Source organism: Lactuca serriola, chromosome 4 (assembly GCF_051521515.1).
Source record: "Lactuca serriola cultivar US96UC23 chromosome 4, Lser_US96UC23_V15, whole genome shotgun sequence".
Taxonomy (NCBI): Eukaryota; Viridiplantae; Streptophyta; class Magnoliopsida; order Asterales; family Asteraceae; genus Lactuca; species Lactuca serriola.
In genome coordinates this window covers 180,740,443-180,812,531 of record NC_136411.1, presented here as the reverse complement: position 1 = coordinate 180,812,531, position 72,089 = coordinate 180,740,443, and the positions used below count along the sequence as shown (strand labels likewise).

The following is a 72,089-nucleotide window of genomic DNA, read 5'->3' as shown; positions in this document are numbered from 1 at the left end:
AACGCATTGTTGTGTATAGTTGATTAATGAATAAGTAAATGCATATAAGTCGAAGTTTATCTGTTACTTTTATCCTAAGAGGGTAAAAGCGATATCTCGGCCGCTCGATGATTTGATTTGACTTATGTGTCGGGCCCGGTTAGAAATAAATTGATGTGTTCGATTAAGTTCTATGTCGAATAAATCTGAGATTGAGAAACCAACTGGTAGACAAAAGATTCCATAAAATTGTCTGCATAATATCTAAACAGAGGACTATACGATCCCTTATCTAAAGGACAGGTTACTGATAAGATCAGAGTTTGACAACGTCTTTGAGAGCTATGATTGCTAATCGAGTTGTACGTTTCATTTGTGGTTACTAGAATTATCCAGGTGGGAGACTATTGGATTAGTGTCTAAGCCCGTAACCATATTTGGTAAGTACTTGACCCGGTTGTGCATGATCCTTTTGGGTTGCCTCACCAAAGCAACTTGACTGGAGAAGTTAAATAGAGAGAGAGAGAGGTTATTATGATTTATTAATATGTTATAAGAATAATATATTAAAGGAAAAATCATATTTGTTTAATTAATATTGGTCAATAATTAATTAGGAATTAATTTTGTGATCAAGTGTAATTAATTAAACTAGAGGGGCTGAATTGTAATTATGAGATAGTTGCAAGATAGGACAATAATTATCCTTATTAAAGGATGGACGAATTCAAGGATAAGGATATCCTTAAAATCGTCCAAGGTCCAAGAGATAAGGGTTTTCAAGGCTTATCTTGTGGTTGCTTGGTGGGCAAGTAACTGGATAAGGATAAGGACTGAAACCCTAATCTCAACCCTATATAAAGACCCCTAAGGCCTTAGAATTTCGTCCACTTGATCCCTAGAGCATCTAAGGACGATTTATACCCCCTCCCTTTTCTCTCTATAGCCTCTCCAATTGCTTGTGGTGTTTGTGAGCCATTAGAGGCATTACACTTGTGGTGCTTGCTTTCAAGACTTAAGGGTTTGAAGATTTAAAGTTGTTATTGCAATATAACAACAAGAGGTATGTAATCTAACCTTGTATATTAATTTCGAAAATAGCATTGTACTTTAGGGTTTTATTCTTGTGTTCATAATGTTGTGTATCTAATAGCAAAACATAGATCCAAATTAGGGTTGCATGCACACATAGGATTGTTTGTATAAAACCCATCAATCCTGACCGTAGATCAATCTTGGAGAACCATGATGCTCCCTAAAGCTGGTCAAACAAGTCGTCTATCCTCGGTAGTGGGTAACAGTTCTTCACCATTACCTTGTTCAGCTCTCGGTAATCTATGCACATACGGTGCGACCCATCCTTCTTCCTCACGAACAGGATCGGGGCTCCCCATGGTGAACTACTCGGCCTGATGAAACCCTTGTCTAGCAGCTCCTGCAGCTACGTAGACATCTACTGCATCTCTGGAGGAGCCAACTGATATGGTGCCTTGGCTATCGGAGCCACACCCGGAACCAGGTCAATTCGAAACTCGACCTGTCTTTTCGGAGGTATCCCAGGTAAGTCCTCCGGGAATACGTCTGGACACTCTCGCACTACTGGTACATCGTCAACTGTCGCCTTACCCTTCTCCCTGGCATCTATCACATAGGCGATGTACCCTGCACAACCTTGCTGAACGTAGCATCTAGCTCTCGCTGCTGAATAAAGGACTAGTCCGCGCTGTGGCCTCTCGTCCTGAGTCACTAACTCTCCCCCATTGGGAGTGCGAACCCTCACTAACTGCAGCTCACAATCAATCACTGCCCCATTGGGGCTCAGCCAATCCATACCCATTATAACCCTATTCCCTTGTAGGGAAATAGGAACCAAGTCCACTGAAAACTGCTCATCAAATAACTAAAGCGAACACCCCCTATGTATTCTCGCGACCCTGATGGTCCTGTCATCAACTATCTCCACCTCATGCAAAACCTAATGCTTGGATCTAGGCTTCTCTATTGTACATGCAATGAATCCAAGACTTGCAAACCCTAGATCTAGATGTATGAATTCGAAATATAACATAACAAATCATATCTAGATGATTACCTTTTGTTGATTGCTTGATTCCTTTTTGATTCTTCTTGTTTTGGAGCTTAGAGCCACAAGTGTAACTCCTCTAATGGCTTAAAAACACCAAATAGCAAGAAGGTAATTATGAGAGAGAAGAGGGAATGATAAAATCGGCTCTAGGGTTTCTCTGGAGATCAAGTGTAGCCTATTTTCATACCCAAGGGTCCTATTTATATTGTAGGCTGCTAGGGTTTCTGCCAAAACCCTAATGGACAACTTAATACCCAAGCAGCCCATGGAACCTCCTGGAATGGGGCCTTGGATGAAAAATATGATGATGCTTCATCATAATTTCGTTCCCCATTAGTCCATTAGGTTTCCCAACCCAAAACTTAACTATCACACATTTGATAGTTTATGCCCCTTTATTTAATTAACCTCTTTTAGTCACCAAATTAATTCCTAATTAATTTATGACCAATATTAATCAAATAATATGATTTCCCTTTTAATATATTATTCTTATAATATATTAATAAATCATAATATCTTCTCTCTCTCCATTAATTACCCTGTCAAGTTGCTATGGTGAAGGCAATTCAAAAGGACCAAGTACTTACCAAATATAGTTACGAGCTTAGACACTAATCCAACACTCTCGCCCTGAATCACTAATTCTCCCCCATTGGGAGTGAGAACCCTCACGAACTGCAACTCACAACCAATCACTGCCCCACTAGGGCTCAGCCAATCCATACCTACTATAACCTTATTCCCTCGCAGGGGAATAGGAACCAAGTCCACTGAAAACTGCTCATCAAATAACTGCAGCAAACACCCCCTATGTATTCTCGAGACCCTGACAGTCTTGTCATCAGCTATCTCCATCTCAAGTGGACTGTCCAGCTCCCCCGGAGCTCGACTATATCGCTTTCTAAGCGCAAGCGAGACAAATGATCGGGTAGCCCCCGAATCAAACAATACTGTAGCTGAAATGTCGTTCACTAAGAATGACCCCGTCACCATATCAGGACTCGCTTACGCCTCCTCTGTTGGCATCTGGAAAGCTCTACTCTTTGCCACTGGTGCCTCACCTCGGATCTGACCGCCGTGTGTCATCCTCAATGTAGCAGGGGCAGGTGTTGTCACCTCCTTGCTGCTGACAAACTCAGACACTGGGACTTTTTATGTCCCCTCTGATTGCAATGGAAGCAAAGCAGATCAGATGCTATGGTGGCGGTGGTAGTAGCTGTACAATCTCTGCTTATATGCCCGGTCCGGCCGCACTTGTAGCAACCGGGACTCCCTGCCTTGCACGCGCCATCGTGCAACCTCCTACACTTGCTATACCAACTGTGGCTCTGCTGTCCTCTACATCTGTGATCCGATACCTTGGGCTTTTTGCCCGAACTCCCTATGCCAGATGCCGCCTCTGGCTTCCTCTTCTTCTCCATCTCCAAATCTCTCTCTCTCTCTCTCTCTCTCTCTCTCTCTCTCTCTCTCTCCTTCTCTCTCTCACGAGCCCTCACAATCATATCATCCAACGTTTTACAGCTGGACCGGCTCACAAACTGGCGGATATCACTCCGCAACATCTTATGATAACGGGCATTCTTCATTTCCTCATCAGTTGCGTACTGAGGAATGAGGAGAGCCCTCTCCCTGAACTTGGCGGTAATCTACGCCATTGTCTCTGTAGTCTGATTGACATCCTAAAACTCCCTAGCTAACTGCTGCACCTCAATAACCGGTGCAAACTCGACTCTGAAACTGGTAGTAAAATCAGCCCAGGTGATCGCATCAAGAGCTGCATCATCCCTGATGACATGCCCGATCTCCTCCCACCAATCTCTGGATCTTGATCCCTCGCCGGCTCCTGAACTGCCGATTGCTGGCCTAGGGTGTAAAACCACCATTCTGAAAACAAATCAAGATAAACGTCAGAAACACTGATATATCTCGAGGGATCGCTACTACTACAAGTTTCCTAGTCTCATCTCAGCCTTCCTCGATTCAAGTACGGATCCTCTGCTTTCAGTAGTACGGGCCCATACTACCTTCCACATATATCCGTACTTTCCTCAAGAACTGCCATGACTCCACCAAGTCACTTCTACTACTACTGATCTCTGCTACTCTCATCCTAGGCTTGCCCTGGGGAAATCTCTGACTGTCCTAAAAACCAGTCCTCAGCTGTTGAAGGCCTCATTGTAATGCCATTTAGCAACCACATGGATACCATCATATGCAACGAGGCTCAGATAATCCTTCGAGTAAGGGACTCATCCCTACAACGGTTAGGACTCAAACATGATCTGCGCAATAGGGTCAAATCCAACACTCTAAGATTATTCAACCCTGATTGCATGTGATTTAATGTACCGACCTAATAGTTAACCCCCATCACTCCGAGTCCCACAAAGCACAAAGCAAGCAGCATTCAGACACAAAAAACTACTCAGGCAAATCTATCCTCATATCAAGAAACTGCACTAGCATACAATGCTAAGCTCATACTATCAGGCATAACCTAAATAGGCTATCCTATTACTGTCTACTCCATACTAGCATGTAATTCTTATACAGCTGAAACACATATAGCAGGCACATAAGGCATCCTCCTAGATAATTAGTCCTATTCTAGTATGTTGTTCTAATCAAACTGGAACTGATAATCATAACATAAACGTGTATGGGTAATTTGGGAGTACTTACTTGAGCTCGACTGATCGCATGAACCACACACCTTTCTCTTTTTCAAAAACTCTTTTCTATTTAAGTTTTTTTTTTTCTCAATAGTTCTTTCGAAAGCATTTTTCTTTTGAAAATCTTTTTACCATTTCCTTAGTTTGAGTCCAGTCACACCCGAAAGTGTGCCCGAATCCCTCAAACCAAGGCTCTGATACCAACTTGAAACATCCCAAAAATACAACCCAAAATTTTTGTTTTTAAAACATTATCAAATCATAAAATCATCTAAAATTTAGCAAAACCACGAATCGCATATCTCAAACTGTAAAAGTGAATGTATCAGTTCAAATGTTGTCAAAACATATAAAAAAAATATCAAAATAAACTTCCAAGATAAACTGAAGATGTGGTGCGTGCCATGCCATCATCCTGAGCTCTACCCCTTACTAGCGGAAGTACCTGAAACCAAAACCTAAAACCATAAGCACAAAGCTTAGTGAGCTCCCCCAAGCTACCACATACCATACAATAACATATAAACATGTATTGGGCCTTGCCCACTGCATCGGACCGAAGTCCGGAAACTACATCGGACCGACGTCCATAACTAACGAGGGCCTTGCCTCCTGCATCGTACCATAGACCGGAAACTGCATCGGACCGAAGTCCGGAACTAACCAGGGCCTTGCCCCCTACATCGGACCGTAGTCCAGAAACTACATCGGACCAAAGTCCGGAACTAACCAGGGTCTTGCCCTCTGCATCGGACCGAAGCCCGAAACTAACCAAGACCTTGCCCTCTACATCGGCTGAAGTCCAGAAACTGACTGAACATAGCATATCATAATCATATCAACTATCATAAACACATATACTGCATATTGCATCGAACCGAAGTCGGGAACACGTAACACAAGACATGCTTGAATCACAAAGACATCAAGCATGAACACATCCAGAATGTGACTCGCCGAGTTGTATGAACAACTCGTCGAGTCTGTTCCTGAGGCAAGAAGATTGCCTTGGACTCACCGAGTCATGGTGTAGACTCGCCGAGTCTCATGCATGCCATTACTATACAGTTGATTCTAGTCGATTTCAGTGCATCCGGTTCATAGATCTGGGCTTCTAGGGCTGGTTTTACACGTAAAGTTTCCAACTTTACGTGCATACACAAGAGAATGGGGCTTAAACACCAAAATCATCCAACAATAAGCACTTAGAATTTGGAACAAGGCTATATCTACATAAAGGTAGCTACATTGAGCTCCTAGAGCTCAATAACATCCAGATCTATGGTTTCCATCCTAAGGAGAGTTCAATTCTCGAGTTCGAATCATATAAAGTTCCAAGAGAACCATAAACAAGAATAAAAGTGGGTTTAATGGAAGAATAAGCAAGGTGGTAACTTTATTACAAGAATATGTAGCAAATGGAAGCTAGATTCTGGACCTCCTTTCTCTTCTATTGGTCTTCTTTCCTTTCTTTTCTTCTATAACTCCCAAGCTAGCACAAAACACTCAAGCTCAACACTGGGGACTAGGGTTTACAGAGTAATGCTGTGGAGGTGTTGCAGGCTGGGATGGGAGGCTATAATGAGGTTTAAATAGGGTAAAAACCCTGGGAGTTAGGGTTTCACCCAGACTGGCGGACTCGCCGAGTTCAGGAAATGGACTCGTCGAGCCGCCTATTAAAACGCGTGCAAATACCATCTCTACTCTTCGAGTTGGGCTACTAACTCATCGAGTTCCTCATAAGAAGGGAAAATACTATATTTAAATTTCATACCAGAAATGGGGCGTTACAATTCTCCCCCACTTATCTTAGACTTCGTCCTCGAAGTCTGCTGCTACTGATCCTGAAAATAACTCTGGATAGTGCTCCCTCATCTCCTCCTCAGTCTCCCACATCCACTCTGAACCCTTCCGATGTTGCCACTGCACCTTCATTAACTAAACCACCTTGTTCCTCAAGGTCTTCGTCTTCTGATCTAAGATCATAACTGGACTTTCGATATAATTCAGACTGCTATCAACCTGAATATCCTCCAATGGTACCACTACTGAATCATCTACCAAAGACTTCCGCCACTGAGAAACGTGGAAAGTGTTGTGGATCTGGCTAAGCTCTGCTTGAAGGTCCAAACGGTAGGCAACCCGACCCACCCGGGCCAAAACCCTAAAGGGACCAATGAACTTGGGGACCAACTTGGCCCTCTTACGGAACCTGATGACACCTTTCCAGGGTGACACTTTGAGGAGGACCATATCGGCCACCTGAAACTCCAAGTCCGAACGTCTCCTGTCGGCGTAACTCTTCTGCCAACTTTGCACAGTCTGTAGTCTGCTACTGACCTATTGGATCAAGTTTGTAGTCTTGAGCACCACCTCGGTACTCCCGATGGCTCTTTAACCGACCTTTTCCCAACCAATCGGGGTCTTGCACTTCCTCCCGTAGAGCATCTCGAAGGGAGGGCGGTCAATGCTGGCATGGTAACTGTTGTTATACGAACATTCTGCTAACGGAAGATATATATCCCAACTGTCACCGAAGTCTAGGACGCATGCTCGAAGCATGTCCTCGAGAGTCTGAATCGTCTTCTCACTCTGCCTGTCCGTTTGAGGGTGGAAAGTGGTGCTGAAGTGAAGACAAGTCCCCATCTCGTCATGAAACCGCTTCCAAAACCTAGAAGTGAACCGGACGTCTCGATCTGATACTACTGATACATGCACTCCATGTCGTTCCACTACCTCGCGCACATAAATATCGGCTAGCTTCTCGGCCGATATGCTCTCCTGAATCGGTATGAAATGTCCGCTCTTGGTCAGCCGATCCACTATGACCCAAATCAAAGCAACTCCACGTGCGGTCCTGGGAAGCTTAGTGATCAAATCCATAGTGATATTCTCCCATTTCCACACGGGAACGTCTAACGGCTGCATATTGTTGTGGGGTCTCTGATGCTCCGCCTTGACCTTCCTGCAGGTCAGGCATCTCTCCACGTACCAAGCTACGTCCTGCTTCATGCAAGGCCACCAATAGTCGGGTCGAAGATCTCTGTACATCTTCGTCGCCCCTAGGTGGATGGCGAATCGAGACTTGTGAGCATCGTCCATCAACACCTGCCGTAGTCTGCCCCAGTATGGTACCCAAATTCTCCCATGAAGGGTCAACAATCCTCGACTATCATAGTCAAAACTCGGCCCATAATCCTCACACACTTTTGCCTCTCCTCCTTCAGGCCCTCAACCTGTGCCTCTCTGATCCGCTCCAACAATGGAGTAATCATTGTCATCCTTAGACATATATCCCTGATCGGGGCTGCTATCGCCTTGCGGCTCAGGGTGTCGGCCACTACGTTGGCCTTGACTGGATGATAAAGGATCTCACAGTCATAATCCTTTACCACATATAACCATCGGCGCTGCCTCATATTCAAATTCGGCTGATCCATGAGGTACCTCAAACTCTTGTCATCCGTGTAAATGGTACAACGGACTCCATAGAGGTAATGTCGCCAAATCTTGAGGGCAAACACTACCGCCCCTAACTCTAAGTCATGTGTCGGATAGTTAGCATCATGAGGCTGCAACTGTCTAGAGGTGTAAGCTATCACATGGCCTCGCTACATCAAAACCGCTCCCATTCCTGTGATCGAAGCGTCATAGTAGACTACAAAATCCTCTACTCCCTCTGGCAGGGTAAGAATCGGCGCCTCACATAATCTCTGTCTAAGGGTCTCAAATGTTGCAGGTTGATCAGGCCCCCAACGAAAAACCACTGACTTCTTGGTTAGTCGGGTGAGCGGAACTGCTATCTTGGAGAAATCCTGTATGAATCTCCTGTAGTACCCTGCCAGTCCTAGGAAGCTCCGAATCTCAGTTGGCGACCTCGGGAGCTCCTATTACATCACGACCTTTGTCTTGGCCGGATCTACTAGTATACCCTTCTGGTTGACGAGGTTTCCAAGGAACTGCACCTCGCGCAACCAGAACTCGCACTTAGAGAACTTAGTGAAAAGTCACTCCCTCCTTAACGTCTCTAGCACCTCACTCAGGTGCTCCTCATGCTGCTCTTGAGTCTTGGAATAAACCAAGATGTCATCAATGAACACTATCACAGACCGATCCAACATTGATCTGCATACGCGGTTCATGAGATCCATGAACGCGGCTAGAGCGTTGGTGAGCCCGAACGGCATCACTACAAACTCATAATGACCATAACAGGTCCTAAAAGCGGTCTTCTGCACATCCTCATCCCTGACCCGCATCTGGTGATATCCTGACCGTACATCAATCTTAGAGAACCAAGATGCCCCTGAAGTTGGTCAAACTAGTCGTCTATCCTCATTAGTGGGTAACGGTTCTTCACCGTTACCTTGTTCAGCTCCTGGTAATCTATGCACATACGGTGCGACCCATCCTTCTTCCTCACGAACAGGATCGGGGCTCCCCATGGTGAACTACTCGGCCTGATGAAACCCTTGTCTAGCAACTCCTACAGCTGTGTAGACAACTCTTGCATCTCTGGAGGAGCCAACCGATATGGTGCCTTGGCTATCGGAGCCGCACCCGGAACCAGGTCAATTCGAAACTCGACCCGTCTTTCCGGAGGTATTCCAAGTAAGTCCCCCAGGAATATGTCCGGATACTCTCGCACTACTGATAAATCGTCAAATGTCGCCATACCCTTCTCCCGGGCATCCATCACATATGCGATGTACCCTGCACAACCTTGCCGAACGTAGTGTCTAACTCTTGCTGCTGAACAAAGGACTGGTCCGTGTTGTCGCCTCTTTCCCTAAATCACTAACTCTCCCCCATTGGGAGTGCGAACCCTCACTAACTGTAGCTCACAATCAATCACTGCCCCATTGGGGCTCAGCTAATCCATACCCACTATAACCTTATTCCCTCGCAGGGGAATTGGAACCAAGTCCACTAAAAACTGCTCATCAAATAACTGCAGCGAACACCCCTTATGTATTCTCGCGACCCTGACGGTCCTGTCATCAGCTATCACCACCTCAAGTTGACTGTCCAGCTCCCCCGGAGCTCGGCTAAATCGCTTGCTAAGCGCAAGCGAGACAAATGATCGGGTAGCCCCCGAATCGAATAATATTGTAGCTGAAATGTCGTTCACTAAGAACGACCCCCTCACCACATCAGGAGTCGCTCGCGCTTCCTCTACTGTCATCTGGAAAGCTCTACTCTTCACCACTGGTGCCTCACCCCGGCCCTGATGGTCATCTGTAATCCTCAATGTAGCAGGGGCATGTGCCGTCACCTCCCTGCTGCTGACAAAATCGGACACTAGGACTTTTTATATCCCCTCTGATTGCAATGGAAGCAAATCAGATCAGATGTTGTGGTGGCGGTGGTAGTAGTTGTACAATCGCTGCTCATATGCTCGGTCTGGCCGCACTTTTAGCAATCGGGACTCCTTGCCTTGCACGCCCCATCGTGCAACCTCCCACACTTGCCACACTGACTGTGGCTCTACTGTCCTCTAGATCCGTGATCCGATACCTTGGACTTTTTACCCGAACTCCCTGTGCCAGATGCCGCCTCTGGCTTCCTCTTCTTCTCCATCTCCAAATCTATCTATCTCTCTCTCTCTCTCACGAGCCCTTGCAATCATATCATCCAGCGTTTTATAGCTGGACCGACTTACAAACTGGCGGATATCACTCCGCACCATCTCATGATAACAGGCCTTCTTCATTTCCTCATCAGCTGCGTACTGAGGAACGAGGAGAGCCCTCTCCCTAAACTTGGCGGTAATCTCCACCACTGTCTATGTAGTCTGAGTGAGATCCTAAAACTCCCTAGCTAACTGTTGTACCTCAATAACCGGTGCAAACTCGGCTCTGAACATGGTAGTAAAATCAGCCCAGGTCATCGCATCAAGAGTTGCGTCATCCCCGATGACATGCCCGATCTCCTCCCACCAACCACTTGCCCTGTCCTTCAGGAGACAGGATGCTAGTAGGACCTTGTCCCCCTTGGGACATCTGTTGGTGCGGAATGTGTTGGCGACATCTGCCAACCACCTAGTACTCGCTATGGGGTCCCGCGCCCCTTGAAAGTCCGGAGCTCCACAAGCTCGAAACTCCCTGAAGGTGAGTGTGCGTGACGCCATCATGGCCGCCACCTCAGCACGAAATGTGCTCAACCTCTCATCCATCAGCTCCAAAATACCCTCCTTGATCCAACCGAATATCATAGTGATGGGTTTTAGCCATAAGAACATCCTATGTGCTCATGCAACCCTAATGCTTGGATCTAGGTTTCTCTATTGTACATGCAATTCATCCAAGACTTTAAATACTAGATCTAGCATACAATTAATCATATTAACATGTGAAAGGGTTTTTAGATCTTACCTTGATTGTTATGTAGCAATAACAATCTCAAATCCTCCTTGTAATGACTTTAGAAAGCATAGAGTCATAATTGTCACTCCTCTAATGGTTCACTAACACCAAGAGCAAGAGGATGAAGAATAAGGAGAGAGGAGGCTGCCCAAAATGTGTGGAAACCCTGAGGAACAAGTTCACCACGTTTTTGAGTCTCAAGGGTCCTTTAAATAGTGATGCTATTAGGGTTATCTAACAAGAAAACCCTAATTTGGATGCTTAGGCCCTAAGCTACCCATGGACTCCCTCCTTAGAGGCCTAGGACGATTTCTAATGGGTTTCCCCATAGAATTCGTCCACCCCTCTAATAGGGAGTCCATTAGCCCAATATTCAACTATCACACAATTGACAGTTCTAGTCCCTTAAGTTTAATTAATGTCTTTTAGCCACAAACTTAATTCTTATTAATTATTGACTAATATTAATTAAACAATATGATTTCTCCTTTAGTATATTATTCTCATAATATATTAATAAATCATAATTAATCCTCTCTCTCCATAATTGATCCTATCAAGTTGCTTTGGTGAAGGCAACCCAAAAGGACCATGCACCATCGGGTCAAGTAGATACCAAAATAGTTATGGACTTAGACACTAATCCAACAGTCTCCCACTTGGATAAGTCTAATAACTATTCTGCGTATCACTTCAGATCTTGATCTGCAATCGTAGCTTTCCAAAGCCATTGTCAACTCTGATCTTATCGGATACGCGTGTCCTTTAGATAAGGGATCATATATTCCTCCATTCTAGATATCGTATAGATATGAGACATGAACTTAATCATTCTCTCTATACTATTCCCTGACTTCCGATTTATGACGACTGACAACAGACTACAATTGAACACATCAAATTAGTCCCGGCTTGGCCAAGCGCTTAGGTGTCATCACTAAATCATCGAGGGGCCCAAAGATATCGCTTTTATCCTACTTTGGATAAAATGAATGGATAAACTTTGACTCAATGCTCACTTGCACTCACTTACCGAATCCCACACAACAATATGTTTTATAACACCAAGTTACTGGTGCGTTTACATATTATCAATGTGCAACCGACTCGCAAGATACAAGTCACACATCTCGGTTTCAAGAATATAAGATGTTATCGTCTCACCAATCACTTGTGATAAAATCCATGAAGTGATCCAAGTGAACGTGGGTTTAATCCAATGCTCAAATCATATTTATAAGCACTCATGAACGTTGCAGCAAACACTTGCTTATGTCTAATACTTTTTATACAATCCACACACCAATCCACGACAGTCTTCATTCATATCTACTTCCAACATATGAACGAATGTGGCCCGTTCGAATAATTTGACTGTTCTGAACCAATTAAATTATTCAGGAAGTCAAAACATGCAAAGTGAAACACAATAATAATACTAATCCCATATGGCCTCAAACCTTTGAGTATAAATAAAACACCTTTTATTTATCACCATATCGATTACTCATTATTTGTTATTTCGGGTAATCAACTTCTTACTTGAATTATTACTACACTTGTCCCATGCTCTTAGCATGCACATAATGTTTACCTACGGTTCTTACTTTGTGAAATAGATCAAATGAATACATTTCCAATCATACTCATTTCGCAACTCCCAATCCTTTTCACAAGTGAAAGAATATCAAATTCTTGCCACTTATAGAATATGGTAGATTCTAACATTTTATGAAATGATCCTTTCGTAACATCATAGCACAAAAGTCACAATGACTATTGCCAATGAAATTACAAAGTCCTCTATTTGAGATTGTTACAATACAATTCCATAGACATGATGCCTCTCACTCAAAGTACATTCCTTTGAACATCCTTTTGCATAAAATTTTCTAATCTAGACATAGACTCTCAATATCCAACTCCTAATATGGAACCATTTCCATATTTGCTATATGACAACTCATTCTTAATAGAATCTTTTCTATTCATAATAATGTCAATATGGTCCATCCAATACTATACTTCCAACTACTCACAAGCGACCAATCCTCAACGAGCTTTTGATTGTCCTTTGATAGTTGTTTAATTATCTTAGTCAAAACCGATTCTTGTCCTTTTTCCCTCTAAATGAGTTTAACATTTGGAAAATTTTAGAATGGTTAAATATTACAGCCCTTGCAATTGATCCTATACCCGAAGTGTATGGGACACGATGCATAACGTCTTACATAAAGATACGATACTTTATCAATCTTTTGCCATAATATTTTATGTGTCACGTTCTCACAATTCGAACTATGAAGAGGGATGCCATAATCATAATCGAATCTTGAGAACGCACTATGTATCATTGACTAAATTTATTAACATTCCACAACCTAAGCCTTTAGATTTGAAATGAAGCATAATATTCTCTCCCTTAATTATAGCAAAACAACTATTCATCCATTAGGACTTTGCAAAGTGTAACTCTTGTTTTCTATAATTAATATTGCTAACTTGCAATACTTGCCATAATAATCATACAAGCACAACATTTATGATCCCACTATCATGATTATTATCTCATAAGCATAACTCTTATGCTCCCACTAGCTTTGACATGTATTCAGAAACAGCTTAACTTCCAGAAAACAATTTCCTATTGAATTTCTTAAGTTCATATTTCTAATGCTTTGATAATCCTTTATCTAAGCTTCTCAAACTTATACACCTTTGCCTTAGATAGTTTAGATGTGTGTCTAACAATTCAAACTAATTGCCAAATCTCACAATTTAAATCATGGAAAGGGATACCGTAACCATAATCGAATTTGAGAATCCAATTTTCACAATCACTATCTTCTTAAAATCTCTCTTAGTGAAAGCATTTCCTCACAGTCATTTTGATGAAGGAGGGAATCTTATGACACTTAGATTTTAATGGTCTATGTGTTCCTATCCATGTGAATTTGTCAAAACCAAAGTTTACGACAAATTCAAACTCATATGGACCGAACCTTTTCAATCTTGATTTCTTGCCTTATGGTAACATGAGTGCCCACCATGTCTTCCAAGCAGTTAAGCAGCTCATCCTTTCCTATCAATGTACTTTCCATTGATCAAGGTGCTTGCCTTTTATGCGTTCAAGTGAGAACTCATAGAACTCACATGCATAATTAACTCAATTGGAACGACACAAAAAAATAGTGTCAACACGATGGGTTGTAAACCTCAAGTCGTGTGCTAGTGATGATCGATAAGGTTTATTCTTGATTAGTTCTTGAAACTTTTCGAGACCATTAAGACTCCCACTGACTCCTTGACATATAAGATTCTCTTGTCAATAAACATTTATTGACAAAGAAATATTCAAGAGTTAGTGTAGCTTTTATCAAGACGAAACCCTTCACAAATTGGTCCTCGTTGGTCTTTGTCAAATCCAAGACATCACAACTTACCAATTTCAAATGTGCAAGAATAAGAAAACCTTTTTCCAAATTCTACATTTGATGAATGTTATAAACCTTCTTAAGACTTGTCACTCAATGTCACAATCTTAACTCTAAGACTTTTTTTTGGATCGAAGTATGATTGACTTTTTGATTTAACCATTTCTTCAATTCTTGATTCCTCTTCTCAGACATGCAATTGTACTAAGACTCACTTAGAGGATCAATTGAGATATGGTTCTTAATCATTAAGACCTATCATAAAACATAATAAAAGGTACTCTTCCTTCTTCTTAGAATAGAGTAACTTTTATCTTTCTGCCTACTTGATTCTTCTTATTCGTTCTGCTATTGATTTAAACATTTTCAATCAATTCAGAATTACACTTAATCTTATAGGTATAATCATATTTACTAAACATTTACTAAATCATGACGAATGTCTTTGTTACTCTTGTGGTGGACTTGATCAACACACAACTTTGTGTGCTCGATCTCCTAGTCCTTCACTTGACACTTCGTCAACGAATTAGTCTAATTTCCAAATATGAAATTTCTCATTCATCGTGCAACCAAGTTGCATGATTCCAAGTTTCTGTCCAATTGAAACTTGGGCGATGAGAAACTCTCCCTATTTGGTAAATTCTCGACAGTTCCACAAATAACATAATTAAAAATCAAACCCATTATTGTTAATAATAGAAACATTCAAAACATCAATTTTTCATACACGCCATTGCAAGGATAAATAAATAATATAAAATCAAAATTTATTTTATTGCGGAAAAATTTGTCCTTACAATGCAATTAATTGAAAAACTATGTTAATACATATTTCTTAGCAATCTTTTCTAACTCTAAGTAGTAGCTCAAGAATCCAATCTTCAAGCAATGCGATCGAAATCCATTTCTTCACGATTAGATTCCGCTCACTTCTTCCCTTAAGCTTCCTCTCTTTTTCTTTGATCCTATAAAACATCAATTGTAATCTTATCACATCATGTATTAAGAATCTAGAATAGGAACTTAAAAGAGTTAGTTAATGGATTTTACCTAAAGTAGAGCCATACGTTTTGACTCTCCCATCTCTTAGATCTCTTAGGTAAATAAGGCAGCTTCGTCTCCACTGCCCCTTCTCTTGGCAATAAAAGCAAATTGACTTCTTTGGAACAGCACACGGAACTACTTCTGACTTTGCCTTTCTCTTATGATCAAACTTTTCGATCATGGCATACCTTTCGTTGCCATTTCCTATATCCATAGAGGTCCGGAAGACAAATCCACCAATCAACTTTGCTTTTCAAGTGCGCCAAATCATTGTTGATTCAACATCAATAAGCATATAGGCGAGATCAATGAGGGTTACGTCGTGGTTCATCATATGGTACTCTCTTACGAACTCACTATATGAGTCAGGAAGTGACTGAAGAACCCAGTCAACAGCCAGCTCCTCACAGACAACAGATCCCAACATTCTTAATCTATCAATGTGTGACTTCATCTCTAGGATGTGTGCACACACTGACTTTCCTTCTTCATGTTTACTTGCCAAAAGGGCTTGAATGAGTTTGAACTTTTCAATCTTTTGAACTTGTGGGTTAGGGAGAATAATAGGAGGAGGTGGAGGAAGTGAAACATGATCTCGTGTTCCTCGATTGAATCGTGGAATATCATCTTCATGTGGAAAGCTTGTTCCATGGGATTTAGGAAACCATAGTTGTCATATTTTGACATCTACAAAATGGGAAAAAACAAATTTAAGTTAGTTGATTGATTGAGTCCTTAATAAATCACCCAAATGAGATATTAAGGCTAGGACCCAACACAATACTCTACAACCTAGAAAAGGGATGCCGTAATCTAGTTGCATAATATTTGAAGGTAAGTGAATGACGATTCACTAATTTCCACCATGAAAAACAAAAAAGAAATTTAAGTTTAAATCTATTGAAAATTCCTAGATCTTTTGAGATTCATTGAACTTTTCAATGGCATGTTTAAATCTCGATATGCCCCTCTAGTTTGTGACTGGGATACCGAGGATCACAAAGCGGGTGTGAATAACCATTCAAACTTACATGGGGCCCCCACATGTTACAGTCATCTATTCGATGCGCCGGTTAACCACACACGCTCCATCGAACTATGACAAATATTGAGTCACCCTTTGCTACCTTTGCTTAGAACCATTTAGTGTATCAGTTAACCACACACGCTCCACTAACGTCTTCGCAAGGGAACAAAGTGTAATTTCATGGAATTACATCAATTCACTTTTGCCTAAAGTAACTAAGTTGGGAATTTGTAAAACATTTAATTACTTTTGTACTTCATTATACTTATAATGGAAAGTTTCTGTCATATCCTACCCGTTCGGCTAACGAACCTCCACTAGTCAAGAGTGCGGTGGGTAAGAGTGGATACCTATTCAATCTCCATTTTATAGGCAATTTTCTTAAACACCCCTTATAGACCAGCTTCGTGAATGAGGCCTACTAACGGTAAGACTGACTTTTACTCATACATATATATAATGTTAGACTTTTAATGTTATATATAGTATAGGGTGTATTTTACACTTTTAAAATACTAGGTGTTCTAATTTAATAAATTATACTTTTAATTTAATTAAATGTAAACCAAAACTTTTATGGGTTTATTAAATATCTTTTAATTATACACCTTAATTAATTAATAAAACCATAAGGGTGTGATTTGAACTTTTTCAAAACAATACTAGGGTTTTAGAATTTAACATTTTTAAATTAAACTTTTAATCAACTTTTAAATTCCAAAAACTTGAGGGCAAGTTTTGAAACATTTCAAAAACACTTGGGTTTCAACTATTTAAATTTCAAAAACAAAACTTTTAAGTTCTAATTTAAACTATAAAACCTAAAGGGATTAATTTGAAACTTTTCCAAACTTTGTCAAGAATATTCTAGATCACATAATTAAAATAAGGCAATTAACTATTAATTGGTGGTTGTCTAATTAGATCTAGTTCATATTCTTGCAAGATAATGATCAAATAATTCATATAATTTAACATTTATCAAATAAGGTAACAATTATCTAATTAGATGACCAAAATCTTTTATTTTGACAAAGATAATCATAAGGGATCAACAAAATTCGAATTTTATTAATTTTAAACAATTATGGCAATTATCCTAAGTCAAAATAGGTCAAAATCCCGAAAATCCGCCTGTCTGACAGCTAAACTCGCCGAGTCCCCTTATGGACTCGCCGAGTCCACATTGGAACTTAACGAGTTTGTCAGGCAGATGGCCAAAAACTCGATCTTGCAACATGAATGAATGTACTAGGCATCAATACAATAGAAACCAATCAAGGCTCTGATACCACTGATGGGTTTTAGCCATAAGAACATCCTATGTGCTCACGCAACCCTAATGTTTGGATCTAGGTTTCTCTACTGTACATACAATTCATCCAAGACTTTAAACCCTAGATCTAGCATACAATTAATCATATTAACATGTGAAAGGGTTTTTAGATCTTACCTTGATTGTTATGTAGCAATAACAATCTCAAATCCTCCTTGTAATGACTTTAGAAAGATTAGAGTCACAATTGCCACTCCTCTAATGGTTCACAAACACCAAGAGCAAGAGGATGAAGAATAAGGAGAGAGGAGGCTGCCCAAAACGTGTGGAAACCCTAAGGAACAAGTTCACCACGTTTTTGAGTCTCAAGGGTCCTTTAAATAGTGAGACTATTAGGGTTATCTAACAAGGAGTACCTAATTTGGATGCTTAGGCCCTAAGCAACCCATGGACTCCCTCCTTAGACGCCTAGGACGATTTCTAATGGGTTTCCCCATAGAATTCGTCCACCCCTCCAATAGGGAGTCCATTAGCCCAATATTCAACTATCACACAATTGACAGTTCTAGTCCCTTAAGTTTAATTAATGTCTTTTAGCCACAAACTTAATTCTTATTAATTCTTAACTAATATTAATTAAACAATATGATTTCTCCTTTAATATATTATTTTCATAATATATTAATAAATCATAATTAATCTTCTCTCTCCATAATTGATCCTATCAAGTTGCTTTGGTGAAGGCAACCCAAAAGGACCATGCACCATCGGGTGAAGTACATACCAAAATAGTTATGGACTTAGACACTAATCCAACACATAGGAGTCTGCTCGAGTATGGTGCGAATAACCTCTGAGGAGAGGAACTCCCTAGTCTGATCATCCAAATGCTCGGCCCCCGAGCCTGATCCTGATCCCTCGCCGACTCCTGAACTGCCGACTGCTGGCCTAGAGCGTAAAACCACCATTCTGAAAACACATCAAGATAAACGTCAGAAACACTGATATATCTCGAGGGATCACTGCTACTACAAGTTTCCTGGTCTCATCTCAGCCTTCCTCAATTCAAGTACGGATCCTCTGCTTTTAGTAGTACGGGCCCATACTACCTTCCACATCTATCTGTACTTTCCTCAAGAACTACCATGACTCCACCAAGTCACTTCTACTGCTACTGATCTCTGCTACTCTCATCCTAGGCTTGCCCTAGGGAAATCTCTGACTCTCCTAAAAACCAAGCCTCAGTTGCTGAAGGCCTCATTGTAATGCCATTTAGCCACCACATGGATACCATCATATGCAACGAGGCTCAGACAATCCTTCGAGTAAGGGACTCATCCCTACAACGGTTAGGACTCAAACAAGATCTGCGCACTAGGGTCAAATCCAGCACCCTGAGATTATTCAACCCTGATTGTATGTGACTTAATGTACCCACATAATAGTTAACTCTCGTCACTCAGAGTCCCACAAAGCACAAAGAAAGCAGCATTCAGACACAGGAAACTACTCAGGCAAGTCTGTCCTCATATCAAGAAACTACACTAGTATACAATGCTAAGCTCATACTATCAGGCATAACCTAAACAGGCTATCCTATTACTGTCTATTACATACTAGCATGCAATTCTCATAAAGCTGAAACACATATAACAGGCAGATAAGGCATCCTCCTAGATCCTTAGTCCTATTCTAGCATGTTGTTCTACTCAAACTGAAACTGATAATTATAACATAAACGTGTATGGGTAATTTGGGAGTACTTACTTGAGCTCGGTTGATCGCATGCACCACACACCTTTCTCTTTTTCAAAAACTCTTTTCTTTTTCAGTTTCTTTCTCAATAATTCTTTCGAAAGCATTTTTCTTTTGAAAATATTTTTACCATTTCCTTAGTTTGAGTGCAATCACACTCGAAAGTGTGCCCGAATCCCTCAAACCAAGGCTCTGATACCAACTTGAAACATCCCAAAAATACAACCGATTTTTTTTAAAACATTATCAAAGCATAAAATCATCTAAATTTAGCAAAACCACGAATCGCATATCTCAAACTGTAAAAGCGAATGTATCAGTTCAAATGTTGTCAAAACATATAAAAAAATATCAAAATAAACTCCCAGGATAAACTAAAGCTGTGGTGTGTGCCATGCCATCATCCTGAGCTCTTCCCCTTACTAGCGGAAGTACCTAAAACCAAAACCTGAAACCATAAGCACAAAGCTTAGTGAGCTCCCCCAAGCTACCACATACCATACAATAACATATAAACATGTATTGGGCCTTGCCCACTGCATCAGACCGAAGTCCGAAAACTACATCGGACCGACGTCCATAACTAACGAGGGCCTTGCCCCCTGCATCGTACCATAGACCGGAAACTGCATCGGACCGAAGTCCGGAACTAACCAGGGCCTTGCCCCCTGCATCGGACCGTAGTCCAGAAACTACATCGGACTGAAGTCCGGAACTAACCAGGGCCTTGCCCTCTGCATCGGACCGATGTATGGAAACTGCATCGGACCGAAGTCTGGAACTAACTAGGACCTTGCCCTCTGTATCCGACCGAAGTCCGGAAACTGACTGAACATAGCATATCATAATCATATCTACTATCATAAACACATATACTACATACTGCATCGAACCGAAGTCCGGAACACATAACACAAGACATGATTGAATCACAAAGACATCAAGCACACTAAAATACTGCATCGACCGAAGTCTGGAACTACTGCTAACTAAATGGGTCGGCATTGTGGCCGTAGACCCGTTCCTACTAGAAGGAAACTCACCTCGTAACGCTGGCTGCTGAGATGCTAAATCTGAAACTGGCTGACTGCTTCTCCGGAACTCCCCGGCTACAAATCCCATAAACACTGGATCAAATACTGATAACCACTCTCAGAGTAAAATGACTATTTTACCCCTGGTCAAAGTCAACTTTCAGTTGACCAGACTCGCCGAGTTGGGCCGTCAACTCGCTGAGTCCCTAACTTCCTTTCTAATCCTCTTCTCGCTTCAACTCGTCGAGTTTGGCAAAGACTCGACGAGTTCTTCTTTGATGCTAACGTCGAGTCTAACTTCATCCGACTCGCCGAGTTGTATGAACAAATCGTCGAGTTCTCCTTAATCGCATGAACACGTCCAGACTGTGACTCGCCAAATTGTATGAACAACTCGTCGAGTCTGTTCCTGATGCAAGAAGATTGCCTTGGACTCGCCGAGTCATGGCGTAGACTCGTCGAGTCTCATGCATGCCATTACTATACAGTCGATTCTAGTCTATTTCAGTGCATCCGGTTCATAGATCTGGGCTTCCAGGGCTAGTTTTATACGTAAAGTTTCCAAATTCACGTGCATGCACAAGAGAATGGGGGCTTAAACACCAAAATTCATCCAACAATAAGCACTTAGGGTTTGGAAGAAGGCTATATCTGCATAAAGGTAGCTACATTGAGCTCCTAGAGCTTAATAACATCCAAATCTATGGTTTCCATCCTAAGGAGAGTTCAATTCTCGAGTTCGAATCATATAAAGTTCCAAGAGAACCATAAAAAAGCATAAAAGAGGGTTTAATGGAAGAATAAGCAAGGTGATAACTTTATTACCAGAATATGTAGCAAATGGAAGCTAGATTCTGGATCTCCTTTCTCTTCTATTGGTCTTCTTTCCTTTCTTTTCTTCTACAACTCCCAAGCTAGCACAAAACACTCAAGCTCAACAATGGGGACTAAGGCTTACAAAGTAATGCTCTGGAGGTGCTGGAGGCTGGGGTGGGAGGCTATAATGACGTTTAAATAGGGTACAAACCCTAGGATTTAGGGTTTCACCTAGACTGGCAGACTCGCCGAGTTCGGGAAATGGACTCGTCGAGTCGCCCACTAAAAACGCGTGCAAATCCCGTCTCTACTCGTCGAGTCGGGCTACTGACTCGTTGAGTTCCTCATAAGAAGGGAAAATACTATATTTAAATTACATACCAGAAATGGGGCGTTATATTTTCCATAAGGAATACATTTGTGTTATTTTGTAACAATATTGACCATTTGTGAATTTTGTCTAACATTTTGTATTTTAGAATATTATAATTTTGATGTTAATTTTAACCATATAACTTATTTGCCATTTATATATATTTATTATTTTCATTTTAACAATATAACTTTTTGACGATTTATATATTTTCAGAAAACTATGTGAATATCGTTAAAAATTGAAGTTAAAAAAGAAAGATGTAAGTTTCTCAAAGTTTTCATTTCCTTTATTTTATATAACATAATATACTTAAACACTTAACTCTTAATAAGAACTTACTTGAAATTGTAATTTTTTTTTGTTATTTATACACTCTTCATTAAACCATGCATGTGAAAATTCAATAATATTATTATTTTATTTTATTTATTCAAATATAACATTTTCTTTATTTTCATATGAATATATTATGTAGGATTATTAGCCACTTTATGTACTTGTAATCATCATTTTATTTGACTTTTAATTTTTATTTTATTTAATTTTGATTGCATTGTTTATTTATTAGTTTTCTCAAGAGTATTATTTGATATGGATGAAATATAGTTGGGAGAATTATATCAGAATCATAAATCATAAATATTTTTGTATGATAAATTAAATAAAGAAAATAAACATAAAAGTTGTTTTTGGGATAATATTTTCTTAATATTTAGTGAGGTTATTACGTATGTAAGTTGTTTCTGGGTTAAAATAAATATATTTATTGTTTCTTATTAAAAAATTCGTTAAATTTTTTTTTTTTAAATTTAACAAAAATTGTTATGTTTTACTGTTTTAATTCTATAACTAAAAAACGTTTCAATTCTATGAACAATAATCATCTTTGATGTTTAAATTTTTAATTCTATGAACTAAAAAATGTTTCAAATTTATGGACAATAATCATCTTTCATGTTTAATTCTTTGATCCAAATGTTTACCATTTCAGTAGGCCTGTGGAAAAAACCCGAAACCCGTTCTACCATCCGACCAGTTCCGAATTCGGGTGGAATGGGTCGGGTAGAACGGGTAACGAATATGAACATTCGGGTAATAGGTTAACCCGATAATAATATAGGTCGGGTTTAAGGTACGAATATTTATTTTCGGGTATACCCAAATAACCGAATTCGTTTTTTTAAATAATACCAAATATACAATGTATGCACACTTCAAAAAAAAACCCTTCGTTTCCTTCCTATGAACGACGACTCGACAGTCGACGCAAACTCACAAAGGGAATATGATTACGACATTGAAGCTGAAGTCATGAACAGTCATAGCACGACATCGGTTTCTCCGATACCTACCAATTGTTTCAAGAAGTAAAAGAAAAACTTCAAGCTTTTATTAAAAAAAACGTTGGTAGGATTTGTTTGACCACCGATACTTGGACTTCTACACAACAATCAAGTTATATGTGTCTCACCGTCCAGTTTATAGACAATGAATGGAAATTGAAAAAAAAAAGTGTTGAGTTTTTGTCCTCAAGAGAGTCATCGTAGGGTTGATATTGGATTAGTGGCTGAGAAATGTTTAATAAATCGGGGAATAAAAAATGTTTTCACAATTTCCGTTGACAATGCAAGTGCTAATGACGTGACAATTGAGTTTAAAAAAAATCTTTCAAAATTCCAACAAGTGTCTCTTAAATGGGAAATGGACACACATGAGATGTGTTGCCCACATTTTAAAGTTGGTGGTGCAAGATGGTATTAAAAAGGTTGATAAGCCGGTTGAGATAATTGGATGGGCGGTAAAGTGGATTAGGCAATCACCTTCGTGAATTGGCAAATTCACCAAGTTTGCTAAGCTTGTTGATCCAGGTACAACGAAAAACTTGGTAAGAGATGTTCCAACAAGAAGGAACTCTACTTATCGTATGTTGAATATTGCCCAAGGTTATGAAAAAACTTTTGAGAGATATGATCTAGAGGAATATGAGTTTCGTTCCGACATTGAAAAGGCGGGTTTATCGATTCCTTCACCGAGCGATTGGGAACATGTTAGACATTTGTGCCGTTTTTTAAAACCATTTTGTGATGTTACTGAAAGGATTTCCGGGACACTATACGTGACATCAAACACGTGCATTGAAAATATTTATTCCATTTGTACACTCTTAGATGATGCTATTTCCGATGCCAGCCTTTGTGATATTGCATTGGCAATGAGAGTAAAGTTTGATAAGTATTTTGGCGACGTAGAAAAAATGAATTTGTTGCTCTACTTTGCTTTGATTATTGACCTGAGAAACAAAGTAAAATATTTGGTTATACTACTTGATGATCGTTATGGAAAAGAAAAGATGGAGGAGAAAAAGAAATATATTATGGATTCTATGTATGAATTATATAATAATTACATTAGAATTCATTCTCCAAGTACTACTTCTAGTACTACCGAGTCTAATAATTCATCACCGATTTTAGGGAAACGCCAAAATCCAGATGCTACGACACCAAAACCACCATTGAGAAATAAACTAAGGGAAAAGATGAAAACAAACATAGTTGAATCAATTGGCGAGTTAGAAAAGTATTTGAAAGAAAGTGTTGAAGAAGATTCATCAATGTTTAACATTTTAGAGTGGTAGAAAGTGAATAGTCAAAGATTTCCGATTCTATCCTTGATGGCTAAAGATTTGTTTGTCATTTCCGTCTTAACAGTGGCTTCAGAATATGTTTTTAGCACTAGCGGGAGAGTTTTGGATCCGTATAGGAGTTCTTTGACTCCTAAGATTGTTGAAAGTATAATTTTTACCCAAGATTGGCTTTAGGGTGGTATAAGTGACAACATCGATTTTGAACAAGATTGGGAAAACCTACAAAAATTTGATAAATGTAGTTGTTTATGTTTAATATTTTTTAATATTTGCACATGTTATGTTTTGTCCTTTTAATGCTTATACTATTTGTATAGGATTGAGAGAAGTTGGCACGTCTAATTAGAGCTCGGATTGGATATGGAAATTAATAGGGCAACGTGAAGATGCATGCCTTTTTTTTTTTTTGTTATGTTTAGTCTTTTATGTTTCGAGTTGGGTTATCACTTATGAATTTTACTCTTTTTGTTATGTTTAGACTTTTATGTTTGGAGTTGGGTTATGAATTTTGAATTTTACTTTTTTGTTATGTTTAGACTTTTATTGTTTAGTTGGGTTGCGTTTAGATTTTTTTGTTGTGTTCAGACTTACTATTCCATGCTAAACATATTCATGGTTTTTTTAATCAAGAATTTGGAATGGAATTAAAAAAATACATAACATATTATAATTATTTGTATTGTTATTATATATGTACTTGTTAATTGTATGAAGTATTTTCCTACCCAATTATTTATTAAACCAACCAACATGTAAAAAAAATAAAAATAAAATCAATAAGTGTCATTTAAGAAATTTCCAGATATACCTGACAATTACCCGACCCGACCTTAAACCCGAATACCCGAAACCCGAATTACAATATAGGTCGGGTATCGGGTATTATTTTCTTAAGGAAATACCCGTTCTATCCAACCCGTTTTACCCGAAACCCAAAAATTTTACCCGTTCGACAGCCTTACATTTCAGCATCATATTTTTTAGTCTTGATCTTAAAATTTGGGAGTCTAAAATTAATTAATTGTATCAACTATATCATCTTAGTTGCTTATCTCAATTTCCCCATACTTAATAACAGTTTTAAAATATTCTCTAGATGATATCTGCAGCAAACAATATAAAATTATAAAAACACTAAATTTGATTCTCTACTGATGATTAACTAATGTTATTACGATTAAAAATATAACCAATAAGTACAAGATTATATTAATATATATAAACTTTAATAAAATGATTAATAATTTTATTTTCCATATGTTTCCACTTTTATCTTGCCATCATATAAACATTTGAAACACTTTCAAACAAACATAAAATATAACATATTTTCAAGTTTAGATTAAATAAAAAACAGAATAGTAAAAACATAAAACCTAAAGAGAAAACTATGACAGGTATTATTGTTATATACAAACTTTAAATAATATTTTAATAGTTCATTATTAATAGTTGTGTTTGACATTTTTCTATGTTTCCACTTTTATCTTACATCATATAAAAACTGTAAATCAAAAACACTTGTAAATAAACATAACAATAACATATTTTTAGTTTAAACTAGTGGAAATTCCCTGCGCCATCTTCATGCAGATTTTGAATCTTCTTTAGTAAATTACATGTAAAATCAGTTACAAAAAGAAGCAAAAGTAAATTTTTTAATATAGCATTACAGCAGTTAACTGTTATGATGGAGAGGCGTAAGCATTTTAGATTGGTCAGCTCTGTGTTATTGGTGATTTGTTCCATCATTTCCAGCTGTAAGATGTTATAATTTTTTTTAAAATTTGCTATAATACACAAATCAATCATAGTACATTGTTATTTCTTGTATCACATGGGTGAGTTTTACAATTCCACTAATCAATCATATACATATTCTATATTAAGTTTAAGTATTTTTTACAAAAATACCGTTTGTTTTTATTTTTGGTATTTTGTTCATCTTCGAGGTAAATGCAAAACTTAGAAAGTGTTTAGTACGATGGAGAGTACCAACAATGAACTCAATTGTTGCATCATTGTGATAACCAACTGCCTTTATTAATCAGATACCAACTTCCATATCAGTAAAATTATTGAAAATATATTATTGTTTTTTTTTTTTCCTTTTTTTAGCAAAAAGAAGATTATAGGAATGACCGATAACTAATTTAAGGTTGGGTTTCATGCTCTTGTGAAGCTCTAATCCTAAACTCTCATTTTACCTTAAAAAAAAAAAACAATATTTTTGAGTCATTTAAAAAAATATGTAAAATTTGATCATATGTCCAAGACTACAACAATTTTTTGATGTGGGTAAGTTTTTTTCTATTTTACACACAAATCAGTAAAAAAAATCATAATTTTCATTTTAAAAGGGTTTATACTTACGTATCAGTAAAAAAAATATCATATTTTCCATTTCATCCACAATTTTTTTTTTTTGAACAGATTGCAAATTTCGATCACTTTTTTTTTTTAAATTAAAACAATTTTCTAATATGCATAAACTTTATTTTTCCATTTCACCACAAATTAATAAATAAAAGATCAACATTTTAACAAATTTTTTTTAAAAGAGTTTTTTTTTTTTGAACCGACAATCTAATCTACTCCTAAGCTAACAACACCAATTTCACCTATGTCCACGACAGGACTTGAACCCTCGACCTCAAAGAGGGAGGACACCACTTGATACCGCTAGGCTACAAGCCCTTTGGTTTGAAAGAGTAAATATATGATCTTGAACCAAGTACTTCAAAAAGACTGGAAATTTTGATCATATATGAAATATTACAAAATAATTGGATCCCACAATCATTATTTCTTCATTTTACAACAAATTCATAAGAAAATATAAAGATTTTCATGTATAAAGTTTCCTATTTACCTACAAATGAAGTTTATTTTATTGGATTAGACTTTGGTTGAACAACAATAGGCTTAGCAACATGAACTTCAACTGCAAACATCAAACACATAATAACCCTGTATACAAAGTACAATAAATAAAGTAAACATAATTCTCCCAAAAATGTAATTATATAAAATTTGATTGTAAGCAACCACAATTTTGACTGTAATGTGTCATTCAATACCGTGTATTCTCTTCCAACTCCCACACATGTTTTCCCCACATCAAGACATTGATTTCACTATATCTGGAACACCATACTCTTTTACCTCCACGAATCCCCTCACTCCTACAGAAATATATATATATATATATATATATATATATATATATATATATATATATATATATATATATATATAGGGTATATTGAGTAAATTTTTAGACAAGTAAAGAAACAAACAATTAAAGATGGAAAAAATTATGGTAAAGTCACAAACCGGGCACAACTTTGCTAGAAAACCCTTAAGCAAATTAGAAGATTGTTCGGCAGTGGTTTCAGTTGGGCATTTTATCGAACAGATGGTGAAACAGAGGAGCCTTTTGTGATCCAAAAACTGTTGACAACGGCTTTAGGTACTACTACAAAAAAACACATAGGACCCAGTTAAATCAATTAAAGAACTCGGTTTTGAACTGGGACTTAAAGTCAGTGAGTCCTATGTGAGAAAAGAAATAGAACCCGGTTTAAAAATCGGGACCTATTAGTTTGTAAAGAACACGGCTGTTTATAAAGAAACAGGACATATGGGGAGAATAGAAGACACAAAACTGGGCCACAAGGGAGATTAGGTCATGCTTCTACCACACAAAACCGTGTTGTATAAGGAGATAAGAGCCCGATTTCAATCCCAAAAACCGGGTCATATAATGATTAAATATGCACAGGTTCACCAGGTCATATAAAGAACAATGATTTTTTTATGAAACTTTTTTGTGGAAATAACTATTGGACATACATTTGAAAATACACTATGTTACGATTAACCACCGGCACAAATATAAAGAAACGGAGACTTATATCCGACACATTCAATACAAAGAGTATGCTCTAATGAACAAGTTATGTTAATGTAGACATGATAAATAACCAAGCATTATTTTCATTGATATAAACATATCTGAGTGTCACAAAAAACTTCTTGATTTGTCATTTCTTACTACATAAAAATTTTCAAAAAAGAAACTATGATTACATGGCAGAGGAACTGTCCTATAATCATGTGTAGCAGCTACCCTTAATCCTCACTGAAAAAGAAACACAACAAATAATCAATTTTTTTGTCTAACAGTTCAAAAAAGTTGAAGTTAACAAAAGTATGATGTTATAAAGATTAACAACTAACCCTGTACACTTTTAGACAACATCATTCTTGTAATTATTCCTAAATTCTCTCCTTAAACTTTTGCAATGCAGCCTTCTCCAGTATGAGTAGGTTTCAAGTGGATCTAGTTAATCCTCATTGGCCAAGAAATCCCTTTTAAGCCAATACTTGAATGATCTCCACTTATGGTTGCAAGCCATAAGCACATTGGCTTTGCGTTTATCATCACGGATATTCCAGTTGTTCTGTTTTTGTTTCAACAAATTATAATTATTAGTAACATATATTGACTAAATGAAAACACATTTAATGTGTATTAGATAAAAAAACCTTGATACTTGATAGTCAACCATAAGTTGGCAAACTTTTTTTTTGTCTATCGCTACAATGCTAACAAAGAATGTTGAAGTCAACTTATTATGGCTCTGTAGACTTTTGTTGTTCTTTTCCCCCCTTGTTTGTGCTTGTACCTGTTGTATCGGTTCTTGTGGTCAATGATCATTCATCATCTTTATTCTAAATGATTTGAAAAAGGCTTGATTACCTACACGAACCAATTAAAAACCAAAAAAGGATAACAAACAAACATTTTATCTTCTGAAAACCATTTAATTGAACAAACATAATACTCATGGACAATTGCAACATAGATATTTTAAAGATGTAGACCAAACAGAAAAAACATGTAAAAACCAACATGATGAGATTATAGAGGTCCTTCTTAGTATAATTTCTAATTCAAAGTGTATATGTTATTGATGTCCACCTGATTGAAAGAAGGTATATGGCTGCTTCTTTTGCACAGTACATAATTTTTTTACATAAAACTATACCAACATTCCTATATAATAACGTTAATTTCTTGAGATTATCATCCACCAAATTATAACCCATACAAAAATCCATACAAAAGGCACATCATAATATTAAACATTGTTGTTCAATCATAACAAACAAGATCAAGAAAAGGTGTGAAAAACCTCAATATTGTGGTTATAACACAATTATAGAAGAATAGTTTATAAGTTGGCACTGTAATTATTCAAATCGTTGCTTCAATTCCACATATAAGATTATCATTCATCACTTCATCTTCATCCAAAACATGACATTTAGTTAACCTTTAGTTTATTTGACAATCATGTGGGGGAAGCAAATATAAGTGACAAAATAATACTTGCATTAAAGGAGAATATTTCAACGACCATGGATAAGCTATGCCTTTCAACGATCACCCAAACTTAATTTGAATTAAATGTATTTTATGGACTAGCCAAGCAATTAGGTCAAGCCAAAATAGCTCCAACTGTGTACACGATATAAACTATGTTACCCTTTCAGGTCATTATCCTTAAAAACTAATATGAATGAAAGGAATTTTTTACACATCCATAAGATTACCCTCATAGCATATGAAGATAAATTTTACTAAGAGGGATAAAAGCAAACAATATAACAATGGATAAATGAGAATAGTCTAATAAGGAGTATACTGAATTATTGATGATAACAGTGTATAATGAAATTAATATGAATTAGACAAGAATAACCTCTTAATAATTATAGATATAATAGATGCTTCACAAATCTTATTATCTACCTTAATGTTTTCGATAGTTTTTAATGGAAGGCGAAACTTTTCCCGCCAAAGATTTCATCATCGTTAATCCAATATATATACATGATATATACCAAGCCTTACCTACTCCCATTCTATACAATTGAACTACATTTTTCTGTTATAGAAAAACACCCATTTGGTTCTTAATAGAGAAAACAGGACAATGAAAAAAAGGAGAGACAGGGACAAGAGACCAATAGCGGAAAAAAAGAGTCGTCATCGGCTCTCCTGGTACTCGTTTAGTGCTATTGCATCTGTCGAAGTGTGAAGGATAGAAGGAATGCATAATGATCTTGAATCTTACATTGATTTGAGGTAATAATTCTTAAGTTCTTGTGTTTTAGTTAACTAAAATCAAGTTTATTGAAACCAAATTTAGGTTTATGGTATTTTGTCAAAACAATTTGAGGTTTTCAATATCAACACTGTTTCAGATTTTTAGTTCTACTTACATGTAAAGAATTTTTATTTTCTTATTTGGAAGTTACCTTTGAATGTGTTGTTGATTGTCCGTGCCAAAGATGAAAGGGAAAGGGTTTACGATATCTTTAATTTTGAGGGTATATTCTAAAGGCTACAGCAAGACTAGAGATAGTTTTCAAATTTAAAACATCAATCGTGTGAAAATTTGAGCACAGACGACGAGGGTTAAAAAATGAATAAATAGAAATTAAGTACATAATCAATGGAATCAATGGTAATTATCTTACATTTTTTTTATCAATATCTATTAAGCTTTAAATTTTAAATTTTATTCATGATAAGTTTTTGAGTGTATCATACCTGTTTTTTGCAAAGTGCATGAATTTCAAAAGTGATAAGGATATTAAATAGTGAAATATGCAGGCCTCATCTATCCCAACCCAATTTTTTGTTTAGTACCTGGCGTAGATTTTAAAACTCATTTGTGGTTTGGCGTGGATTTTAAAATTTATTTGTGGTTTGGCTACTATGTACATTATGTGTATGGAATGTTATCTGTATATTCATAGATCGAAAATAAAAATTTTAGACTAGTCTTGCTGGTGTATGTTTTTCTTTCTCATGTTTAGTTTTTTTTATATGTAAGTTTTTTTCAATTATGTGTGAATTCAGTTTTTGGTTGTTTCTTAATTGGATCTTCATTTCTGGTATTCATATGGGTCTATTTATACATTGAGACCTTTGATGCAATTGTGATTAGACCGGTTGTTTAGGGTTCTGTCATGATTTAGATAGTTTGCTTTTTTTTTTTGGATCCTGGATCAGAATGTTGTCTGATGCTGAGATAAGTTCATCCCTTTGACAATTTTTCCCCAAGTTTTGTCTTGCATCTGTGTGGTGGTTTCTTGATCCGTTTCTCCCGTGTTCTTTGGAGTTGCTGACATACTTTCTTGATCTTCTCTGGTTCTATTTGTGCTCCTGGTTGCTGATTGCTTTCTAAATGTTGGTGGGTTTTATTGGTTTCTTGACCATTTTGCCCATGCTTTGCATTTTTTGGAGTGGTGCTTGTTGACTGAGGTTTTCTCCCTCTGTTCATCTGTTTGCTTCTGTTTGCTTTTGTTGTGGTCTGCTATGCTCTCTATGTTGCTGGTGGGATAGATCTTTGCTATTTGGACCTTTTTACCCTTATGGGGTGTTTTTCCGGCCAAATTAACAACATACATACAACGTATGGGGTGTTTGGATAGGGAAAAAATAGGTTGCTTATTGCTTATTGCTTAATCCCACCGTAATAAGCAAATTTAAGTGTTTGGATAGTAGTCTTTAAAAATCAACTTATTGCGGTAGGAATAAGCAAAATAAGCTGATTTTAATAAGCAATGGGGGAATGCTTATTGCTTATTGGTCATTTTACTCATATAAGCTGTTTTATTTTGCCAAACACGTAAATGCTTATTGCTTATTGCTTATTCCCACTGCAATAAACTAATCCAAACAAATTTTAAAAAAATGTTTATTCTCACAACAATAAGCAAATAAGCAATAAGCTAATAAGCTAAAAATTAGTTATCCAAAATAAACACACACAATAAAATACACACAACCACTCAGCCATACTTGTGGCGGAAGGCGGTGGTAGAGGGTAACAGCAACCACCTCACGGTGGTGGTGGTGGATTCTCTTGATTCCCAACCGAGCAAACACACGCACACACTCATAAACACGTGCTGAACACGTACACGACTCAGCTTCCTTGCGGCGGCAGGCGGTGATGGATGATGACCGGAGCAACAGAAGAATTGTACAGGCAGCGGCAGCGAAGGACTAGCTATTGCGGGACGAGGTCAGAAGCGAAGTGGTGATGGGATAGCAACGGCAACTACCGTGTGCAGCTGAGGTTGGTGACAGAAATGAAAATAAGAAGAAGAAAGGATGGTGGAAGCGGATGTGCTCATGGTGGCTACTTGATCTCACCGGAAGTAAAGGTAGCCGCAAGAAATGGAGATGGCGGCATCAGTTGTTCACAACGGCAGTCGGCAACGGTTGGGGATGGAATAAGGTTATGCATCTTCAACCGAGAACAATGGCGACTAGGGTTTGGCAGCATCCCTCCTTGGTCTTGACGAATCCTCATGACAACCCCCGCTTAACATTTCGTCGGGTGCAAAGTATTTCGTCTATGCCGACAGCAAAGGCAACACTACAACGTCCGGTGGCCCATGGTGGCGACGCAATCGGCGGCGGTGGCTGGAACGAGAGTAGTGAGGGTGGAGGCTGGAAGACTCATTAGGGTTAGGGTTATGGGTAGGGATGAGCATATGACCCGTTGGACCGGACCGGACCGAATATACATATTAATGGGCCGGTTTTCGGGTTTTGTTTTTACCGCTAATCGGGTTACGGGTTTGGACCGGACCGTACCCGGAATACGGGATTTAACCTGGACCGTACCGAAAAAAAATTTCTCCTTAAAATATATAGATAAGGATATTGAATTATTAGTTAATGTTATATATAACATTATGTATAAAACTTGATGTTTTTATTGTAACATTATTTATAGATCTTGATCAACGTTTGTTCCTATCACTTTACATGAAAAAATGTATCTAGCATGCTATTTTTTGTTCAAACATGCAAATTTTTTTTATAAAAACATGCAGTTTTTTTATAAATAATGCTGTTTTTTATTGTTTTTTACACAAAAAAGCTGTTAAAATGCAGTTTTTTTTATTAACAATGTTGTTTCTTTTTTGTTAAAACATGCATTTTTTTATAAAAAGTGTAGTTTTTGTGCTAAATAGTGTAACTTTTATTTGTTCCAAATGTTAATAAGGTTTGTATTTTTTTGTAGACACCTCATTTGCACGTGATCTAAGTAAAGTCCCATATTGTACCAATTTCAAAGCCTAGTTCGGTCCAAAACCCGAAACCCGGTTTAGTACCCGAGACCGGACCGGACCGAACCCGAACCCGTACATCCAAAAACGGTTCGGTTTTCGGGTAAGAAAATTCACGATTTTCGGTCTTCGGGCCAGTCTGGTCCGGGTTTGGCCCGTTGCTCATCCCTAGTTATGGGACGGGGTTGACGGTTATATGCATCCCTCCCATCTCAAACATTTGGCCATATTGACACCTTTAGCCCCTCCATGTCAATTCTTTTCAACTTAAGTACCATAATTTACCAAACAGTCCTTAATTTCGAAATTCTTTGCAAAGCCAATCCCGAAATTACCCTTTTAACCTCTAAAATCTCAATTAGGACATATTCAACCCTTTCTTCTCTTTTTCTTTCAAATTAAATCCAAATTACCCAAATAGCCCGTCCTCTACAAAATATTTTCAATATAAGCCCAAAAACTACAAAATGAGCCCAATTAATTATTCTATAGCCCTATGTTCAAATATTCTTTACACCATGAACCCGATAGCACTCTTTAGACCTCCTAAAGAAATTATAATGCCAATTAAACACTTTTTCACTAAACTCTTATATGTGTGTGTGTGTGTGTGTATATATATATATATATATATATATATATATATGTATCGGAATAAAATAATACTTAAAACACATTTTTGGATGTTAGGGTTTGTCTTCGAAACGAGGTGTTAAAACTCTCCCCCACTTAAATTAGATTTCGTCCGCCAGTTCATTCCTTACCACTCCTGACACGTCAAACAACTTGAGCAACACGGCCACAACCACAAGCATAACCTAGCGATTCCAAGGCAACCAAATCATCCCTCACAGGGTTCTAAAACCCGAAGATGAACGAATCCTTGCATCATGATCACATCTACTCTGTCTGAAATCTGTAGTCTCGAGATGGTCTGTCTCCCTGACAGACCGCCCACACTGAATCATCGCCTGAATTTATTGTGCTTATCTCCCAACTGGTTACTCAACTTCCGATAACTTTAGGCTCCCACTAAAAAAACAATAGTAATGATAAACCATTAAAAATGTTAGGAAAGAGAAATTTTCTTTACAGCTTAATTATATTTGTCGCGATAATATTTATAAACGGTGACCGTAGATGAACATTTATGACTCTATATGAAAAAACACATCACTACAAGTATTTTATGCTCGTCATTTAATTCCTTGTGAGTGAGTAAACGTTCAAAATATTCATGATATAATATTAAACATGTCACTAAAAGTGATCAATAATCATAATAAAAGAAATAAAATGTTAATATAGAGCATTTTTGTGACATCTGGATTTTTTATTTGTTGGTGTACGTAGACAATAATAATGATAAACCATTAAACATGTTAGTAAAGATAAGTTATCCTTACAACTTAATTATATTTGTGTCTCCGAAAGTCTACAATGGCCAAAATAATATTTATAAACAGTGACTGTAAATGAACATTTATAACTATGGGAAAAACCGCATCACTATTATTCATGATGGTTATCAATATAAAATAGATATATCTCCAAAAACATCATAGCATATAATGATGGGTTTGACCTATAATAACGGGTTTTTATGGGTTATACTCACCAGAATTGAACGACGTCATAAGTTATCTTTTCAATGACGCGACCTTTCCTCTCATGTTATTAAAAAAAAGCTTGACATAAAATGTCTATAATGACGAGTTTTTTGTGTGGATAAAGCTCAGTTTTGTACTAGTACCCGTTTATGAACCAACATGTTTATGACACATACCCGTTTGCCCTTTTATTAAGGTGTTGTTTGTTTTTTGGAAGAGAAAATGTCTGAAGTCTGCGGACCACCTCTGCAATCCTCTGTAGCATAAGAGATGGAACAAATGGCTGCAACATGTAATAAAAAGTATGTTTGTTTTTTAACGTCTGCAGACTGGTGCAGTAAGTTAAACTAAGGCGTGAAGAGGTTTGAAGCAGTTGGTTTAGTGTTGCGCCACGCAACACATGCGCAACAATTTTTAAATCAGAAGTCTTCTGAAAAACAAACAGCTGCGAAGAGCCAAGTGTCGTGTGTGTGCTGCGCGACGCATCAATAAATGGTCTGAAGTGGTTTTTTTTTTTTTTTTTTTTAAAAAAAACAAACAACACCTAAATGTGTTAGGTATAGATCATTCTCGATTCGCTCCACTTAATCTGCCCCATATATATATATATATATATATATATATATATATATATATATATATATATATATATATATATATATATATATATATATATATATATATAACGCTTAAGTATGTAACTCTATATCTATGTAAATTGTAATGTATAACTTGTTTAAGTAGACATATTATCTTTTTTGATAAATATTATTTTGTGGAACACATCAAAATAATGAATTTTTAATATTGTAAAAGGGTCGGGTTAATGGGTCGGGTATTCATTTATAACCCTGACGGTTATTGGAGCGAGACAGGTCATGTTTTTAAAAATTTTAAACGGTTTGGATCAATGGTGATTCGTTCCAAACCCGCCCTACTGATAGGTCTAATGACGAGGTCATAACGTTTTTCAACACATGACTTAAGACGATAATTTTTTGTATTTAAAAAAAAGTGAAACCACATAATTATATATTTATATAAAATATATCATATTCTTAGAAGAATTATATCAACCTTTAATAACAAAAAGCTAACAAAAATTCAATGATGTCATGTCCGATTTGAAAAAATAAAAATAAAAATAAAAACTTACACCTTCTCCTCTATTATTACCTTAACCACCATGATTCTACAACATTGCCTAACTTCTATCAAGTGCGTTCCTATTATGGGTAAAAAACTTAAATACATTTGCCTATATTGGTATTTGGTAGCGAGTAAAATAAAGTTATTATTCTCTATAATTTGTTCATTTATAATTAGTATCCTTTTTTCTTAACAAATTATAATATACTTGGGTGGCCTCTCATCACTTACAATAGCAACATGCATTTTTTTTTACAGCAATGGCAACTTCAATAAACATGTACAAAAGATTAAGAAAACTTTGACATGCACTTATTTACATACACTTATGCACCAAAACCATCTACTTATATACAAGTAAACCATGAAGCTTGCTTCTTATTTATGCCTTATTATCAAGCTATCATCTTTCTTCATTCCCTTTGTTGTATTGTATCTATGGCACAACCACTGTAAAACTTTTACCTCCTTCACTCTCTTCATTAGTTTCTCTAATGACCCATGACCCCACTTCCATTTTTTTAGTTCTCTTTAGTTGTCTCACCAAATTCAATCGTTCAGATGAATACGGGGAAGGAATCTATTGGACATAATACAACAAGATTATTATCATAACAAAACAAGAAATTAACTATCATAAAATAAACATTTAAAAAAAATTAAATGTACCAATGATGGGACGTATTTGTTGATTGCAGCTAAGATTGCTGCATGCCCGACAGCCGACACAGGAATTAGCATTAGGATCGTGACAGGGACAAGTGTCACCATGTCATTCAATGTTCTTTTTATTTTCCTTTTTTCTCTATTTGTAATCTTTTTGCCACGTAATTGCTTCACAAGGAGTCCAATAACATCCCCCACATCTATGAATAGTAGTTGAGTACCCATACAAACAATCTGTAAATCATGGTTCATGTCAGTATTCGAATGTTTTTTTTAAGGAATGGAATCTGTCAAAGGAATTGGAATCTGTCACATGTTTCGTTGGCAAGAAATGGAATTGAATTCCTTCTAGCCTCTCCCCCTAAGAAAGGTGAAATCCATAAAACATGGAATTTGAAGGAATTGAATTCCATTCCGTCGATTTGGCAACCAAACAAGTCCTGGAATGGAACCATGTATTCCAATTCCATTGGAATCACGAATTCCATTTCCGCCGGAATCATGAATTCCATTTCCGTTGGAATCATGAATTCCAATTCTGTTGGAATCACAGATTCCAATTCCGTTGGAATCATGGATTCCAATTCCCTCGGAAGACACGAACCGAATTAGTGCCTTACATTACTGGCATATATGACCTTCTCCGTGGACTTTCTAAGTAAACGTTCATACAAACGCTTTCTTTTCCTGGCAACCTTTAAATGGTTGATTCCTGCTAATAAGCTTATACTCTGCCAAAATATTTAACGTTTTAATCAACCAAAGAAAAAATCACAAAGAATAGCAACCTACTTTACTCTCATTTTACCAATATTGGCAATGTACCTTTATCTTTCACCCAAAATAGCAACCTACTTTATGTATTTTTAACTCATAATAGCAATGTACTTACATTTATTACCGATAATAACAACATACTTGAGTAAATAAATAAAGTACATTGCTGATATTGGTAAAAAAAGAGAAAAGTATGTTGCTATTTCTAGCCATTTACCCTTCAAGAAATCATAATCTCTTACTAACAAAATGAAAAAGTCACATTTCATGAGTTCAATTAGGGCACAATTAATACCTTAATCTCTCTAGACACCTCTTCATGATTCCCACTTTTCATCAATTCAATCGGCTTTGAGTGAGCTTCCAATAACATAAATGATTCAGGCACAACTCTTTCAACTCCTTCACCAAATTTCATTACTCCACTGCAAAGGGGAAAAAAAATAATGTATTAAGCTGTTCTTTCTGTATTAAGTCGTTTTATTTGTATTAAGTAAAAAAAAAAAAAAAAAAAAAAAAAAAAAAAAAAAAACAACACCTTACCCTGACTTATCATAAGTCGCCCAATACTCCTCTAGGCAATTTGACAACAAAGTTTGACTACAAATTACATCACTTATCATATATAAGTTTGTGACATAAAAACATGTTATGATAAGTTTATTTGTTTTTGTATAAATAATACTACCTTTGGGACAAAAATGAAAGCACATCAGAATTTAGTGGTTTTTGAGAAGAGGTTGTATAATGTACAAATCCAGAAAAAACATCATAGCAAACAGTAAGAACTGTGTACAAAATTATCTCCTTTTCTGTTTGATGTTCTCTAGATCTTCTTCCATCATATTGGAACTTGCATTTAAGTGGGGCGTAAAAATCAAGCCATGAAATTTCATCTATAACTACCTGAAAAATAGATGATGAAATCATTAAGATGTAATATTTTTTAGTTTTTATGAGAAATTGTGTTATTAAACAAACCTCAATGAAGAGTTGATACTTTGCTAGAGAGTTAAATTCAGGATAGATATACAAGCTACCACACTCCAAGTAACTACACAAGGTTCAAAATCTTCATGATTGTTAATCATAAATAAAAAAATATTGGGCTAATAACAAAAAAACAAAAAAAAAATTATATCATAAAATGACCACTTTTCAACTTTTATCACAAAATATCACATGTTTCGCAAAATACATATTTCTTTGGGTTTTATGCATAAAAATCTCATTATTTTGGAAATTTTTTTGATAAAGTCCTAAATATTTTTTTAACAGAAAAGTGTCGTTATTTTGATAAATTCACATAATCTGCCATTTACTTAAGAAAAATTTGGTTGGGAGAAATGTTAAATAATCAAAACTTTTCTGTTAAAAAAACAAAATTTAAGACTTTTTCAAAAAAATTCTAAAAATAATGGGACTTTTCTGCATAAAACCCTATTTATTTCTAGCGAAATTGATTTTTTAGTGCCACTACATTTTTTTCATGTAAAAATTAATTGTTTCTTTCATAGAAAAAAACTGTGTATTTTTTTTTCTATTTTTTTTTTTATAGATTTTTCTAGTTGAGACCATTGATAAATAATTTCAAGAAATTAACTTTTTCAGTGGTCAACGTAAAAAAATATATCTCACGAAAAATAAATTTTGCAAAAAGAATGATTTCATTTTCACGAAATGAAATTTAAGTAGGACCCACTAATAAATTAATTTCAAGAAAAAAGGTATTTGGCGAAATAGGTGATCGTATTTCCTTCCCATTTTTTTATTATTCTTGTAATTAGCCCCAAAAATAAAGTAACACATTTTTAAATCTACCTTAAAAAGTCCTTAATTTGATCATCCATCTCTTTTATATTCATATCCGATAAATACAATCTTGTCTCTCTTCCCAAATACGCAAAAATCCCAAGAGTTGCTAAAGTAGTTTCTTCAACCTAAATAATTATTATTAAACCAAAACCACTTTAATTATCTAACTAATTTCACATAAAAGTGAACATAAACATAAACATAAACATAAACACAATTATAATACATAACATAACAGACCTTTTCTATGAAGTTTTCTTGAGGTATTATAACACTTTCTCTATGAAACGCTAAAGAAAGTTTTTTCTTCACGAGTCCAATCCAAAATTCCACATCCTCTATATTCTTACTTGGTAAAACCTTTTTCCCACAATGTAACAAAAAATCTTCTTCAAATCCTGCTTTGATTGATAAATTATGCAATTTATCTACTGATACAAGATCACATGATAAATCCCTAAATTCAGCCAATGAATCATCAATCGATGCAGTAAATTGAGGGCAAGAAACACGATGTGACCCCAATTTTGTTATCGAAGTACAACAAGTTACAGCAAGAATCACCCCTGCAACACCACTGAATAACTTTATGTTATTATAGATTATGCAATTTGATCTGTTGGTTTAATTAAAAAAAAAAAAAAATTTTTTTACATACCTTCCAGAATATTCCGCAGACCATTTCTTGAATAGTGGAAGGAATAATCCTGTAATTCGTGGAAGTTCTACTGTTCTGAACCATTGAATTAGTTTCGGATGCTTTGAATTCAACTGGGTTTCTATGAATTCGCCAAGGAATGATGTCTTTGAGGTTAAACTGAAGTAGAAAAGGATTACAGTTTTAAAGATTGGATAAACTTGTAGAAGTTGTTCAAAGAATGCGTCGAAATTCAGAAGATTTACATTTCGTAAACTTGACTGTTGCTTCGTTTCTGAGAAAGAGAAAATCCCACTTCGATTGCAGCTTTGAGCAAAGCATAAACTGCGACCTGTAAAAACAATGATATGGCTATTTATGGTTTATATAGTAATGATCCTAAATTTATAATATTTTATATCTTTTGATTATAGGTCACCTGATATGCAGTGTGTTTATGCCATGCATTTACATCGATTCCGTTCCAGGCATTTGAAAGCTCGGGGCCAGTTTTAGCGAAATCTAGAGATTGAATAGCGAGGGAAAAGCTTCTGGCGGAATGATGTAATACCCATATAAGACAATTAACATGGTTAAATTCGAATTCGTTTGTGTGTGTTGTAATACCCAATGAAGGTTCATCTTCAAGAATGAAATTATCGATACCAGAAGAGGGAATTGATGATAGAGATTTTGATGATGAACGACTTAATGAGATGTTACGAGATGATGAAACGCAAGCTCGAAGTGGATTGTTCTTGAGCGAGCTACGCTTTAGTTGCTGGTTTTTGCTGAACTTTGCGAAATTAGGTAATCTGGAACTGGTTGTGTCTTCTGATCGAGTGGAATCCCTGTGAAATAGAGAGATAAATCAATGAGTTTTAACTGGTAAAAGAAAACCTAAATCAGGAACAACAAATAATGCTCTGTGAAAGAAGACGCGTAACATTGAAGCAAACATCATATGAATGTGATGAAATTGGAGAAACAGAGAGCTTACAGGTTGTATGAGGATCGAAATGAGAAGCGGGAGGCCATGGAAGGCGAAAGAGAAGAACATGGTGGAGAATGGGGGGGATATATAGAAGCGGATGATTTTGAAGCGAAATCATCGAGGTTGCACAGAGACAGGGACTGAGAAGTAGATTAAATTAATGGGTGTTGTTGTATCATAATTTATAGATTTTCTTTTTTTGTTTTTCTAAACCCCTTTTAGTTAGACATTTTTTTTTATCTTTTTATTGTCTTTTATTATTATTATTATTATTATTATTATTATTATTATTATTATTATTATTTTAAAAAATTGATTTGATGAGATATCACTTTAATAGTCTGAATGAAAAAATAATATATGAATAGTTCGAACAGAACACAGAGATAGTCGGAACGGAAAAATAATATAGAGATAGTCAGAATAAAAAGAGCAACACACTGATAATTGATAGTCTAAATGAAAATAAAAATAAAACAAAAATAATCCGAATGAAAAAAATATATTTTAAATAATAATAATAATAATAATAATAATAATAATAATATTTTGTATAAATAATGAAAACAAAAAAAAATAACAAAAATACGCAGGTTGGATTGGGAACTACATACACAAGTCAACCTAGTGATAACATACTTATTATGTTATGTTATATGGTTTGATTCATAGAACTGCATGCTAGAATAGGACTAAGGATCTAGGAAGATGCCTTGTGTGCCTGATATATGATTCTGAGAATTGCATGCTGGTTAGGGCTAAGGATCTAGGAAGGATGCCTTATGTGCCTGTGGTGTGAGTCGTATGCTAGGACTGATTAGTCAGCAGTAGGATGGCCTGTGTAGGTTACACCTGGTTTGGTTACTCAATGCGTGAATGCTGCTTGCTTTGTGCTATGGGGGTTCTGGCCAACTTCAACTAACTAAGGAACGGATATGTAACAGTATCCGCAAGCTAGTTAGGGGGAGGTGGTGGGGACTCCTAGTGAAGCTGAAGGCGGAGAGTAGGTCGGAGAGGGCCCTAGGGAAGCCTAGGATGAGAACAATGGAAAGAGTATCGGTAAAAGGGACTTGGCGAAGTCGAAGCAATCCTTAAGGAAAGTACGGGTAGATGTGGAAGGTAGTATGGGCCCGTACTACTGAAAGCAGAGGACCCGTACTCGAATCAAGGAGGGCTTAGATGGAACCTGGAAACTTGGGAAGCGTGTAAGACCTCTAAGAGGTACATGTAACCCTGACAGTCGTATGTTTATTTTCAGAATGGTGGTCACGCAACATGGAGCAGGAGGTTTAGGATCTGGGTCAGGATCGGGCTCGGGCGCAGGATCCGAGCATGTGGATGATGGGTTACGCGAGTTCATCACGTCCGAGATCACGAGGGGTATCCTTGATGCGACGTCGGTTATCTTCGGGTCGATCAAGGAAGGGATCATCGAGCTGATGGAGGAACGCCTCAGGGCGTTCAGGAGTGACTTGGCGATTAGCCAGTCAGGGCCACGCACACTGTCCTTTAAGGACTTCAGAAGGAGTGGTGCGCCAGATTTCCATGGGGTGAAGGACCCCATTGCTACTAGGAGATGGCTCACAAACATCGAGTCTGCGCAGCTGACGAGCTTCTGCCTGGAAGGGTCGAAGGTCCGTTTCGCTGTAGGGTGTTTGAGAGACAAGGCCAGAGATTGGTGGGAGTCGGTTGGTGACTCTCTGGGAGCCTAGGCTATTGAGGCTATTACCTGCGCAGACTTTGTGACCAGATTCAGGGCGGAGTTTATGCCAACTGTGGAGAATTAGCAGCTGACCAGGGAGTTCTTGGATATGAGACAGACTATAGAGACTGTGGCGGAGATCACCGCCAAGTTCTAGGAGAGGGCATTGCTGGTGCCCCAGTATGCGGGTGATGAGGACATGAAGAGGACCCGCTACCATGACATGTTACGAGCTGACATCCGAGAGCATGTCAGTTTCTCAGCTTGCCCTACCCTGGATTCCATGATTTCCAGGGCTAGGGAAAGGGAGATTGATCTAGAGCACATCCGAAAGAGGAAGGCAGCAGAGGGGCTGACGATGGGGGCTTCGGGGAAGAAGCCTAAGGGATTCGATGGTAGACCGAAAGGCCAGTCAGAGCGGGACCGTTGTGGAAAATGTGGTCGGTCACACGAGGGAGCTTGTCGCACTAGGTTGGGTTCAGGCTGCTATAAGTGCGGCAAGCTTGGACATTTTGGCAGAGATTGTACTACCACTACTTTTGCGATTCAGATATCTGACCTGATTTGCTTTCATTGCAATCAGAAGGGCCATAAAAAGGCCAATTGCCCTAGATTGACAGCAGCACCAGCGGTGCCGGCAATGGCGCCGACTTCAACGACAACACGGGTTGTGGATGGCTGGAAGGCCAAGGTGGAGGCTCCAGTGGTTCGGAGCCGAGCATTTCAGCTAACCGCCGAGGAGGCACGCGCTGCACCCGATGTGGTGACGGGTATGATTTCTTATTTTATGCTTTTATGTTATGTCGCTGTTATTTTGATATATTATGTGCCTTGCTTAGGATTGTTCCATGTGAACGGTATCCCAATTCAGGTGTTGTTTGATTCGGGTGCCAATCGTCGTTTGTCTCTCTAGCGCTTAGCAAGAAGTTTCCGGAGTCTTTGGGTGTAACGCCCAGGTTTCAGGGCTAAGCATATTTTTCGATGTAATAATCTAGGTCAACTATTGTAACTCTTTTTGAAGTAATGAAGATAAAATATTTGAGTATTATATGAATTATGTGTGTTTATTTAATTATAAATGTATAATTAATAAAGAATAAAATTAAGCGTCAAAATTAGAGTATGAGATAAGCCCGATATCTTTATATAATGTTGTAGTGGTCGAAACAAGGATTCCGGGGATATAAAGAACACCGAAATCCGAGTTATAACGAAGAAGCTATGACCCGTCGAAGTTTCGCGACAGAACCAACACGATACCGGGAAGCGTAAATAGTGAATTTACGATAGAGCGAGATTTAGCCTTAGCGATCTAAACGAAAGTCGTAGAATATGTTAAACTAAGAACATCGATAAAAAGAACGCCCAAATCTGACTTCGTATGAAGAAATTATGATTTTTCGAAGTTTCGGATTAGCAGTGTACAGCTCGAAATTCGAATATTAGATCGAGTGATTTTTAGCCGACACGACCTAAACAAGAATTGAAGATCTCGTTAAAAGTAGCGTAACGAGAAAAAGATGGGCGAAAACGGACGTTGGATGAAGAAGTTATGAGGATTTAACGGACCAATCATGTCCCGGCCTGTTAATAATATAAAATTTAAAATCGAGTCAAAATTAGCCGACGGAGTCTAAACGAAAGTTGTAGAGTACGCTCCCACCTTCGCGTGGATATAAAGAATGTTGAAAACGAAGCTCGTATGTGAAAGTTATGATTTTTAGAAGTTAAGAGTGCAATTTGCGAAATCTGATGCTAGAACGATGACGTGGCAAGATCCCAGTTGTCGCTTGCTGATCACGGCTCGCTTCGGATGGAGGACACGTCGCCTCTCGGACGCCCAGTGTTCTCCTTACGTGTCGCATGTGAGGTCGGAACGCCTCGCGCACTTCAGCCTCCTGCGGTCCAGCTTGAGCCACGTCGCACCCTTCGAAGACTGCCACCTGTTGATCTTATCCGAGCCACTACGCCCCACATAGGTCCGAGGTACGCCCAACGTACCGAGGCCTCGCAGGCTATAAAAAGGCAGCGAAGGCAGCTTCATTTTTCACACATTTTTCACTTCTCTCTCTAGTTTCTTTCTCTCTCTAAGACCCCAAACCACCCCTAAGCCCTAGATAAACCTCTTAGCACCCGAGGGAAGCCCCGAGGCTCCCAGAGTCCCGAGAAAAAGAGACTTTCGGTTTCGAAACGCTACTCCAATTTAGTTCCGGTTTTCGATAAAATTCGTTGTAAGTGAGCTACGCTTACGCAATTTTTAATATAGCTTTCAAATAATTATAGGAATGTTATTAGGTCCTTAAAATAATTATTTCGGCTATTATTATGAGTTATATTGAGTGTTATTAATGCTTATATAATGATATTAATAGTCAGACCAATTAAATTATCGCGGTTATCGTTAGACTAAACCCTAGTGGTATTGGTACTAGGTTTTATCGAAGGAAAATCGTTTTGAGAGTATCGAAGCGCTGTCCGAGTGCTGAGTCACCACCTTTCAGGTGAGTGCATAGTTACTTTCAGCTTACACATAGATATGAAGTATTTTATATAAATTACGTGCTATGTGTGCATATTATCTGAATACTTGCTATCTATGCTGGATGAACATTGTTATACATGTTTTCAATGATTTACATTGTATATGTATTTTATATCTACGAAAATGTTGGGGGTAAAACATGGGTAGATGTAATAGGTGATGTGTGATAAAATGATGAGAGGCCTCGATGTTGATGTTGTTGATTCTGTCATCTAGAGGAGTATGGATGACGACCACGGACTCTTCTAGACAGTCCAGTGGAACGCTAGCAGGCTCGCAACCTGCAGGTGTTGTGAACGATGTGCTCACCGGTGTACTCCATTCCCCACATGGTTGCCTTTAGGACATTTATTGCTAAGGAATCCCCCTAGCAGTAGTGTCCATCCCGATGATGATCCTTAGGCTAGGTCCCTTATGATAGGTGTTTAGGGATGTAAAGTGAGGATAACGGGAACGGGTAATCGGGTTATTGTTGATTGATGAAATTAATAAACTTATTTATTGTGGGTTGAAAACCCTATGTGCTCACCAGGCTCCCCAGCCTGACCCACTCAGTTTCTTGTATTACAGGTAGTGGCGCATGAGCATAGATGTGATGTTTTGGGATGAGGGATTACGGATATAGGCCTGTAGATACGAAATAATGTAGTAAGGCTTATATTGTACTGTTTATGCTTTTGATCTGTATCAAACATGACATCCCAAGTCTTTTAATGAAATACATTTCCTTGGAAATGCTTTTGATAAATCTTTATCATATTTTGTTTTGGGACAAAATTCCGCAACACTTTTATTTAAAATGTTACTTTGATTTTCAAACAAAGCATAAACAAAATCGGTTTTTTCTGGCCGTGAAAATGGGGATGTCACAGTTGGTATTAGAGCATTAGTTTAAGCGAACTAGGAATATGTAGGATTTCTAGACTTAAACTTAGAATGCTAAGCGATGATTGTGAGGTATGAGAACTAGCTTATTTTAGGAATTGTGCCTAAAATGCTTTTATGTGCTAAATGCTTTGTGCATGATATGTTGTTATTTGTTCGGATCTATGGTCTGTTGCCGACCGGATCTGGAAACCTTATGTGTTTAGGATTCTAAGCGTACAACTACGATATTAGAACTAGCATGTAAACGTTTCAGAGTGATAAGGACGATGTAAATTTCTATCCTGAATAAAGATCTAAATTCACCTTATTCGGTGTATAGATCAAGATGGCAAGGAATCGTAGCGGAAACGTAAACACAAATGGAGATAGGAACCAACCCCCAGTGGTTCAGCAAATACATGTTGTAAAAGAAGTTGCACCTGAGCCAGTCACGATGGCCGGAGTGCAAGCGATGATCCAGGCGATGTTGGATCGTCAAATGGAGGAAACCAGACGTTTGGTCCAGCAAAATCGAGAGGAAGAGACTATTCAGATCGAACAGCCCAAGTTGAACGAAGGGCAGACTGAGGATGGAAACTACAGTGGGACTGTTGGTCAAGCCAACCCACCGATAGTTAGGCAAAACCACCAGGATGGAGGAAATGACGGACATGGATGCAAATACAAGGATTTCATGGCATCCAAGCCACCGAATCTATCTGGAAGCCCGACACCGGTGGAAGTCATGAACTGGATCTTTGAAATGGAGACGATGTTTGAGAGTTGCGAGTGTAGCAACAGGCAGAAGACCGCTCTCGCGGTTCCTCTGTTGAAATCCGGAGTACTAAGCTGGTGGAAGCTACTAGCTGATTCAATGCCCAAGGGTGAAGCAAGCAAGATGTCGTGGGAGGATTTTCTGGTACAGTTGAAGATGCAATACTACTCTGAGCAGGATCTTCTGGAAATTAACAATGAATTCCGGAATCTAAAGAAGGGAAGAATGAGCGTTACTGAATACGCTGCAAGCTTTACTGAGAAAATGAAGCTTGTTCCTCACCTCGTCCCAACTGAACTCTCCAAGGTTAACAAATTTGCCCTGGGATTACCAGCGGACTTCGGTCCAATGGTCAAGCAAACTACCACTCTGAAAAGCCGCCATCTGGGCTGCTAAGAATGTGGAGACCCAGATACGAGAGAAGGGTCTGTTGAGAGAGGAAGTGGGAGAGAAAAGGAAATTTGACGGATCCTCGAGGTCCAGTAAGAAGGGTAGATTTTCGAAGTCTAGTTTGAGAGGATGAGGATCAGAAGCGAAGTGGTGTGACAAGTGCAAGAAGAAGCACCAGGGGAAGTGTGACGGAGGGGTCACTTGTTTCAAATGCGGAAAGCCTGGGCACTATGCCAACGAATGCATGTTCACTAAGAAGGTCTGTTATGAGTGCAACGAGGAGGGGAACATTTGAAAGGATTGCCCGAAGAAGAAGGAGGCAGGAAGGCCCAACATACCACCGAAGCCGAAGGCGAGAGCCTTCCAGATGACACTCGAGGCTGCGAAGGAGGCAGCAGACGTCGCTTCAGGTACCTTTCTTGTAAATGGTTTGCATGCAAATATACTATTTGATTCCGGAGCCAACTACTCCTTTGTTTCGCATAAATTTGGGGGAAAATTAGCATTGCCTGTAGAAAAACTTGATAATACCCTAATTGTAGAAGTTGTCAGTGGCAAATTCGTACCTGTTAGTAATCGTATTAGGAACATCGTCATCGACCTAAACGGAAATGAATTCCACGAAGAGCTATTACCCATAGAGTTAAACGGTTTCGACATCATTTTGGGTATGGATTGGCTTAGCGCCAACGATGCTGAGATTCAATGCTGAAAGAAGAGAGTAAGGGTGAACCCACCCGGATAGGAATCATTTATGGTGTACGGGGACAAACGCAGAGTGAATTCTGGAATCATCTCCCTGATGAAAGACAGGAAATGTTTGTCCAAAGGATGTGCGTCGTACTTGGCATTCATAATCGATGCTAAGAAGGAGAAGAAAGAGGTGCAGAATATACCGGTTGTGTGTGATTATCCGGAAGTCTTTCCCGAAGATTTTCCCGGATTACCACCTGATAGGCAAGTGGAGTTTCGTATCAACTTGTTACCAGGAACAACACCGATAGCAAAAGCACCTTACCGATTAGCACCGACGGAGATGAAGGAGCTCATGACGCAACTTCAGGAGCTGTTGGACAACGGTTTCATTCAACCTAGTTCATCACCCTGGGGAGCTCCGGTGTTATTCGTGAAGAAGAAGGACGGAAGTATGAGAATGTGTATAGACTACCGAGAGCTGAATAAGGCAACGGTGAAGAACAAGTATCTATTGTCGAGGATTGATGACCTATTCGATCAGCTGTAAGGTTTGAGCTACTTCTCAAAGATCGACCTTAGGTCAGGATATCATCAGCTGAAGGTAAGAGAATAGGATATTGAGAAGACTGCATTCAGAACGAGATATGGACACTACGATTTCTTGGTTATGTCATTCGGACTAACCAATGTTCCAGCAGCATTCATGGATTTGATGAATAGGGTTTGTAAACCCTTCCTCGATAAATATGTGATGGTGTTCATCGACGACATTCTGATCTACTCGAAAAGCCAAGAGGAGCATGGCAAGCATCTACGGGAAGTGTTAGAAGTGTTAAAGAAGGAGAAGCTTTACGCTAAGTTCTCCAAATGTGACTTTTGGATACGAGAAGTCCAGTTCTTGGGTCACGTGGTTAACCAAGAAGGGATAACGCTTGATCCCGCAAAGATTGAGGCTGTGATGAAGTGGGAACGTCCAAAGAGTCCCACGGAGATTCGAAGCTTTCTAGGATTAGACGGATATTATCGACGATTTTATCCAAGGCTTTTCTTCGATAGCTGCTCCATTAACAACGTTGAACCACAAAGGAGCTACGTATACGTGGAGTGAAAAACACGATGACGCATTCGAGAAGCTAAAGAAGATGTTATGTGAAGCACCGATACTTTCTCTACCCGATGGAGTTGAAGACTTCGCGGTTTATAGTGACGCTTCTAGAGTCGGGTTGGGTTGTGTTCTGACCCAAAGAGAAAAGGTGATAGCATACACATCTTGACAATTGAAGGAGCACGAAAAGAACTACCCCACTCATGATCTGGAGTTGGCAGCGGTAGTATTTGCCTTAAAGATATGGAGACATTACCTCTACGGCACGAAGTGCAAGCTCGTCACTGATCATAAGAGTTTCCAGTATCTCTTTAATCAGAAGGAGTTGAACATGAGGCAACGATGCTGGCTAGAAATACTCAAGGACTACAACTGTGAGATACTTTACCACCCAGGTAAAGCAAATGTTGTTGCTGGTGCTCTCAGTCGGAAAGTCAACCTTGAAAGGAAAAGGCCAAGAGCATTGAGAATTAAAGTCGTCTCGACGATTGTGGAAAGTATTAGGAAAGCTCAAGAAGAAGCTTTAGAGAAGAATGACCGAAAAGAAGAACGTTTGGGGAAAGCATTAGTGTTCGGTACAAACAGTCAAGGATTGAAGGTATTCCAAGATCGGATTTCGGTACCTAAGACGAGAGGAATAAGAGACCTTCTGATGGAAGAAGCACACAAGACCATGTACTCAATTCATCCCGGTAGCACTAAAATGTATAGGGACCTAAAACCCTACTACTGGTGGACGACGATGAAGCTCGATGTTGCGAAGTACGTGGCCGAGTGTGTGACATGTGCGAGAGTTAAGGCACAACATCAAAAACTGTATGGGAGTTTAGAACCTTTACCTGTACCCATGGGAAAATGGGAAGACATCACCATGGGTTTTGTGACTAAACTACCCAGGACGAAGAACGGATACGACATGATTTGGGTAGTCGTGGATCGTTTCACCAAGAGTGCACACTTCATAGCAGCCAACGGGAAGTGGTCTATGGATAAGCTTGCAAATGCTTACGTGAGGGAAATTGTAAGACTTCACGGTGTTCCTCTTATGATTGTATCAGATCGTGATAGTCGTTTCACGTCGAGGTTTTGGAGGAGTCTACAAGAGGAGTTGGGTACAAAGTTGTGTTTGAGTACTGCTTACCATCCGCAGACTGATGGCCAGAGCGAAAGAACGATTCAGACACTAGAAGATATGCTGAGAGCATGTACCCTCGAGTTCCATGGGAACTGGGACGAGCACTTACCTCTGGTGGAATTTTTCTACAACAATAGTTTTCACTCAAGCATCAAGATGGCACCCTATCAAGCCTTGTGTGGACAGAAGTGTCGTACGCTGTCTTGTTGGCTTGAAGCCGGAGAGAAGCAATTTATGGGCCCCGAGATAGTCCATGAGACTGCTGAAAAGTTGAAGGTGATTAGGGAAAGAATGTTAGCAGCCCAGGATCGTCAGAAGAGCTATGCTGACAAGAAAAGACGACTGAAAACTTTTGAAGTTGGGGATTCCGTTTTGCTTAAAGTATCACCGTGGAAGGGACTTATACGATTTGGGAAACGAGGAAAGTTGAGTCTAAGGTTTATTGGACCGTTCAAAGTTCTTCAGAAGATTGGGAACCAAGCTTACAAGCTGGCATTGCCCAAAGAACTCAATGGTATTCATAACACCTTCCATGTGTGTTATTTGAGGAAATTCACGGGAGATGTTCCCGACATAATTCCAATCTTAGAGTTAAGGATGGATGAGAACAAAAGGCTGATCGAAGAGACTGAGGCAATTGTTGACCGTAAGACTAAGAAGTTACGACGCAAGATGGTCGACTTAGTGCTAGTTCGATGGAAACATTCGAATGGGCCGAATATCACTTGGGAAACAGTGGATGACATGATGAGTCGCTATCCACATCTGTTTGCTGATGCATGATTCCGGGACGGAATCATCCTAAGGGGGAGAGAATTGTAATGCCCGGGTTTCAGGGCTAAGCATATTTGTCGATGTAATAGTCTAGGTCAACTATTGTAACTCTTTTTGAAGTAATAAAGATGAAATATTCGAGTATTATGTGAATTATGTGTGTTTAGGTGTTTATTTAATTATAAATGTATAATTAATAAAGAATAAAAATAAGCGTCAAAATTAAAGTGTGAGATAAGACCGATATCTTTATATAATGTTGTAGTGGTCGAAACAAGGATTCCGGGGATATAAAGAAGACCGAAATCCGAGTTATAACGAAGAAGTTATGACCCGTCGAAGTTTTGCGACAGAACCGGCACGATACCGGGAAGCGTAAATAGTGAATTTACGATAGAGCGAGATTTAGCCTTAGCGATCTAAACGAAAGTCGTAGAATATGTTAAACTAAGAACATCGGTAAAAAGAACGCCCAAATCTGGCTTCGTATGAAGAAGTTGTGATTTTTTGAAGTTTCGGATTAGCAGTGTACAACCCGAAATTCGAATATTAGATCAAGTGATTTTTAGCCGACACGACCTAAACGAGAATCGAAGATCTCATTAAGAGTAGCGTAACGAGAAAAAGATGGGCGAAAACGGACGTCGGAGGAAGAAGTTATGAGGATTTTTGACGGACCAATCATGTCCCGGCCTGTTAATAATATAAAATTTAAAATTGAGTCAAAATTAGCCGACAGACTCTAAACGAAAGTTGTAGAGTACGTTCACACCTTCACGTGGATATAAAGAACGTCGAAAACGGAGCTCGTATGTGAAAGTTATGATTTTTAAAAGTTAAGAGTGCAATTTGCGAAATCTGATGCTAGAACGATGACATGGCAAGATCCCAGCCGTCACTTGCGGATCACGGCTCGCTTCGGATGGAGGACATGTCGCCTCTCGGACGCCCAGCGTTCTCCTTACACGCCGCGTGCGAGGTCGGAACGCCTCGCGTACTTCAGCCTCCTGCGGTCCAGCTTGAGCCACGTCGCACCCTTCGAAGACTGCCACCTGTTGATCTTATCCGAGCCACTACGCCCAACATAGGTCCGAGGTACGCCCAACGTACCGAGGCCTCGCAGGCTATAAAAAGGCAGCGAAGTCAGCTTCATTTTTCACACATTTTTCACTTCTCTCTCTAGTTTCTTTCTCTCTCTAAGACCCCAAACCACCCCTAAGCCCTAGATAAACCTCTTAGCACCCGAGGGAAGCCCCGAGGCTCCCGGAGTCCCGAGAAAAAGAGCCTTTCGGTTTCGAAACGCTACTCCAATTTAGTTCCGGTTTTCGATAAAATTCGCTGTAAGTGAGCTACGCTTACGCAATTTTTAATATAGCTTTCAAATAATTATAGGAATGTTATTAGGTCCTTAAAATAATTATTTCGGCTATTATTATGAGTTATATTGAGTGTTATTAATGCTTATATAATGATATTAATAGTCAAACTAATTAAATTATCGCGGTTATCGTTAGACTAAACCCTAGTGGTATTGGTACTAGGTTTTATCGAAGGAAAATCGTTTTGAGAGTATCGAAGCGCTGTCCGAGTGCTGAGTCACCACCTTTCAGGTGAGTGCATAGTTACTTTCAGCTTACACATAGATATGAAGTATTTTATATAAATTACGTGCTATGTGTGCATATTATCTGAATACTTGCTATCTATGCTGGATGAACATTTTTATACATGTTTTCAATGATTTACATTGTATATGTATTTTATATCTACGAAAATGTTGGGGGTAAAACATGCGTAGATGTAATAGGTGATGTGTGATAAAATGATGAGAGGCCTCGATGTTGATGTTGTTGATTCTGTCATCTAGTGGAGTATGGATGACGACCACAGACTCTTCTAGACAATCCAGTGGAACGCTAGCAGGCTCGCAACCTGCAGGTGTTGTGAACGATGTGCTCACCGGTGTACTCCATTCCCCACATGGTTGCCTTTAGGACATTTATTGCTAAGGAATCCCCCTAGCAGTAGTGTCCATCCCGATGATGATCCTTAGGCTAGGTCCCTTATGATAGGTGTTTAGGGATGTAAAGTGAGGATAACGGGAACGGGTAATCGGGTTATTGTTGATTGATGAAATTAATAAACTTATTTATTGTGGGTTGAAAACCCTATGTGCTCACCAGGGTCCCCAGCCTGACCCACTCTGTTTCTTGTATTACAGGTAGTGGCGCATGAGCATATATGTGATGTTTTGGGATGAGGGATTACGGATATAGGCCTGTAGATACGAAATAATGTAGTAAGGCTTATATTGTACTGTTTATGCTTTTGATCTGTATCAAACATGACATCCCAATTCTTTTAATGAAATACATTTCCTTGGAAATGCTTTTGATGAATCTTTATCATATTTTGTTTTGGGACAAAATTCCGCAACACTTTTATTTAAAATGTTACTTTGATTTTCAAACAAAGCATAAACAAAATCGGTCTTTTCTGGCCGTGAAAGTGGGGATGTCACATTGGGCATGTTGGATTGCCCTCTAGAGGTCGAGATTGCGGACGACCAGTCGGTACGAGCGTCGGAGGTCTACCGGGATTTAGTTTTGAGGTTGTTCGAGGAACGTTATCTGGTGGACTTGGTTCCCATACCTCTACGGGGGAACAAGGTCATTATTGGTATGGACTGGCTGAGCCCCAATGGGGCAGTGATTGACTACACACAATAGTTCGTGCGGATTAGGACCCCTAATGGGGGAGAGTTGGTGGTTCAGGATGAAAGGCCACAACGAGGACCGACTTTATGTTCAGCAGTGAGGGCTAGGCACTACCTTCAGTAGGGTTGCGCAGGTTATGTCGCCTATATTATGGATACCCGGGAGGCGAGTAGGGCGACGGTGGGCGATGTGCCCGTAGTACGGGAGTTTGAGGACGTGTTCCCCGAGGAGTTGCTCGGGGTACCTCCAGAGAGGCAGGTGGAATTCAGAATTGACTTGGTCCTTGGTGCGGCTCCGATAGCCAAGGCACCTATCGGTTGGCTCCTTTTGAGATGAAGGAGTTGTCTACACACCTGCAGGAGCTGTTAGACAAGGGATTCATTAGACCGAGCAGTTCACCCTGGGGAGCCCTGATTTTGTTTGTGAAGAAGAAGGACGGGTCGCACCGGATGTGTATAGATTATCGGGAATTGAATAAGGTAACGGTGAAGAACTGTTACCCACTCCCGAGGATTGATGAACTCTTTGACCAGTTACAGGGAGCATCTTGGTTCTCCAAGATTGATCTATGCTCAGGATATCACCAGATGAGGGTCAGAGAGGAGGATGTATAGAAGACGGCGTTCCGTACGCGCTATGGCCACTACGAGTTTGTGGTGATGCCCTTCGGGCTCACCAATGCTCCTGCCGCGTTCATGGACCTCATGAATCGCGTGTGTAGACCGATGTTAGACCGGTCGGTGATAGTGTTTATTGATGATATCTTGGTTTATCCCAAGACGCAGAGGGAGCACGAGGAGCATCTGCGAGAGGTTCTGGAGACTTTGAGGAGGGAGAACTTGTATGTTAAGTTCTCCAAGTGTGAGTTTTGTTTGCACGAGGTGTAGTTTCTTGGGCACCTTGGCAACCAGAACGAGATTTGAGTAGATCCGCCCAAGGTGGAGGCCGTGATGAGATGGGAGGTTCCGAGGTCTCCATCTGAGATTCGGAGTTCCCTAGGATTAGCCGGCTACTATCGGAGATTCATCCGGGATTTTTCTAAAATAGTTGTGCCTCTGACCAGACTGACAAGGAAGGCCGTGGTTTTCCGTTGGGGGCCTGAGCAGCAGACTGCATTTGAGACTTTGAAGCTGCGATTGTGCGAGGTGCCAATCTTAGCCCTGCCAGAGGGAATGGAGGATTTCGTCGTGTACTGTGATGCGTCCATCTCGGGTTTGGGTGCAATATTGATGCAAAGAGGGCATGTCATTGCTTACGCTTCGAGGCAGCTGAAGCCTCACGAGGCGAATTACCTGACGCATGATTTGGAGCTGGGGGGCTGTTGTGTTCGCCCTCAAGATTTGGCTTCATTACCTCTATGGGGTTCGTTGTACGATTTATGCAAACCATAAGAGCCTGAGGTATCTCATGGACCAGCCAAATCTGAATATGAAGCAGCGTCGGTGGCTTGATGTGGTAAAAGATTACGATTTCGAGATCCTTTACCATCCGGGAAAGGCCAATGTGTTGGCCGACGCGCTTAGCCGCCAGGCAGCGCCGATCAGGGATATCTGTCTGAGGATGACAATGATGACTTCGCTTTTGGAGCGGATTCGGGAGGCCCAACAGGAGGCTATGAAGGAGGAACATCGGAAGAGCGAGCGAATTGTGGGGCAGGTTTCCTCCTTCGACTATGACAGCCGAGGGTTATTGACACTACACCGTAGGGTGTGGGTGTTGTACCACGGGGGTGTGCGCCAGGTTCTGATGGAGGAGGCGCATAAATCTCGATTCTCCATTCATCCTGGGGCAACGAAGATGTATAGGGATATTCGCCTGGACTATTGGTGGCCCTGCATGAAACGGGATGTAGCATGGTACGTGGAGCGGTGCTTGACCTGCAGGAAGGTCAAGGCCGAGCACCAGAGGCCACACAGCAAGATGCAGCCGTTGCACATTCTGCTATGGAAATGGGAGGACATTACGATGGATTTTTATCACAAATCTTCCCAGGACCGCGCGAGGGGTGGATTCGATTTGGGTCATCGTCGATCAATTGACCAAGAGCGCTCATTTTATTCCGATTCAGGAGAGCATCTCGGCCGAGAAGTTGGCCGACATCTATATCAGGGAGGTGGTGGAACAACACGGGGTACCTGTGTCGGTGATTTCAGACAGAGATGTACGGTTCATTTCTAGGTTTTGGAAGAAGTTTCACGACGAGCTGGGTACTCATCTGCATTTTAGCACCGCCTTTCACCCTCAAACGGATGGTCAAAGCGAGCGGACCATCCAGACTCTGGAGGATATGTTGCGAGCATGCGTGTTAGACTTCGGAGGTAGTTGGGATACCTACCTCCCTTTGGCGGAGTTCTCCTATAACAATAGTTATCACGCGAGTATCGATCGTCCTCCCTTCGAGTTGTTGTACGAGAGGAAGTGCAGGGCCCCGATATGTTGGGGGGAGGTTGGCCAGAGGGTAATGGGGAGCACCGAAGTAGTGCTCAAGACGATAGAAAGGATTCAGCAGGTCTGGAGCAGGCTTCAGACTGCTCAGAGTCGGCAGAAAAGTTATGTCGATAAGCGCCGATCAGACTTGGAATTCCAGGTCGGGGATATGGTTCTCCTGAAGGTGTCGCCATGGAAGGGCGTTATTTGATTCTGGAAATAGGGCAAGTAGGGACCCAGGTACATTGGACTATTTAGGGTTATAGCCCTGGTGGGCAAGGTGGCGTATAGGCTGGATCTGCCAGCCGAACTCAGTCTGATCCATAGCACTTTCCACGTTTCCCAGTTGCGAAAGTGCCTCGTGGACAAATCAGCAGTGGAGCCGTTAGAGGACATTCAGATCGACGGCAGCCTGAACTACATTGAGCGACCTGTGGCGATCCTCGACCAGAAGTCGAAGGATCTGAGGAACAAGAGAGTGGAACTCGTGAAGGTGCAATGGCAGCACCGGAAGGGCTCATAATGGACATGGGAGCCGGTGGACGAGATGATGGAGCACTACCCGGAGCTGGTTCAGGAACGAGCAACAGACTTCGAGGACGAAGTTTAAAATAAGTGGGGGAGATTTGTAGCACCTGGTTCTTGGTATGATGTTGTTTTTATTTTATCTATGTATTTTTCATTTTGGCCTTGGACTCGACGAGTTGAAGGACCAACTCGCCGAGTAGAAGCGGGATGGGACGCGGGTTTTAAGCCGTGGACTTGACGAGTCGGGTCCTGGACTCGACGAGTAGGTGTTGTCTGGACAAAAACCCTAATCTAAGGGTTTGCACCCTATTTAAACAATGTTATGTCATCCCAAAACGTCCCTTATGCTCCCAAAACACCTCTCATTGAAACCCTAGCTGTTATTGAAGCAATCTAAGCCTTGTTGGTGGATTTTGGTGCTTGTGGTCTTAAGAAGGAAGGAGAAAAGCTTGAGGAAGCAAGTAGAGACCAAGGGAACCTGATTTTGTGCACCTTCTACAGCTCATTGGAGGTAAAAAGCTGTAACCTTGCTCATTCATTTGTTAGATCCCTCTTTGGGGAGATTTAGGGCTTTTACAAGCCATTTTTGGTGGCCAGCCATGTTGCAAACATGGTTGGGGGTTAATGCTTCTGAATCACATCGTTTAAGGGGTCACTAGGCAGATTTGAGTGGATTTTGCACCCATGAAAGGCCCCATGCCTCTTAAGAGCTTGTTTTATGTCTTTTTGAGCTCAAAGTCCCATGTAAGCACGTAAAGTTTGTAACTTTACATGCTAGATCGATTATAGAAGCTTGGATCTATCTTTTGATCAAAGGTTGTACATTAGAAATCAAGGGTTTAAAGTGTGGACATGACTGACTCGACAAGTCCGTTCTTGGACTCGACGAGTTCGAGGCTTTGAGCCCATATCTGTTGAGGGTCAAAGGAATCCATTTGAGTGTTAGATGGGTTGTAATCAGACAGAAAGAGTTACCCAATGTATTGGACGTGATTTTAGACATGGAGTTCATGGGACTCGACGAGTGCTAGAACAGACTCGGTGAGTCCAAGGCAATCTTCTTAAGGATGAAGATGAACTCGATGAGTTGTTCATCAACTCGGCGAGTTGAGGATAGAACTTGTTCATCAGATGAAGGTGAACTCGACGAGTTGTTCATCAACTCGGCGAGTCGGATGAGTTTCATGCGATGTTCATATGAGAGAGGAACTCGTCGAGTTAGGTCATGGATGAGGACGAGTAAAGGTTGAGGGACTTGGCTAGTTGACGACCCAACTCGGCGAGTCGGGTCAACTTGAAGTTGAATTTGACTAGACTTGGACTGACCCTGTTAGGGTTGTACTTGCTGTGTGTTGACTTGAAGGTTGTCGTGTAGGGATCGAGGAGTCGAAGGGAGTCGACTTGTGCGCCGAGGATAATTCAAACACTGCACGACATTGAGGTGAGTTACCTTCCAGTAGGGGTGGGTCTAAGGCCACAATTCCGGCCCACCAAAAAGGGGTATTTAGAAGATAATGGTCTTTGTGGTAATTATCTTGGTCTGGTTATGTGTTGGTTATGAGATTTATCTGGATGATATGTTATGTGTATAGTATGGATTAGTTTCCCTAACAATGGTCAGTAGGACCCAAGGGTAGGTCAGTACCCGGATATGCCTGACTGTATGTTTATATCTGTAGATTGTATGCTAGTGGTAGGGGTGAAATAGTCCTCAGATACCGGTTGAAAGATACCGATGATGGATACCGGTTGAAAGATACCGATGACGAATACCGGTTGAAAGATACCGATGTTGGTTACTGATTGAAAGATATTGATAACGGATACCGGTTGAACGATACCAATGTTGGTTACCGGTTGAAAGACACCGACGACGGATATCGGTGGAAAGATACCGATGTTGGTTACCGGTTGAAAGATACCGATGTTGGTTACCAGTTGAAAGATAATGATGAAGGTTACCAGTTGAAAGATACCGACGATATTGTATGGTATGTGGTATGATGGGGGAACTCACTAAGCTTTGTGCTTACAGTTTTGGTTTTGGTTTCAGGTACCTCTTCATCGAAGGGGAAGGAGCCGATGGTGTAGCAGCGCATCACACACACATGGATTTCCGCAAGGAGTTTTTGGGATTGTACTCTGATTTTTATTACTTTTGACGTTATAGTTTGGGACACAACAATATGATTTCGTGACGTGATATTTATTCGACAATTGTTGATTTGAAAATGAAATTTCTGGGCTTGAATTTTGGGACGTTACAAACTGCATCAGACCGAAGTCTGAAACTAACCAGGGCCTTGCCCTCTGCCTCAGACCGAAGTCCGGAAACTGCATCGGACCAAAGTCCGGAACTAACCAGGGCCTTGCCCTATGCATCGGACCGAAGTCCAGAAACTGCATCGGACCGAAGTCCGGGACTAATTGAACATAGCATATCATAATCATAGCTATTAGCATAAACACACATACTGCATATTGCATCGGACCGAAGTCCGGAACACATAACACGCATACATGTTTGAGTCACGAAGACATCAAGCACACTGAACTACTGCATCAGACCAAAATCCGGAACTACTGCTAACTAAACGGGCCGGAATTGTGGCCGTAGACCTGTTCCTACTGGAAGGAAAACTCACCTCATAACGCTGGCTACTGAGATGCTAAATCTGAAAATGGTTGACTGCTGCTCCAGAACTCCCCGACTACAAATTTCGTAGACACTAAATCAGATACTGATAACTGCTCCTAGGGTAAAATGACTAATTTACCCTTGGTCAAAGTCAACCTCCTGGTCAAAGTCAACTTTCAGTTGAGCGGACACGCCGAGTTGGGCCGCCAACTCGCCGAGTCCCTTAACACCTTTTCTAATCCTCTACCCGCTTCAATTCGTCGAGTTTGGCAAAAACTCGACGAGTTCTTCTTCCATACTAACATCGAATCTAACTTCATCTGACTCGACGAGTTGTATGAACAACTCATCGAGTTCTCCTTTATCATATGAACACGTCCAAACTGTGACTCGACAAGTTGTATGAACAACTCGTCGAGTTCCATGCATGCCAATACTATACAGTCGATTCTAGGCAATTTCATTGCATCCAATTCATAGATATGGGCTTCTAGGGTTGGTTTTACACGTAAAGTTTCCAACTTTATGTGCATGCACACAAGAATGGGGCTAAAACACCAAAATCGTCCAACAATAAGCACTTAGGGTTTGGAACAAGGCTATATTTGCATAAAGGTAGCTACATTGAGCTCCTAGAGCTCAATAACATCCAGATCTATGGTCCCCATCCTAAGGATAGTTTAATTCTCGAGTTTGAATCATATAAAGTTCCAAGAGAACCATAAACAAGCATAAAAGAAGGTTTAATGGAAGAATAAGCAAGGTAATAACTTTATTACCAGAATGTGTAGCAAATGGAAGCTAGATTCTGGATCTCCTTTTTCTTCTATTGGTCTTCCTTCCTCCCTTATCTTCTACAACTTCCAAGCTATCACAAAACACTCAAACTCAACAATGGGGACTAGGTTTTACAGCGAAATGCTCTAGAGGTGCTGGAGGCTGGGGTGGGAGGCTATAATGACGTTTAAATAGGGTACAAACCCTGGGATTTAGGGTTTCATCCAGACTGGCAGACTCATCGAGTTCGGGATACGAACTTGTCGAGTCGCCCACTAAAGACGCGTGCAAATCCCGTCTTAACTTGATGAGTCGGGCTACTGACTCGTCGAGTTCCTCTTAAGAAAGGGAAAAATACTCCATTTAATTTACATACCAGAAATGGGGCGTTACAATTCTCCCCCACTTATCTTAGACTTCGTCCTCGAAGTCTGCTGCAACTGGTCCTGAAAATAACTCCGGATAGTGCCCCCTCGAAGTCTAAAACTCCAAGTCCAAACGCCTCCTGTCGGCGTAACTCTTATGCCGACTCTGCGCAGTTTGCAGTCTGCTAGGGACATGCTGGATCAACTCTGTGGTCTTGAGCACCACCTCAGTACTCCTGATGACTCTCTGACCGACCTCGCCCCAACAAATCGGGGTCCTACACTTTCTCCCGTAGAGCATCTCGAAGGGAGGGCGGTCAATGCTGCCGTGGTAACTGTTGTTATACGAAAATTCCGCTAACGAAAGATATGTATCTCAACTGCCACCGAAGTTTAGGACGCATGCTCGAAGCATGTCCTCAAGAGTCTGAATCCTCCTCTTGCTCTGGCCGTCCTTCTGAGGGTGGAAGGTGGTGCTATAGAGGAGACGAGTCCACATTTCGTCATTGAACCGCTTCCAAAACTCGTCAAAATCATTCCTTACCATCTCTTATACGCCAAACCACTCTAGTAACATGGTCACCCTCCTGGGCGCACCCTAGCCTTCTCAGGGTAGCTGTGACCAATCATCACAAAACCCTAACATCTGCAGGCGAACTAATCCGTTGTGACAAGATCACATCTACTTCATCTGAATTCTGATGTCTTGAGATGGTCTGAATCCCTGACAGGCCACTCTTACTGAATCATTATTGATGAACCCCGCGGGGGGTGACTAAGAATTACTCAGCAATCTGTTACACTTATCATACATGAGGTCCTCAAATACCATTACTGTTGGAGACCCAAAACTGTTTGAAACACTGATCTGCCTGAAACACTAACTGTCTGAAACCCTGAAATACTCGAACACTAAACTGTCCGAAACCGTATGATGCCACATGGCTGCTTCCCAACATCTACCGAGACCTACTTAGTCGCCTCACATGACTTCTAAACACAATCATTCTCTGGAACTATTTGCTACTAATTATCTTGTCACTGTGGCTCTAACGGCCTTCTGGTCTAACTGATTAGCTCCTTGTGTCGAATCCTGACGTCACCAAACCCAAGGCTAAAAGTGATTGCCACATGACCATTGGTAGCCTTATGTCACAAATGAACTTAAGCAGTCCACTGCTTCCTTGCTCTTATAGGTGTAGTGACGTTTCCACAGTCTTACCACTGGCTTAACTAGGTCTAATCGTCTGGATAATTCCGAAAGCCAATCCGTGGATTTCCATATCCTCACTGCTACACCCGAACTGGTGGGTACTACTGTTCTTTCCTCGTCTTAACAACGCACTCACGCTATCTACCAACACAGTGAATGCTACGGCTACACCCGCAAACTTACAACGCTGTATCACTATCTGGTTGCTAGTGAATGTTACGACTACTCCCGCACACTTACAACACTCTCATACTATCTGGATGTTAGTGAATGCTACGGTTACACCCGCAGACTTGCAACACTCTAATACTAGCTGGCTGCTAGTGAATGCTACAGCTATACCCGCAGACTTACAACACTCTAATACTATCTGGCTGCTAATGAATGCTACGGCTACACCTGTAAACTTATAACACTCTAATACTATCTGGCTGCTAGTGAATGCTACGGCTACACCCGTAGACTTACAACACTCTAATATTTTCTAGCTGCTAATGAATGCTACGGCTACACCCGCAGACTTACAACACTCTAATACTGGATCGAACACGCGTTTGACCCGCACTCAGTTGAACTCATGTCCTTACTGGAATCCCCAACCTAATTCCCTAAGGCTTGCTAGCAAACATTATGGGAACACGATCTCCTTATTGGCAAGTTTTTCCGAACTTCCATCTCACACTATCCTCAAACCATACCGCCGCTTGGGCTGTTTTCCTTCTAAACAAGGATGCGAAACTCATCCTAGTTTCAAAACTGCTCCTACTTCTGAATCCTTGGATGATTCTCCCCCACTTTGATTTAACTAATGCCTTATAACACACAATACTAGAAGGATTCTCGATCCTTCTTACCATTCTATGCCTAATCTGCTGAAAACCACATTTACCATTGCTAGTGTTTCAATACTAGACAGTCCAAAAGATCACACCGCTTTCATGAACCTGAATAAATCTCCGGTAAAAACCCGCTAGACCCAGGAAACTCTGAATCTCAATTGGAGACCTCAGAATCTCCCACTGCATCATGGCCTCTATCTTGGTCGGTATGACTAGAATACCCTTTTGATTGACAAGGTGCCCAAGAAATTGCACCTCGCGCAACCAGAACTCACCTCCCTCCTCAAAGTCTCTAGCACCTCCCTCAGGTGCTTCTCGTGCTGCTCCTCAATCTTGGAATAAACCAAGATGATGTTGTATTCTCCCAATTCCGCGATTTGGGATACGATCTTTCGCTATCCGCTAATAATTCTCGGTATGCAATTGGCATGTGACATTTCTTGGAAGTATATTTCAAACACAGACAGAGGATAACCCAGGGTCACACTTACTCAAACCCTTGGAACGAAAGGCTCCCTTGTGCAGTTTCCCGCAAGTGTTGTACTGAATCTAACCCTGCTGATCTCTCAAAAGCTGATCCAAAATCTAGGGTCTCCTCCCGAGACCCCTCAATATAAGCAACTGATCTGATTCCCTCTCACCAATGTGCTCCAAGTCCATATGTTGTTCATAAGCTCTAGAAGTGATATCATTTAGGGTCTTGCACCCCGAGATACTCACGATCTCCCTGCTATCACTCTACAGTATGCTTTGATAACTTACCTTCTTCATTTCCTTATTTTCTGCATACTGTAGTACCATATAAGCTCTTTCGCGAGACTTGGCAGTGAGCTCTACCACAGTCTTAGTTGTCTGGTGGAGACCTAACAACTCTTGCGCCAACTGTTGCGCCTCAATCGCCTGGGCACACTCTTTGCCCAGAATCTGGTCTAAAAGTCATTCCATGACATAGCATCAACCACATCATCACTCAACCTTCTACCAACCTCCTCCTATCAATATCGTGCTCTGTCCCTCAGGAGATAGGAAGCAAGTCGGACCTTGTCTCCTTTCAAGACGTCAGGTATGAAAAGTGTTGGCGACATCTGCCAATCATCTGCTGCTAACAATGGGGTCCCTAGCCCCATGACATTCTAAAGCTTCACAAACTCTGAATTCCCAAAAAATCAACATACGGGTCCCTATCATGTCTGCAATCTCAATGTAGAAAGCACTAGGCCTCTCATCACAAATCTCTGTAATGCCCTCCTTGATCATACTGAGGATCACAGGAGTCTGGTCAATGATACTGTGCATAATCTCATATGGAATGAACTCCCTCATCTGATCATAGAGCTGCCCAGCTACAGAGTCCACGCCTGATCCCTCGTCGACACCAGAACTACCATTTAGTCTACCACATAACATCACTATACTTGGCAATATACCATGACTAACATCACAATACTTATCAAAACTCGAGGGATCTTCACACTACAAGTTCCCTGGTCTTATCTCAGCCTTCCTTGATTTGAGTATGGATCCTCTGCTTTAAGTAGTACAGGCCCATACTACCTTCGACATCTATCTGTATTTTCCTCAAGAACTGCCTTACCTCCACCAAGTCAATTCTACTGTTACTGATCTCTGCTACTCTCATCCTAGGCTTGCCCTAGGGAAATCTCTGACTCTCCCAAAACCAGTCCTCAACTGCTGAAGGCCTCATTGTAATTCCAATTAGCCACTACCTGAATACCATCATATGCAATGAGGATCAGATAATCCTTCGAGTAAGGGACTCATCCCTACAACGGTTAGGACTCAGACAAGAGCTGCGCAATAGGGTCAAATCCAACACTCTGAGATTATTCAACCGTGATTGCATGTAACTTAACGTATCCATCTAATAGCTAACCCCCATCACTCTGAGTCCCATAAAGCACAAAGCAAGCAACATTCAGACACAGGAAACTACTCAAGCAAATCTATCCTCATAACAAGAAACTATATTAGCATACAATGTTAAGCTCATACTATCAGGCATAACCTAAACAGGCTATCCTACTACTGTCTACTCAATACTAGCATGAAAATCTCATAAAGCTGAAACACATATAGCAGGCACATAAGGCATCCTCCTAGATCCTTAGTCCTATTCTAGCATGTTGTTCTACTGAAACTGAAACTGATAATCATAACATAAACTTGTATGGGTAATTTGGGAGTACTTACTTGAGCTCGGCTGATTGCATGCAACACACCCTTTTCTCTTTTCAAAGTTTTTTTCTTTCTAAAAATTCTTTTTGCTTTTGTAAAACTCTTTTCCTTTTTAAGTTTCTTTTTGCTTTTCTAAAACTCTTTTCTTTTTGAGTTTTTTTTTTGCTTTTCTAAACTCTTTTATTTTGAAAACTTTATACCACTTCCTTAGTTTGAGTTCAGACATACTTGGGAGTGCGCTCGAATCCCTCAAACCAAGGCTCTGATACCAATTTGAAACGTCCCAAAAATACAACCCAAAATTTTTTGCTTTAACATTACTAAAAAACACAACGTCAAATCTTATATAATAAAACCATGCATTATATGTCTCAAAATGCCATAGTAAATGTATCAAATAAAAACTGAAGTCAATATCATATCAAAATATCTGAATAAAACTCCCATGATAAAACTGTAACTATGGTGTGTGCCATGCCATCATCCCGAGCTCTTCCCCTTGCTAGCGGAAGTACCTGAAACCAAAGCTAAAAACTGTAAACACGAAGCTTAGTGAGCTCCCCCAACTACCACATACCATACAATAACATGTAAAGCAACTACTGGGCCTTGCCCACTGCATCAGACCGAAGTCCAGAAACTGCATCGGACTTAATTTTGGAACTATCCAGGGCCTTGCCCTATGCATCAGACCGATGTCCGGAAACTGCATCGGACCGAAGTCCGGAACTAACCAGGGCCTTGCCCTCTACATCAGACCGTAGTTCGGAAACTGCATCGGACCGAAGTTCGGAACTAACCAGGGCCTTGCCCTCTGCATCGGACTGAAGTCCGGAAACTGCATCAGACCGAAGTCCGGAACTAACTAAACATAGCATAGCATAATCATAACTACTAACATAAACATACATAGTGCATACTGCATCGGACCGAAGTCCGGAACACATAGCACACATACATGCTTGAGTCACGAAGACATCAAGCACACTAAACTACTGCATCAGACCGAAATCCAGAACTACTGCTAACTAAACGGGCCGTCATTGTGGCTGTAGACCCGTTCCTACTGGAAGGAAAACTCACCTCGTAACGCTGGCTGCTGAGATGCTAAATCTAAAACTGGTTGATTGCTGCTCCGAAACTCCCCGGCTATAAATCCCATAGACACTAAATCAGATAGTGATAACTGCTCTCAGGGTAAAATGACTAATTTACCCCTGGTTAAAGTCAACTTTCAGTTGACCGGACTCGCTGAGTTGGGCCGCCAACTCGCCGAGTCCCTTAACACCTTTTCTAATCCTCTACCTGCTTCAACTCGTCGAGTTTGGCAAAAACTCGACGAGTTCTTCTTCCATACTAACATCGAATCTAACTTCATCTGACTCGCCGAGTTGTATGAACAACTCATCGAGTTCTCCTTTATCATATGAACACGTCCAAACTGTGACTCGACAAGTTGTATGAACAACTCGTCGAGTTCCATGCATGCCAATACTATACAGTCGATTCTAGGCAATTTCATTGCATCCAATTCATAGATCTAGGCTTCTAGGGTTGGTTTTACACGTAAAGTTTCCAACTTTATGTGCATGCACAAAAGAATGGGGCTAAAACACCAAAATCGTCCAACAATAAGCACTTAGGGTTTGGAACAAGGCTATATTTGCATAAAGGTAGCTACATTGAGCTCCTAGAGCTCAACAACATCTAGATCTATGGTCTCCATCCTAAGGAGAGTTCAATTCTCGAGTTTGAATCATATAAAGTTCCAAGAGAACCATAAACAAGCATAAAAGAAGGTTTAATGGAAGAATAAGCAAGGTAATAACTTTATTACCAGAATGTGTAGCAAATGGAAGCTAGATTCTGGATCTCCTTTTTCTTCTATTGGTCTTCCTTCCTCCCTTCTCTTCTACAACTTCCAGGCTAGCACAAAACACTCAAACTCAACAATGGGGACTAGGGTTTACAGAGAAATGATCTAGAGGTGCTGGAGGATGGGGTGGGAGGCTATAATGACGTTTAAATAGGGTACAAACCCTGGGATTTAGGGTTTCATCCAGACTGGCGGACTCGTCGAGTTCGGGATACGAACTTGTCGAGTCGCCTACTAAAGACGCGTGCAAATCCCATCTCTACTCGATGAGTCGGGCTACTGACTCTTCGAGTTCCTCTTAGGAAAGGGAAAAATACTCTATTTAATTTACATACCAGAAATGGGGCGTTACAAATTAATTCATAGAAATCTAAATTCACAGAAAAATGTTTCTAACTTATCAATATTAAACTTTTGACACAATATTGGCATAATTCTGTTGTAGTAGTAAGTATACTAGTATTATATTTCGTTTTGAGATTCATCAGTGTGTATCATCATTGTAGGAATCGATAGTGGTACGAGTAGAGCGTAGTTCAATCCACCATTTGCATTATCTTAAAGCATTGTGAGTATTCACACCACCCCTATTTTCGGTTTTTAAGTGTTTTGGGGTGGAAACGCATGTGCTAACTATTTATGTTTGATGTATCTATATTGAATTGTATCAAACTTGATTGCTATATTTTGCTATTTATTTGTATGCAACTTGAAACATGAGGCCTTATCGTCTTAATTCCTTACACTTTACTCCAACCATTAACTCTTTGAGCCAATGGTGATTATGAATAGCCTTATTAGGAATTGACAACTCCTCACTTGCCCGATTGCTTAAGTGCATTTTACCATGTTCATCTATGAAATGATAAGCATAGATCTTGATATGGCATCAGTATTAGGCTTGGTTGTGAACTCATTGTTGATTGTTACACGCATACAATGATTATTACATACATACAAACTTATTTACTCATCATAGCAACAAAACTTGTATACTCATTTTAGCAATGAAACTTGTTTACTCATTTTAGCAACGAAACTTGTATACTCATTTTAGTAATGAAACTTGTTTACTCGTTTTAGCAACGAAACTTGTATACTCATTTTAGCAACGAAACTTGTATACTCATCTTAGCAACAAAACTTGCTCACTCGTTTTAGCAACGAACTTGATTTCTAATGAGAATATGAACTTTGCATCTCATTTTGGCAACATACTTTATTTCCCTTGATGACAACGAACTTTGTTTATGCAAACTTATTTACTCATTTTAGAAATGTACTTTTATCTATGGAAACTTCCATCAAAACTGTGATTACGATGCATGAAACCAATATTTTTGTAAACCTGTGAAGTTACCAACTATTTTTATAGTTGACGCTCCTTTTACATGCTTTTTCAAGAGCCATCGACTAAGTGACACATAGAGACATATCACTTGTAGGAGCATTCGCATGTGTGATTCTTTTTATACGTTGTAATTACTTTTAAAAGTTGTTCAAACTCAGGGTAAATTGTAAAGCCTTTAATACTATGGTTGGTGTTGTCTTTTAACTTTTTCTACGAGACATGTTGTATTGACGCGTCCCGTGTTTCCGCTTTAGCGGGGTGTGACAGAAATGGTATCAGAGCCGAAGGTTATAAAGAATACTGATTTTCCTTTGGAGAACCCCAACTATAGCCAAAAAATTTCAAAACAACTTTCATAAATACTGAACATACTACTGCTATAACTAAGTCGAGTACGCATTATTGGACTTCAATTAAGTATTGCCTGGCCAACTATGCTTAATTAAGGAAAATTAATGCGAGGCTAGAAACGGTTATAGTAGAATTATGGTCAAAACAATTTTCAACTCAAAATTTTGAAAAACAAAAGTTTTTCGGTGTGCGTTCGGGCATTGCATATTATAGGCATTCATCTAGGTACATTTAGAAACTAAGTGCACTTTTATCACAATGTATTTATTTAAAAATATTCTTATCCCTTATCAAGTTATAGGCTAACCAGTTAGGTTATATCACTAGCTACTCTAGGACCAATCCACTTAGTACTTAGAACGAGTACTCATCGATAGCTATTGACTCTAGATGTAAGGTAAGTAACTAGATAGACACTAGTAATAATCTTAAGTTGAAACCATTAACAATTATACCTCAATACCTCTTCATCACCTTCATACTAGAGTTACAACTAGGAAAAGCGTTCCAATACCGACACAGGAGACAATTAGAGCATCGCGTTAGAAAGTAGATGAGTCGCCACAAGTAATCACCTGGATACCATTGGCGAGCATCCTTAATATTACTCACAAGGAGGCACGAAAGCTCAAGCCATTGTTACTTATACGTGAGGCTTCTCTTCTACACTACGAATTTAGCTTTAGGTTGTTTCCACCTTGAGCTTAAAACTTAACATAAGATATATCTTTGACCAAAAACCTTTTCATTAGGTAGTTCTTACCCTACCATATTTACTTCGAATATCCTAATTCAAGCACAAACCATTACCCTTACGACAAAAGCTACAAGGCTTAGTTCGAGACCCCCAGATACACTAGTGATCATCTCGAGTATACAACCATCTTACACTTTCCAAATTACTAGCATGTTTCATGCCCAACCTTTAACCTTAAATTTTCATGTCTGATTAAACATCACACTACTGTGTTGTACAAATCCTTGATATAAATTTCAAATCCTCCTTCGAACCTTATTGTTTACATACATTTGTTTGAGCCTTATCGAAACTACTGGCATTCTTGTCATTATCAAGGACTACATCCTCTTACGCCATACGCCACATGCTAAACCTATAGCTTAACCTTTGATCCCTATAAAAGGCACGAAACTGTATCTACACAATAAAACATTTTACAAACAATTTTTCTTGTCCTTTATTTTGGGGAAAAGCCACCGGTACTCGCCTTAGTGCTTAGGTACGATCAGCTACATTAATCTACCTATTCCTTACTTTTTAATATTTAATGAAAAAACTATTTCATTTCACTGGTTTTATTTATCATCAGTACAATATTTTATAATCACTTCATATAACTTACTAGACCTTTCCTAACCATATATGCCATATTTCTGGCTAAAAACAACCAACTTTACTTTTGACAACTTGCTTTAACTTAACACTTTTCTTCAAAACTCAAGTTAACCAATATTGGTTTTAACCTTGCTATTTCAATTTCATTTCAAGCCCATTTCAATGGATAGATGTGCTTTTCAAGGGCTTATAAACCATTTTAAACCTTACTTACCATTTTGTCATGTTTTGAAAAAACTTAGAAACATTTTCTTTTGTAAAAGTGTTTAAACTCTATGTTATAAAACTTAAACATATGACATTGAAGTTCATATTATGTGTAAAAGCTTCATCGGATCTTTTAAACCACTTTTGTTTTGACACTTTTGACCAATTTCTCGATTAGACATTGTACTTTACTTTAATGTGTTTTCTTGAAACCCAACATAATGATTTTACAACTTTCTACTCCAAACATGTTTACAAGACATCACTAATGAATACATTTCAAAACAAACCTTATTTGTTTATTTTATTTCAAATAAGTTTTATAATCTATAATGTTTCTAAATTTAAAGCATTGCAAAACTTAGTGTTTACTTCTTCCACTGACACACTTTCAACAAATGCATAATTATTCTTCTAAAAAATTAAGTCCTTACCTTGTTCGTTTTAACCATTGTTGGACTCCAGTCTAAAAGGTCAAAAACTATCAGATTTTCAATTACCAGTATTATTGCTTCTTTTTCCCAAATGGAATTTAGCTCAATAGATAACTTATGATTTTTTAGCAAACATTTTAACACTTCCACATGTCTATTTAATCATCAACGTACATTAAAGATTGAAGTTCGAAATATATCTCAATCTAATTTTAAATCTACCTATAGGTATTGTTCTTATAATTTTAACAATAGCAATCATTGCTGCTACTACCTTTCTTTTCTTTCTCCCACACCTAATTCTTCCTCTCTATCTGATTTGAGATCTCACACACCCATAATAATAACATAATGCATGGTCTAAATTTATTCTTGTCTAATCTACTTCCCTTGGTACCATATTTGTATGCATACAAAATAGAAGTCTACCTTTTTCGTTTTGAGAAATTAATACATATATAGTCATGAGGAATAATTTTGACTTGGTCAGCCTTGATATATTCAACTACACCTCTTATCATATACATTTTGCTTGTATTATGAAATCTACTGTAATTGAGTAATCTATATTTTCATTGTTCTTTTGTTCAAAAATTTAGAAATTTGATTAGAAGTGCAATTTTCATTGTATTTCCTTTACAATTAATACATAAGATGACTATCCTTACGCTTATCATTTTTCTAAATCCAAGAAATATATGTGAAAAATACATTTCTTATGTTTCTTCTTTTTCTTTAAAAACATAAAAAGTTTTAAACGTTACCATTATATCCTCCAAATGATTGTTTTTGTAGAATCACTAAATTAAGAATGCATAATTTGCAATGATCGATATTTTTACACCCTTCCTAAAATAGCATTCTGCTTTGCAATTTCTAGAGAGTTGCTAAACTCTCAAACTTGTTTATATAAATACCCTGACTCCTCATAATCTTTTATTTGTATTGACTTAAACAATTAGACAAAATTTCAAAAGAGTAATCTAAATATTTTTGTATAAATTCCCTTATTAACGATTTAAACATTTAACCTTAACTAATCTCTTCATTAGTTCACTACTTCGTTTGATCGCCACACATGTATCTTCATTCTCTTGAAATCATTACATATTTTGATAACAGTGAGATTACTTATTATTTCTAAACACTCAAAATGCTATCTAGACAATGTGATTTAATTTATCATAAACTTTTATCGCTTCCATTCGCAATAATGACACACACACACACACTCTCTCTCTCTCTCTCTCTCTCTATATATATATATATATATATATATATATATATATATATATATATATATATATATATATATAAATCCGAATATTGTTTTATTATAGTAAGAGTAACTGTATTAGTATATATATGTAACACCCGGACTCTAGAATGCAAATTAAGGATAGGTAATCTTCATTTTTAAAGGGAAACTCGTCGAGTTTGGGCAGGAAACTAGATGTGTTGGATAGTTTGGCCATGTGTTTTTGGAAGACCAACTCGACG

The 72,089-nt window shown here is 39.2% G+C and overlaps 1 protein-coding gene across 1 annotated transcript; it reads right to left on the bottom strand.

The window, feature by feature from the left end:
• Positions 1-36,646: 36,646 nt before the first annotated feature.
• LOC145102987 (uncharacterized) lies at positions 36,647-41,467 on the bottom strand. Its single transcript, XM_079040515.1, has 13 exons — positions 41,337-41,467; positions 40,776-41,187; positions 40,603-40,688; positions 40,358-40,516; positions 39,940-40,276; positions 39,706-39,824; positions 38,866-38,938; positions 38,573-38,790; positions 38,428-38,484; positions 38,180-38,309; positions 37,728-37,838; positions 37,111-37,341; positions 36,647-37,021 (listed from the first exon to the last, which is right to left on the bottom strand). Exons 1-13 carry the CDS (start codon positions 41,372-41,374, stop codon positions 36,878-36,880), a joined length of 2,115 nt encoding a protein of 704 aa, XP_078896641.1. The 5' UTR covers positions 41,375-41,467; the 3' UTR covers positions 36,647-36,877.
• Positions 41,468-72,089: the final 30,622 nt, after the last annotated feature.

Coding starts and splice junctions, on each gene's coding strand:
- LOC145102987 (XM_079040515.1), bottom strand. CDS start 41,374: ATGGCCTCCCGCTTCTCATTTCGATCCTCATACAACCT. Junction 40,277..40,357: donor TCTGCGGAATATTCTGGAAG/GTATGTAAAAAA, acceptor AAAGTTATTCAG/TGGTGTTGCAGGGGTGATTC. Junction 37,839..38,179: donor AGGTGTCTAGAGAGATTAAG/GTATTAATTGTG, acceptor ATATTTTGGCAG/AGTATAAGCTTATTAGCAGG.